This window comes from Scleropages formosus, chromosome 7 (assembly GCF_900964775.1).
Source record: "Scleropages formosus chromosome 7, fSclFor1.1, whole genome shotgun sequence".
NCBI lineage: Eukaryota > Metazoa > Chordata > Actinopteri > Osteoglossiformes > Osteoglossidae > Scleropages > Scleropages formosus.
This window is the reverse complement of record NC_041812.1, coordinates 13,919,310-13,980,257: the sequence shown is the minus strand read 5'-3', so window position 1 is coordinate 13,980,257 and position 60,948 is coordinate 13,919,310. Positions and strand designations below refer to the sequence as shown.

Here is a 60,948-nt window from a genome sequence, read left to right as displayed (position 1 = left end):
GCCCCATCCGAACCCAGAGCGCCGGGCATTACGATATTATTTCCACAGCACTTTTTGCGAAAGAACACCGAGGACTTTCCCAGCACTCCGGTGGGTGGGTGGTCTGGCTGCGCAACGAGGTTTTCCTCATCATTGTCCATATCAGCTACTCTTATACACTTGTGACTTGACGCGATCTCGTATTTGGTAAACTACTTATAATAATCTGTATTCACACCAAGACTTCATGAAAGAGTATACTTTGAGAGCGTTTAGAGGAGGTAAACCCAAGCGCTCTGACACATGGGAGGGCACCGGGAGGAGTCCAGACGTGTCCACCGAGACTGCGGTCGTCGGTGTGGCTCCACCCTTCCCTTGCAGTTGGACTGTGTAAACTTTTGCACAAACTTTTAATCAGCGGCTAGTTGCTTGTAACCTCGGGACGGAGAAAGTCGAGTAGTATCTGAACGCACAGCAACTCTGCAGAATTTCGTCCGCCATGGCCGTACAGAACTATGCCAACATGTTGAGAGACTTTGTGGAAGAACGATCCACAGGATTTGCCATCGCTGTCGCTGCGGGTAACCTATTAGTTGTTTTTTCTTTACCAACCCGTCTAACTTAAGGCGATTTACCATGCTCGATTAATTCACCCATGTAAGTTCACGGGTGGTGCAGTCGTAGTGGTCTAGAGCAGCGCGGCTAAGGCGCCACCGTGTCTGCTGCTGTCACAGCTGTGGACTCGTAAATAAAACAGCGCGATTATTAATGGCCGCCTCGCAGCGTTTAGGTGGTGCGACAGAACGTGGATTCGACCGCAGCTCCTTCTGTGTGGGGTTTGCACGTTCTCCTCGCGTCTCTTGGGTTTTCTCGGGATGCTCCGATTCCTCCTACTGTTCGAAGACACGCAGTTGAAGAGGTCGGGTAATGCTCATGCCGTGTGTGTGTGTGTCTGTCCTGTGCTACGCGTAGCTCCCTCAGCCAACGCCCAGTGCTTCCGGGATAGGCTCCGAATCACCACGACCCTGCGCAGGACAAGCAGTTACTGAAACTGCATGGATGGACAGATAATCGTGGTCAAATAATATGAAGACCATGTAAAAATGTATTTTTCAAACAAGTAATTTAGTGCTTAATATTATAGTGAGTTATGAAGTGCTGTGCATGTATTGAGAATTTTACAAAATATAAAATGTGGTGGTGATTTGGTTAACTTCAACAATAAAGTAATGAGACAAAACACACACACACTGACTGAAGCCGCTTATCCCAAGTGGGGTCGCGGTGAGCTGGAGCCTAACCCAGCAACACAGGGCGGAAGAGTGGAGGGGGAGGAGACGCACCCAGGACGGGACACCAGTCCAGCGCAGGGCACCCCAAGTGGGAATCGAACCCCGGACCCGCCAGAGAGCAGGCACAGGCCAAACCTGCCCCCCCCCCGAGACAAAACATAACATAGTGACGTAAATGAAAGATTAGAGATTTATGTACCCCAAAACAAAAAAAAGTGTCTTTGTTTTGGTCTGATCTTTCAATGACCTGTTTTTCTAGTAAGAGAAGTCCTGCAGCTGGTAGGTCAGTCTATGTGCTGCATTACCTTCCACCTTGAACCTGCACTTACTATGGTCTTGCAGGGGTCGGTCTGGTGACTCTTCGCATTTGGCTGGCGGGAGGCGTGTGCCGCAGCCGCGTGAGGCTAGATGGAAAGACTGTCCTTATAACTGGAGCCAACACTGGCATCGGGAAGGAAACTGCTCTGGACTTGGCACGCAGAGGCAAGTAATTGTGCTGATTCACATCTGTTTTCCAGTATGCCTGCTTGGAAAAGGGAGCTGCTTAGTGACAGCTCTCTGCCTACTTACTATTATGTCATCTCTTCTGAACTCACTTCCGTGATCTCTTAAGATCACGTAAGGTATAAATGTTCATGTCCGTAAGGTATACGTGTTCATATGATGCTCGGATCAGTCCTTTACAGAGCCGCTCCTGCAATGTAACGTAAATGTTTATATGTATCTCCAAAAAAAAAAAAAAAAAAACTAGTAGTAAGGTGATTAGGAATCATTGATATTCTGGTAAAATTTTATGCAGCTACTTGTGTGATGAGTGTCGGTGCACATGGTGAAGGAAACTAAGTGTACTTAAGAATCACATCTGCAGCTATGTCTCTTTCTCCTAATATACTGCACAAACTATTTTCTGAGAGATGTATGTCGCTTTGGAGAAAAGCGTCTGCTAATGAATGAGTGTGAATGTACTTGCGCAGGGGCGAGGGTCATCATTGCCTGCAGGGACATGTCAAAGGCTGACACTGCTGCTGAGGACATCAGGCAGAAGAGTAGGAATAGAAATGTGGTGGTGAAAAAGCTGAATCTGGCATCCCTGCAGTCAGTGCGTCAGCTGGCAAAAGACATAGAGGAAAATGAGAAGAGGCTCGACATTCTGATTAATAATGCAGGTACTGAACCAAGGTCCATAATTGTGAAATAGACTGAGCTGATAGTTGGGCTGTTTGTAGCTCAGTATCTTCATATGGTTTACAGTATGAAAAAAAACCCAGGGACATGAACTGTTGTAGCATACCTCAACCTGACACACTCTTCCATGCTGTGCTTGCTGCTAGGTATCATGATGTGCCCCAAATGGACAACAGAAGATGGCTTTGAGATGCAGTTCGGTGTCAATCACTTGGGACACTTCTTGCTAACAAACTGCTTGATGGACCTTTTGAAGAAGTCGGCCCCAAGTCGTATCGTTAACGTCTCAAGTTTAGCTCACGAACAAGGCATGCTTCTCATTTTTTGAGTGCAAATGTTACCTCTAAAGCAAACTACGTGTTCTTTTAATAGAGAATTTTTTATGTTTCATTTTCTGTATTAGTTAGTTACATTTGACAATAAAAGTATCTGCATTTTCATAACAATGAGTAATGTTTTGTATTTTACTGTATTAAACTGTTTAGTAAATTTATATAGTGTAGTTTTGTAGCATGTTTATACACTGTCACACTGATGCCTCACAACATGATGAGCTGCGCATTTGGACATGGGTTGGAACGCGGCTCAGGCCGTGTGGAGTTTGCATGATCTCCCAGTGTTCATGCGTATTTCTTCTGGGTGCTCCAGTTTCCTCCTGCAGTCCAAAGACATGTAGTTTTAATGCGGAAATTGCCTAACTGTCTTACATAGCTCTGCTGTATAAGTGAAACACTGTGGGAAGTTCAGTATAGGGTATCTGAAGCACAGGTACCCTCCTTGGGTAATGTTTTTACCTTTTTAAAAAAAAAAAAAAAAAAAAAAACCCATTGCACCTTATTTTAGAAAAAAGCATTTCCTATCATGAAACAACTAAGGGTTTTCCCTTGGAAATTATAGAACTAATAAATATTTCATTATATAATTGTGGTGGTTTTTTTTTTTTTTTTTTTTAACAGGAAAAATCCATTTTGATGACATAAATCTTGACCGAGACTATACTCCTCTGAAAAGCTACCAACAAAGCAAGTTGGCTAACATTCTTTTCACCAGAGAGTTAGCGGTTCAACTGAAAGGTATGTGGGCTTGCTGTGTTTTGTGCAATCTGGAAAACAAAAATTAATTTTCATCAATGTTATATACAGAACTCGGAATCATGATATTTGTCAATTTTTAAAGAAATACACAAAAAATCCTGTATTATAAAAATGCATTTTTGAAAATGTTTCTGGTGCTTTATATAATTTTGTGTGAGGTACTGAAAGGCTCTTAAGAAATAGATTTAACTTTGAGAGCTCATGTTAATTTGCAGTTGCATGCACTTAATGTGTTTTGTTCAAGTATGTCCTCCTGTGCTACTTTTTTTTCTTTTTTCTGATTAACATTTTTGTTTATTGCCATTTGTGAATTCCATTTTGTTTTAGACATGAACTGCTTGCTTTATGCTGGATGCTTTCAGGTACAGGTGTGACGACATACTGTCTGCATCCTGGAGTGATCCGTACTGAACTTTGGAGACACAAGATGCCCACCAGCACTCTGTTGAAAAATATTATTTCCTTGCCCTTTATTGTGTTCATGAAGACCCCTTGGGAGGGGGCTCAAACCACCATTCACTGTGCTGTGGAAGAGAGTCTTGCGAACGATAGTGGCCTCTACTACAGGTAAGTATTCATACTTGGGCAGTGACCTGCAACCTGTGCTGAGACACTCAAATGGTACTGAGACATTTTTCCTTAGTGTAAAATAAATTTAAACTTTGCCATTTTATATTTTGCTATGCCATTACTGGATGCTGCATAATACTGACTTTTTCCTTATATTTGACCATTTATAATAGATTTCCTGTGTTGTGTGTAGTGCATAGAGATGGCCATATGTATACAGTGGCTGTAGGAGGTTCACAAACCTCAAATTTAGTTGTGAAAAAGTATGTGTACCTATTGAGTTTTTTTTTTTTTTTTTTTTTTTTTAATGGATTGCTCCTAAAATGTGGTATGACCTTCATCTAAGTCATAAGTCGAATTTAACAAATGCTGCAGGTAACATTTTGCATTGCTGTATCTTTATTGAACAAATAAAGGTTTGAACAATGTGTTTGATGCTAAAGTATGTCAGCCTTTAAGTAGTGGAACCTCTTCAACAAAATACTCCATGTAGCTGCTAATAAAACCTGTGCTGCATTTAGGAGGTATTTTGGCCTATTCATTCATAAAAAAAACTGTTTTAGCTGTATTTTTGTTACGCCTTGCTTGAATGGCCTGCTTCAGATCAAGCGGCAGTATTTAAAAGGGGTTAAGGTCTGGACCCTTATAACTTTCCCCTGTTGAAGTCTGTTGATTTTTAGATCATTGTCATGTTGCATGACCCAGCTCCTTGTGAGGTTTCATTACAGATAGATGCCCTGACATTCTGCTGTAGAATTTCCCAATACAACTTGGAATTCATTGGTCCCTCAGTGACTGCCAGCTGTCCAGCCCCACAGCATTATACTCACGCCACCATGCTTCACAGCTGTGATGAGGTTTTGGTGTTGCAGGCTGTGTTCTGTTCTTTCCAAACCTAATGCTGCATAAATATATCTAAAAATTTTGCTTCATTTGTCTACAGAACATTGCTCAGTTAGTGTTGGGGAAGATCCTGGTGTCTTTAGCAAAGTCTGAGACACGGCAATCTTTTTTTGGAGAGCAGGGATTTCCGCCATGGTCACCTCCCATCAACACCACTTTCTTCCAGAGGTTTTCTTATGGTACACTCAAGAATACAGATTTTATCAAGCACAGGAGATGCCTGCAGATCCTTAGCTGTCAGCGTAAGGTTCTTTGACACTTGTTTGCCAGCATGGTGGTGGCACAGCAAGTAGCACTCTTATGTCACAGCGCTTGTGTGATTCGAGAGAATGTTCAATCCATGCTCAGTCTGTGGATTTTGCATGTTCTGTTTGTGTGGGCGTCCTATCGTTGCTCTGTTTTTCTCCCACAGGTCAAAGATGTGGTTCAAGTGAATTGGTGACTCTTAAAATGCCCATTGTGTGTTTGTGTGTTGCTCTGGTGTGTAGATGAGTGAGTGAGTGAGTGACTGACTGACTGACTGTAGGTACTTGTGTTGTCTGTCACCTTAGAAAAAAGGTGTCGGTGAAATACTACAGAGGATGTTCACTGTAAGTCACTTTGGGGGGGAAAAAAAGTGTCTAACTGAATAAATGTTTGAGGATTGCATGGTGTGCATATAGATCTTTTAAGGATGCCACTCATATGGAGAGTAGCAACAGAGTTTACAAATGTAAGAAATTCAACAATCTGCCACACTCTGGACTGGTGGAGGCTCAGGTCCTTCTGTAAGCCAGCCAGTCAGTTTTTCTTTGTTTGGAATATTTTGTCCTGGTTTTAAAGACTTTTCCCAAAAAACTAAATAATTTGGTGTTTTTGTCAGCAATGCACCAAAATGTAAGCATCATCTATTTGGCCTTTATCTCATGTTCCTTTAAAACTCAACCATTAAATTTTTTTTTATTTTTAAATTTCACATTTTGGGTGCTGGTTGTCAGCTTTATATGGCATTTGTAGCAGTGTTATATATATTTTTCTCCCCATGTGGTTTGTCCAGTGATTTGTTCACTGTCTGTGATTTTGTTTTTGGTCTGATCTTGTCCCAGCAAACTGTCTGTGAGTGGATGTTAAATGCATGGCTTTCTCAATGAGCAGTACTGCTCATGTGTTTTGTCTTCTGGTTGCAGTGACTGTGCACCCAAGAAGCCTGCCCCCCAGGCCCAAGATGATCAAGCTGCCAAGCGGCTGTGGGAGCTTAGCTCTTCTATGGTGGGACTGTAAAGAAATGGCACAGTCCACATAATTTGGTTTTTTGTGTTTTCTTTTATAATAGACACTTTGTTGACAAATATAAAATCAGCATGAACTGTATAACTTCATACACAAAGCATAGACTGAAGAATGTATCATTTTGAGTTATTGTATGATTGCTGCTGTGCTTTATTATAATTGCTTATTGCAAAGGACATTATTCTGCCAACAACTTAATGGTTACTTAGTGGCTCAGTACAGTAAGGAATAAGTAAAAATGGCAATAGCAAATCTGAGGAATAGTTTGAGCTCTATGTGGTATATTAGCTTTTTGCCTACTTGTTGGAACTAAAATACATTCTTCTCATTTTTGTCTTTTACTACACACACATACAGAGTTTGAAATGTTTGCTTGATCTTTTTTTCTTTAAAAAGTGAAATTGATTATGAAATACACTTAAGGTCTTTTTTTAAGGTACACAATTGTCATTGCTCAAGCTAATTTTTTGTTTCACAACCCAAGTGTGTGCTTGCTGTATAAGCCTACCATTATATTAATAGGCATGATTGGGATTTTATATTGATTTTTTTTTTTTAATAAAGCATTGTTTTAATATAAAATGATATCCTTGCATGAAATATTTTTTCCAAACCTATGGTGCTGTGCACCACAATATCATGCCTAAGATTATTACAGCTGGAGATAGGTTGTAGGTTTGAATCCCATCAGGTGCCCAGTGCAGCTGAACATAAACGGACAAAATGTTGTTGACCTGAATACTTTCAATGTGAATGACAAATGTATGGTGCTGTGAAATTACAATGAATTAGTTTCTTAGAAGACAACTTTCAAGTAGGCTTTAGAACGCAGGGTGGGGGCCACGTTTCCATGGTTCCGCCAATCCTGAAACGTCCTGTACAACACAAATGGGTGCTATTGCATATATTTATGTTCCCCTAGTACGTGACAAATTAAGTCACTGCATGATTTGTATGAGGGGTAAAAGGATTGACCGCAATATTGCACCTTCTCCAGCCAGAGCAGACAAACATGACTAACTGGAAATAACATCTTAGATTTTGTTGAAATTCGGAAGTGACCAGGTGACGAATGTTGTGTATAGTCCACTCAATCAAAAAGAACCATTCCTAAATAAATAAGAGTTTTGGAGGTCTGCTTTTTATTTTCTGTAATTTAAATGTTCTTTTGACTGAGTGATGTAAGAAATTAATAAAATAAAGTTTCGCTTTATTATAAAGTATATCATAAAGTTAAGCTAAACAGCCACTACTAAATGGGGGGAAAGGGGAATCGTTTCCTCAACGAGGAATGCAGAAACAGAAACCTCGCTGGACACACACACAAAAAAAAAAAACACAATGTGACGTGGGCGCGTAGCGCTTTAACAGTCGGCAACAGGAGAGAGGCGCGGTTGGCGCGCGCGGCTCTTTCGGTTCGGAGCGGATCTCACGTGGCAGCTCATCGCCCAACATGGCCGGATACCTGAAGGCGTTCGCTTCCCTCTCCAGGGCTCTTCCCCAAAATCCCGCTGTGCTGGGGGTTACCGCCTCCACCCACAGCCTGCAAACGAGGAACTGTGAGTTTTCCCCCCCACAGTAATTCGCCGTAATTTCGCCCGTGGAAGTTTAGCACGCGTATATATAGTATAACCAGTTAGTTTCGAAAACCGTGCAGAGAGAGCGGCAATGAATGAATGTCCGTGAAGTGAATTATTATCCTGTGAGCGAACAGATATTGTGTCGTCAGCTGCCGGACAGCGTGGCAGCTCTTCCTTGTGTCCAAGAAGTTCTGACGATAAAAAAATACCACACGAATATAATTGTTTCCTATATATGTTATACCGGTTTGTAAGAGCTTGTAAATGTTGAATAATGCATTTAGAACTTCGGTTAAACTGCGCGCGTCGCAACAACAACCTGACTGACCAATTCATTCATTGATCCAGAAAAATAATTACATTGTCCAACAGACGAGCTTTAGCCTTCGGACCATAGATATTTGTGCTGTGTAATTTACTGTTAGGAACATGAAAATGTGTTACAGTTTATTTATTAATGAAAAAGTGGCGAAGTCGCGGGCTGTTGCACAGCGACCTGCCTGCCGCCGTTACTCTGCTCCACTTGGGACCGCTTGCTTTGTATTTTTAAAAAAAAAAAAAAAAAAAGAAAGGGGGGGGGGCTCTACTGCTACACGAACCCAGGTGCGACCAAAATGACATTATTTGTAAGAACAGCGGCCTGCAGATAACGTGTTCGCAGTGAAGCGCGCAGCTCGCGAGGCTGTTGCGTTGCGTTACTTCGCGTGGACGAACGAGTGGAGTGGCGGATACAAACTAACTTGGACTTGACTGTCTTCCACTTGCCCGAGTTGGATCTGCGTGCTTTTGCACATTTTTTTCGTTACACATTTCAGAAGATAAGTTCAGCAGTGTTATCATATTTCCAGTTAAATTGTTTACTTCCTTTTGTGTCGGTGGAGAGTTCGCGCTCGGCTCGGGCGCCTTCATTTATGTTTCGCAATTGAAATGTGGACTCCGGAGATTTTTTTATTTTTTTTTTATTGCTCGTGTGGACTGCGGTCCAAAGTCGTTTTGGACAGAATTCGTGTCGTGTGAATTGGAGCAGCTGCAGACAGGTTAAAATAAAAAAAGACGATCTAAATTCTTACCCTGCAGCAGTTAGTCTTGATTCAGTAGTTTTTCTGGCAGAAGAGTGACAATCAATGGGCCACACATTACATTTATTCACTTAGCAGATGCTTTTCTCCAAAGTGACTTCCAGTGAACTCTATCATAGTGTTATCAAGCCACACACTTTATTCACCGCAGTGACTTACACTGCTAGATACACTACTTACACTGGCTCACTCATCCATACATCAGTGGAACACACTCTGTGTCACTCCCACACTATGGGGGAACCTGAACAGCATGTGTTTGGACTGTGGGAGGAAACCAGAGCATCCAGAGGAAACCCACACAGACACGGGGAGAGCATGTAAACTCCACACAGACTGAGTGGGGATCAAACCCAAATTCTCTCACACCACCCAGGCGCTGTGAGACAGCAGCGCTACTTGCTGTGCCACCATGCCATCCACACATATGTGTCTAAATCCTGTTATTAGTCTGAGCACAGCTGACATGTGATGTATTGTTAAATTATTCAGTAGACCTTGTTGGTGACCTAACGAGGTTGGTAATAAAAAAGGTTTTGATCTGAGTGTTTGCTGTAACTTTATTTCTATAGCACTGTTATCAAAATATTTCCAAGTTTTTTTTTTTTTTGTTTTTTTTTTTCCCCTGAAAATGTTTAGCTGTTGAAAATGGTTGCATCTTAATTAAGTGTCATCGATGCGGAATTCTTGGCTGCTGTCAACCAGCTTCTTTGTGCCACTGTAGGTGTAGAGCGTGGCGTGTCTTTTGCCCCTGTGGACTTAGGAACAGGTTTGGCACAGAAAATGCAGCAAAACTTGTTTCTCAAGGCCCTAAAGAGGAGCGTTGAGCTATGTGAGCCATTTGTAACTAATAGTTCTAGTAAAACTGTTGCTGTCTAATAACTTTGTCTGCCCCACTGTGGTACAGTGTCTCCGGTGTTGCTGAGAAGGCGTCCCAATTCCCAGTGGTTCCACCGGTCTGTTTGGACTGGATCTGCATCGTCAGCTGCTGTCTCTGAATAGTGATACTGTGCTCTCTGAGTTGGAGCAGCAGAATCTGTGTCCCTTAGTGTGACAGTCTGCATTATCAGAAGTGACAAACTCCATTGAGCACCACCCTCAAATGATTGGTTGAAGAGCATCCTCCAGTAGATGTCCTGCGGTTGCACATCCCCAGTTCAGTTGGATATTATTATGCAGATGAGTGTTACAATGCAGCAAACTTTCTATCTTCACATGGAGCAAGCGATTTATTTATACACAAACTAAAACTTGATCTCTTGCAGATGCTGGTTTTCTGATCCAGAACTAACCAGGTGCCTAACCTTTCCCCCCCCCCAGAGTAAAACTCAGGTGGCCCTTCTTCCTCTCACCATAGCTTCACTCACCGTCTATATTAGTCTTTTTGCTTTCTCCCCAGTTGCAAGATACCTGATTGAATGAATTTTCTCTCCATCTTATATTCACCACCAGTCAGCACTCAGTAACCCCTGTTACAGTAAGCTTCAGCAAAGTATTGCAGGCAGCCAGCCATAATACTTCTAAGGACCAGCCTTTTCTAGAAGGTATTGTTCTAGGGATACTCAGCAGTAGATCTCAATATGTTGAAATGCTTTAAACCAGTTAAAGGTTAATCGTGCACTGATAATACAGGACAGGATAAGTTGTACCCATTGGACCCTGTTGAAAGAAAAGTCATTTGGGTAAACAAATGCAAAGCGCAAGCAATAATGTAAGAAGCATCTTATCATAGTCATAGCAGCCAGGAAGATTGTCTTGCGTCATCTTGTTGTAAAAGAGGGTGTGTTGTGTGATATGTGTATTAGAAATCCTGGCTGAGTTAAACAGTTGGTACACGTGGACTCTGTCAGCGATAGGGCAGGAAGCTGACGCAGGGTATTTGTTCTCTACAACAGAGAAATTTCAGAAAATACAGCGATGAAGAAAATGTAATTAACTGGTAAATGTTGATGTCTTCAAAAATTTGTAACGCTGACATTCCTAATATGAGGTACACGTGTTTTCAAAGCTTGCCCCCACCTTTCAGTTTATTTTTTGTTGCATAATTTTACAATCTGAAGAGCATCTTAGCACTATGATATTCATTGTTGCCACAGTTCAGTACAAGTGGTTCACTGGGAGTGAAGGCTCCAGAGATTAAGGACAGCATGAACTTCATGTTCTAGGACCGTCAAAGTCCACTGGTTGGACAGTAACACAGATATGATACATTATGTGTTAATATTATCTAGTATACAAGGGGCATGAGTACATACTGTTTGAATGTGTGTTTGCAGTGGGCAGATATTGGGTTATTCGCATTGTGGCGTGTATACTCTTCATGGTCCTGAATGTTGCCAGACTGGAATGTCACTGAGTTAAACCGTTTTCTGTTAGTCTTAGTGAAGCCATTATGACAGTAAGTAACCACTTACTGCTGAGTGACTTTTCCTTTATAAATACCGTTCCCCCCCCCGCGTGTCTACGCCTGCTTTCTATTTAATGAACCATTTTCAGTCTTAAATCTTCTAGCAACTGTGTAAAAGAATAGTTTAAATTGAACTTAATAGGTGTAATTGTACTATTTGTACTTTTGTTACTGCGCTTTGCGGTAGTTTATGTAGAGAGCAGTGAGAATTCCCATTTTCCTTCTTCCTTTTAGTGTTTATGAATGTAACTAGAGGCTTTAGGGTGGCACAGTGGTGCAGTGGGTAGCGCTGCCTCTTCAAAGAACTTGGGTATAGATTCAAATCCAGTTCTGCTCATGTGGAGTATGCATGTTCTCCCTGCGTTTGTGTGGGTTTTGTTTGCTGCTGCGGTTTCCTCCCACAGTCCAAAGACAGAGTTCACACTTCAGGTGAATTGGTGACACTAAATAGCCCATTGTGTGTGCTCGTGTGTGTGCGTGTGCACCTGTGTGGCTACCCTGTGATGGACTGGTATCCTGTCTAGGGTGTACCCCTCCTTGCCTAGCTCCCAGTTATTCTGGGATAGGCTTTCGACTTCTGTGACCCTGACAAGAACAAGCGGTTAATGAAAATGACTAAACTACAGGCTTTCAGTTTGTATATCGTCAAGCTCACATATACCAAATTTTTATGGTTTCATCTTAAATTTTGAACTTCTTTATTCTGTCAGGTTACTTCCTCCTTGATGTGTTATTTCTTAACCTAAATTTGAATCTTAAAATTGATTGAGGTGCACAGTGTAGGGAGTTTAGCAATAACTTATTAGAATGTCACTTGTATTTTGACCTTGTGATAAATGCGTGGCCAGTGGAAAAAGTGATGTCGAGGGCTGACTGAGAATCAAAAGAACTTGAGCAATAAGCCCACTTGCTCATTTCAGTTGCGTGACTGTTTGAGAACAGTTAATTATTGCTTAGTGGTCTGTCTCTTTGTGTCATACAGATGGGGACAGGCGCATCAAGGTCGCCCAGCCTGTGGTGGAAATGGATGGGGATGAAATGGCTCGCATCATCTGGGAATTCATCAAAGAAAAGGTGCTTCAGTGGAAGAGCTGCTTACTGAGAAATCACCCTTTTTTTTTTATTAGCATTTTCTGTACTGTCCCAACTTTTTTGGAATTGGGGTTTTAGAGCATACTTGTGTTATGAGTTGCTTGTGGTAGAGCCCCTCATGTAGGCTCATTATTTCTCCCATGTTTCAATTTAGCACTTTAACATCCTTTGCTTAAGTTTATAATAAGAGTTAAAAAGGTCTAAAACTGCTCATTTACTGAGCAACAAAAAAACTTAAATTCTGGGGGGAAAAAAATCTGTGGGAAAAGAGGAAAAATGCTTATTCTATAGTTCAATTTAATGTCTGTATCAAATATTAAGAATTTAGCAGTTAACGATGGAGGAATTTGAGTCTTTTTGGGATCTCCTCTGTTCATGTAATGTCCATTCTTCTTGCTGTTGTCACATGTGTAACTGGATTTAGCACTTCAGTTTTCTCTCATAAGTTTCTGATTTATGATATTTCTGTAGTTAGTGTTCTGTTTTTTTTGGTGTCTGAAATGACTGAATGGGGGGGAAAGAGATAAAAAGTTGCTATATTGTTTGAATACACCTGTTTGTTAGAGTGATTCAGTCCACACTCCACATATGGTGCCATCATAGGTGCCATCTAGCAGTCACAGTATCCATTGAATGACCAGTGTCAAAAATAAGAGTAGCCCCCGCTACATTTCGTCATGTGATGTGTTAGTGCTCTCTGTTGGTCAGTTTGTTACTGATGTATAATAGTTTGTATTAATATGGAAAGGCTTATGGGTTTTTTTTAAGTTGTTGTTTTTTTTTTTTTGGGGAATAGCACTTGTATTGTTAGGTTTTTTTTTTTCCTGTCATTTGGGCAAGATGAGCCAATCAGTGCAAATGGGAGATGGGCTAAGAGACGAGAGGAAGACGAAGTGGTGCAGAGAACTGTGTGTGAAAAGTTTGATTATTAATTATCATTATTTATCAAGTTAATAGACTGCGGTGTTATATGAAACGGTAACTCCGGGAAAGAAAATGAAGCAAGTTTGGTTGGTTAACTCTGGTTACCTCGTTGAGAGAAGTTGCGAGAAAAGCTGAGGCAACATAAGTGTCTGGGACTTGGTACACGAGGACAAGGGATCCTAGGTGAGCTGCATGTGGACAGAGTTCCGGCCCGGGATTCGCCACCACACTTCCCTCATTGGCAAAAGAGAATTGGAGGACTGGTTGTCAACTGTTGGGAGAGTTTCAGGGGCAGTGAATAAAAATTATTTTTTTTTTCTCCTTCCCCTCCTTGAGGTGAACAGCTGAGCTTCAACAAGCTCGCCAGCATCTGAGGTACCATAGCCTGAGGGGAGGGGGAGGGGGGGGGACCCGGGTACTAAGTTGTGTATTTTCTTTGTTGTTAAAATATGTTGTTGTGAGTTATCTGGTTCTGTATTAAATATTTCTTCAGTTTTTTTATATTGGATTCTGATAGCATAATTTTTCTTATTTGTATGTTTGTACTGTGGTGGTTTTTTTAAGAGGGGAAATGCATAAGGGCTATGGTTGCCAAGTGTGCTGCATGGGAGGGCTAAGCTCACAATAACGGTATAGCGAAACAACATACTAACTGGGCCTTCCTGCACCCTTGTCAGAATCATATATCTAGTCTGTAAGCTGCATGAGACTCATCTGAAAGTTTTATGTTTTTTTTTTTTTTTTGTAGACACCAATTCACCTCCCATGCAAAAACCTGAAAACCAGAATTGAGTGGGTGGGTTACACGTGGGGGGCTCGTCCGGGATCTGTTTACTGTTTTTCTGTTCTTGTGAGTGTATTTATGTAAGAGGGGAAACGTAATGCTAACCGAGGTAGCTATAGCCCTGTAGTCACTGAAGTGTGATATAAGGAAAGCTATTGTGCTTAGTGATGCTTCTCTTGAAGTTGCTGAGATTATTTACGAGGTACTGGATGGGGTGAAAATATTTGAGCACTGTAAAATAAGAGGGTGGTGTTTAACACATGACGGTAAGTCAATTAATTCTAGTGGAAACTGCTAGTGACATGACTAAGGCTACCATAGCTGAACACTTAGCAGCTGGAAGTGAGTTGGGACCCTGGGTAGTTGATGTTAGTGAGACCCAAGGTTGTTCTATACTTGGTGGAAAAAGGAGTTTTTCCAGACTAAGCTACTGTCATTCCTAGCAACTGAAGGGAAGACTTTAGCTGATGTCACAGGCTGGCTTGGCCCTACTCCAGCAACACCTATCGTTCTGGACTTGAACACAGAACTTGTGAATGCCATCTCCTCACTTGTTGGAAAATGTCAAGCCATGCATGTGGATGGACCAGGCTATCCTAAACTTCGCTTGTTCTCTGGTATGAAACCAACTCCAGCTGGAGAGGAAGAGTACAATGCCTGGGCTGAACAGCCCACCCACATGCTGGATGAGTGGCAGTGTTTGGATATTTTCAAGAAGCTCAGGATAGCTGAGAGTCTTAAAGGGCCAGCCGCAGACATTGTCCAGTGTTTGAGAGTCAGTAATCTCTCTGTCACTGCTAATGATTATCTTAAAGCTCTGGAAGCAGCTTTTGGAACAACAGACAGTGCAGCTGATCTCGTGGTGAAGTTCCATAGCACATTCCAGAAAGAATGTGAGAAACTGTCAGCATACTTATTCCGTCTAGATAAGCTGTTGCGTGCAGTTCATTATAAAGGTGGAATTGAAGTGGCTGACATGGACAGAACTGGCACTGAACAAGTTGCAGGAGGCGCTCTGTCTCATGACCTTGTTGCCATTCGCATCAGAATGACGTATAAACTCAAACCTCCTCCAAGCTTCACTGAGTTGCTTTGTGATGTGCAAGAAGAGATGATCTTGGCAAGGCTAAGTGTGAAGAATGCTGCTCTTCCAGCTATGGTTAGGTGTGTGGAGTGTGCTACACCCTCTCCTGTACCGGTGCAGCCAGAGCCTGCCGCACCGCTTGTGGTAGTGGGGAATGGTCAGGCAATAGAGAGGTTCAGGGAAGCATTCTGAGGGCTGAAGACTGAGGTTGCCAGGCTGTTTTCTGCCTCTAGCTGCATCTGATGGCATGCCGCAACAGATGGCCTAGGACCTAAATCAGAAGATTACAGGGAACTCCTGTGCATGTGGAATGGAGGGTGTTCCCAAACCTCAGTATTGTGTTGGCATCTTTTGTTATAAGTGTGGTGAAGATGGTAATTTCCAACAAGTGTCCCAACCTAGAAAACCTCAGAAAAGTGAAAACTTCTGTTGGAAGTAAGGCAGCTAACAGGAAACTTCCTAGGGGCCCCGGAGAAGACATGTTCCACAAGGTGTCGCATCCTAATTTGCCAGAGAGTTTAGTTGGACCCAGTGCTGCTCTCTGTGCAAATTGAGTCCATTTAAGCCAAAGCTTTGCTTGATAGCGGGTCCCAGGCTACTCTGTTGTATCGTTCTTTTTATGACCAGTATTTGAAGCACTTGCTTTTGACCCTTATCGAGTGACTAGAGATTTGAGCCTCAGTGTGGAGCAGTATCCATATGATGGCTATATGTGCTTGAAACTAGAGTTGACTGGAGATGCAGTCAGAATAGTGGAGCACATAGAAACAGTTTTGCTTGTGTGTCCAGATCTGGCTGTAAAAGGTGTTTGACAAGACCTATGGGCTAATACAGGAGAGGTCCTATTGGCCTTGCACAAAAGCTTTTGTAAGAGCTGCCTCAGGTGTGTTCAGAGGAAGACACTGCCTAAGAGAGCTGCAGAATTGTTGCATCATCAGTGATGGACTGATGGTTCTCATCTATATGGACTTTCTGATGATTGAGCCTGATTCCAGAAACATCTGCAATGTTTTCGTAGTTACAGATCACCACATACGATGGCGCAAGTGCTTGCAACCAGGGATCAAAAGGCATAAACAGTCGCTAACGTTCTGTGGGAGCAATACTTTGTTCACTGTGATTTACCAAAGTGAGTGCACTCTGATCAAGGCAGGGATTCTGAGAGTTGCCTCATCCATGAGCTGTTGAGCATGCTTGGCATAAAGAAATGTTGAACCACACCCTACAGCCCTCAGGGTAGTCCCTAGCCTGAGCAGTTCAACAGAACCCTGCTTGACATGCTTGGGACCCTTGATACACAGGACAAAAGGGAATGGAGTAAACACACCAGCCATCTTGTGCATGCATACAATTGTATGTTGAATGAGTCAAGTGGTTATTCTCCATATTTTCTCATGTTTGGTTGAGAAGCCAGGTTGCCAGCAGATGTGGCATTTGGAGTCTCAAGTGACAGCACCTACACCAGATCATTTCTGAGGTATGTTAAAAATATGTACTGTGAGCTTCAAGCTGCCTATCAGTTGGCTGAGAGTATGGCAGAGAAGATAAATGAAGGAAAGGGACAATGCTATGATCAGAGGGTACATGGTGACCGGGTTTTGATCCATAACCTTTGATTGCAAGGGAAGACCAAGCTTGTTGACCGTTGGAGATTGACTCCTTACATTGTGAAGTAAACTGTTTGGTTTGTTTAAATTGAAGTCAGAAAATGAGCAGGGCCCCAAAAAAGTACTGCACCGAAATCATTTTGCCTATTGGACAAGATGTACAAGGTGAACAGCTGAGCTCCAACAAGCTCGCCAACATCTGAGGTACCATACACTGAGGGGGGGGGAGGGAAAGACCTGGGTACTAAGTTGTGTATTTTCTTTGTTGTTCTTAAAATATGTTGTGAGTTATTTGGTTCTGTATTAAATATTTCTCCTATTTTTTTTATATTGGATTCTGATGGCATAATTTTTCTTGTGTGTTTGTACTGTGGTCTTTTTTTAAGAGAGGAAATGCATAAGGGCTATGGTTGCCAAGTGTGCTGTATGGGAGGGCTAAGCTCACAATAACGGTATAGTGAAACAACATACTAACTGGACCTTCCTGCACCCTTGTCAGAATCGTATATCTAGTTTGTAAGTTACATGAGGCTCATCTCAAAGTTATGTTTTTTGTAGACACCACCAGTTCACCTCCCATGTGAAAACCTAAAAACCAGAATTGAGTGGGTAGGCTACACGTGGGTTTTTTTTTTAAATAGCTTCGTCCTAAATAAACAGCTTCCCAGTTAAGTATTGGCCCAGTTAACAAACATCAACTTTTTCTTATTTCTGCCTGGAGTATAGGGTGGCGCAGTGGCGCAGTGGGTTGGACCGCAGTCCTGCTCTCCGGTGGGTCTGGGGTTCGAGTCCCGCTTGGGGTGCCTTGCGACAGACTGGTGTCCCGTCCTGGGTGTATCCCCTCCCCTTCTGGCCATACGCCCTGTGTTACCGGGTAGGCTCCGGTTCCCTGTGACCCCATATGGGACAAGCGATTCTGAAAATGTGTGTGTGTGTGTGTGTGTGTCTGGAGTATGTTCTGAAATATAATTTTTTTTTTTTTTTTGCCCTACAGCTTATCCTCCCCAATGTAGATGTGAAGCTTGAGTACTTTGACCTGGGTCTTCCAAACCGCAATCGAACTGATGACCAGGTCACCATCAACGCTGCCTTAGCTACTAAAAAATATAATGTGGCTGTCAAGTGTGCGACCATCACTCCTGATGAGGCCAGAGTTGAAGGTAACTTTCTTTCCAGGTTTTTATCTAGTGCCTTCAAACATAGTGAAATAAAAGCAACTTTGCAAAAAGAAGTGGCAGTCATACATCCGTCCTTTGTTTTCCACTAGAGTTCAGCTTGAAGAAGATGTGGAAAAGTCCCAATGGAACCATCAGGAACATCCTAGATGGCACGGTCTTTCGTGAGCCCATCCTCTGCAAGAACATCCCTCATCTGGTTCCTGGCTGGACCCAGCCTATCACCATTGGTAGACATGCTTCTGGTGACCAGGTACTGTACACTTTTTCTTGCACATTGCTTTAATGTCTGGGGACTGGTGTGTCATCAAATCTTTGTGATAAGATGGTGATAGAGCAATTTAACTCATGCTGTGTTTTCTGCAATCTTTGCCAGTACAAAGCCACAGATTTTCTGGTGAAAGAACCAGGGAAATTCAAGCTTGTGTTCACTCCTGCAAATGGAAGCAAGGTGCAGGAATGGGAGGTGTTTGACTTCCCTGAGAGAGGCTGTGGCATGGGCATGTACAACACAGAAAAAGTAAGTGTGTATTCATGTATCAGGTAGTGCAACCTTGTCCACCCAGAAGGAATGATGACACACAGGTAAGTGAACAGTAAGTGTTCAAGTCAAGGTTGTAGCGATTATGACAGTTCTCAGGGGTTACCATACTAATCGCAGTAGGGCTCTACCAAATACATGGCTATGAAAAGTGTGGTACAGCCCTTGAAATAACCACCAGCCTTGTTTAATAGTTTGCTCTTTAATATTAGTGCACAAAGAGCCTTCATTTCTAAATTAACACAATGTTAAGAAAAGGCAGTTAAAATTGTCACCTTGCAAAAACAAAAGCTTGTCCCTTCATTGGTTATCAGCACCGAGGGCATGCTACTACCATCCATATCTGCTACTTGGATCAAATATGAAAGACTGGTTAAAAAAGCATGTCAACTGTTTAAAAACAGGGTGCCTTTGTGATTTAGTTTGGCGTTAAGAAAATTGTGGAATTTTTTTTGAAAATTATAAATCTGTTTCTCTTTGGAGGGGGTGTGGTGGTGCAGCGGGTTTGGCCTGTGCCTGCTCTCTGGTGGGTCTGGGGTTCGAATCCCGCTTGGGGTGCCTTGTAATGGACTGGTGTCCCGTCCTGGGTGTGTCCCCTCCCCCTCCAGCCTTCTGCCCTGTGTTGCTGGGTTAGGCTCCGGCTCCTCGTAACCTTGCTTGGGACAAGTGGTTTCAGTCTGCCTGTGTGTTTGGATCACACATAAAAGGTGACATTTTACCCTGGCAGATTTAGTAAATCTGTTTAAAAGCGGAAGGGGGTGCAGTGGCGCAGTGGGTTGGACCACAGTCCTGCTCTCCGGTGGGTCTGGGGTTCGAGTCCCGCTTGGGGTGCCTTGCGACGGACTGGCGTCCCCTCCTGGGTGTGTCCCCTCCCCCTCCGGCCTTGCGCCCTGTGTTACTGGGTTGGCTCTGGTTCCCCGTGACCCCGTATGGGACAAGCGGTTCTGAAAGTGTGTGTGTGTGTGTGTGTTTAAAAGCAGTTTTGTCTTTTTTTTTTTTTTTTTTTTAAAAGAAAACTTGGCATTGTGGGTTTTGGCAGACTGTAGACTTCAATTGCCAACCTACAAACAAGCCGCATAGAAGCTGATCCAGCCAATAGAATTTTGTAAGTCTGTAAAACAGTATTTCACATGTTGCTAAAGTTCACCGCTCTCTGTCAGTACCCACAATTTCAGTATATGTAATTAATCCATGTCTAGACATAGCCCTGTAGTTTAGACACATTTTATTCAGTCATATGCAGTCTTATGCTACTTAGAATGATTTACCCATCTGTACACTTGGTTTGTTTTTATTGTATCAGTTCAGGGTAAGTACCTTGTTCAGAGGCGCTTTAACAGGAGGTGGAATTAAAACTTTGGTTCTTCAACTGCAAGGCAGCAGTTCTAGCCATTTTCCTACCTGCTCTTTATTAAAATACAGGGAATTAAGTTGATACTTTAAGTTTTTTAAGGTTATGTAGTAAAAACAAAGTTCCCAGAAGTGTATCTTATTATGCTTAATTAAATACATGAGCTAACTCAGTTATACAATAATTGTTGTGGATACAATTTGTACATTTTACCCAAATTTTTAGTTCTGAAAGTGGTTATTCTCCAAAAGTCTCCTGAATGTAGAATGTAATAGGGGATGTAATATTGTGAAATGTAATAGTTAGGCAGAATCTGTGGAGTAGGAATTGTAACTATTTTTCAATAATAGGGTGTGATTTGTGTGTTTTGGCTCTTGCTAACCTTCTTCTAACCGTCACCAGTGTGGGAGAGTTCTCCCTGACCTTTAGTACTACGTTAGATTGCCATCATCACAAGCTTTGTTTAATTTCGCAACACTGCACACTGTGTGCTGAGGAATATTTGGAGATCTTATTGCATGTAAAGACAAGTGTCACATGCTCCTGGCTGATGGGACTGGGGAACTCCTTCCCATGTGCATGCTGGCTCTATTGGGCTTTTCTGGCAAGGATGTAGTGACTTGTGTGCGCATGTACAAACACACTCACAAAGTGTGACCTTATTGTTCCCCCTGTAGTCCATCAAAGGGTTCGCACACTGCTGTTTTCAGTATGCCATTAAGAAGAAGTGGCCGCTTTACATGAGCACAAAGAATACCATCCTCAAAGCCTACGATGGATTTTTCAAAGACATCTTCCAAGAGGTCTTTGAGGCGTAAGTTTAAATCCTGTTCTTTATTGTAATGTTCATTATAGGGCAAAAAAAAGTATCCATTTTTAAGTTACATGTATAACAAATATATTTTTCTGGAAATAATAGACCCTTGACCGTTGTACATCAAGATGTATTCTACAAAAATTATAGTTGATTTGTAAATTTAGCTATATTTGGTTTTGGGTGTATTCAATCACGTTTTAGTTTTTAAAAAAAAAAAGCCTCTTGTATTAAAGCATGGCCACCCTAACTATGGCTTACTGATGCTGTGAATGTTAGTTTCATCTTTTTCTTGTTCATGTCCCTGTTGTCTTTGTACAAGTGTATAATCACATCTGTATTTGGAGGTTTTTTTTTTTTTTTTTTAAAAATAAAAAAAAAAAGCCCCATCCCACATTTCGAGAGGTTTCCCTGTTTTAAGGCAATTCAGTTCCTGTGGTTAATTTCCCTCCTGTTTTGAGCTAACCCTGTTCTGGGTTGTCCTCAGGACATATAAGTCCAAGTTCGACGAACTGAACCTCTTCTATGAGCACAGGCTCATTGACGACATGGTGGCCCAGTTTCTCAAGTCTTCTGGGGGTTTCGTATGGGCTTGTAAGAACTATGATGGAGATGTGCAGTCTGACATCCTGGCTCAGGGTAAGTAACCTTTCTTCCTTCTCCTATTCAATTATGTAAGACAATGTAATGATGCATGATTTTGTCTGTGTAGTAGGGTTCCTCTGGAACATTGGGGAGAACTTTGTTTCAGTCCGTACACAACCCACTTAACATGTCAAATGAAGAACTTGCACATAAGTTCGAAATCAAAAGTTCAGTCTTATTCAGCTGGAATTCCTCAGTTCAGTTTAGTTTAACTGGAATCCTAAGATGAAAAGTGCCATGGAGTTCAGATGCAGTGCTGAAAAGCATTACCATAGACCCTATGACTTTTTTTTTTTTTGGTCCCACATGGTGTTTCTGTGCAGGCTTTGGCTCCCTGGGACTGATGACCTCTGTACTTGTATGTCCCGATGGCAAGACGATTGAGGCAGAGGCAGCCCATGGCACAGTGACACGGCATTACCGTGAACACCAGAAGGTATGAGGACTCCCGTCATCTTTTGTTACAAGACCACCGTAGTGGCTTTAAGTTACTGCACTTTGATTGCACCACCTCCTGACTTTTACCTGGAAAGTCAGATTTGATGTTGACACAACATGAATGAATTCCTCCATTGTGGGTTTTGGCATAGCAGCACCCTTTACTGAACTAACCTGTTGCCAGATAGTCAGTTTGCCACTTAATCTACAGAGTAAGAATGGTTCAGTGGATAGGATGGTTATTTTGTTTCGTAGCTCATTCCATACAGCTTTGGGTTTATTAAAAGTGCATGTCAACACCACTCTGTCTGACTTCAGGGAAGGCCAACCAGTACTAACCCCATTGCGAGCATCTTTGCTTGGACCAGAGGCCTGGAGCACCGTGGCAAACTGGACAGCAATAATGACTTGATTAGGTAATGACTGTTTTAATAAATGGAATCATTTCATTCCTGTGGAACGCATGTTTTCTGCTTTACAGGCTCTCTACACTTTTCCCCCACACCTCTGCTGTATAGAAGTTGATGTATTTTACATCTGCAATGGTTTGCAGGTTTGCCCAAAGCCTGGAAAGAGTGTGTGTGGAGACCGTGGAGAGTGGTGTGATGACTAAAGATCTTGCACGATGCAACCATGGCTTAGCCACGTGAGCTTCTCCCTGCTATTTCCTCACTTGTATGGGAGCCCAACGGGTAGTCGTATATTTACAATTTGCATATCTAAATGTGGAAGTGTACTTTGCCTATCTAAATACTGTGAGATACTTTATTTCAGACTAGTATTTGTGCTTCAGCTATTTAATTTCCTACATCTCTAAGGGGCAACAAAGGGAGTGTTTCGCTTCCTTCGTGATACTTGTCATAGTATAGCTGCTTTTGAAGGTAGTGCTGAAGTTCAGTAACATTTGCTAATATTCAGTTCTGTCTTTAACAGCTGTAAACTGAAAGACTATCTCAATACTGAAGACTTCTTGGATATCCTCAAGACCAACTTGGATAAGGCCCTTTGTAAATGAACGGCAGAAACAAAAGTGGTTTTAGGACTGACACACCATTGATCTTTTGTACCTTATTTTTAGTGTTGGTAACCATATGTTTCTGGCTGACAGTAGTACAGTTTTATAAATACAAACTGTTTGCATCTGGATATACTGTTCATCCACATGCTTGCTGCCTATTAAGGATTTTTTTTGGTAAAATACTGCTCTCCTATTGTCCAATTTATGGTTGGAACAACTCAGGAGGAAAGGTAGCTGTAATCATGACTTCAATAAAAAAAAAAAAAAAAAACTTTGGTTCCTTTTTGCCTATTTATACTCATCTTCACAGAAATGATTTAATAAAGATCTTTAAAGGTAAATTTAAGCATCTGAAAATTTACAGGTAACTAATTCCAGTGCACACAAATTAGTCAAATTCCAAAAGTGGGGAAGCTTACAAAATAAGAATGCCCAGTTACCATTCCTTTCAGTACTTCCATTCACAGAAGACAGCTGTATAGCCTGTGTAAAGCTTAAACAGCACACACAGGGAGGCAAAAGATTTCCTGTATATCTCTGGGCTTTACTGGTATGGCCTGAGCTGGCCTGTACTCTGCTTGGGAAAAGCTATGACTGTTACAAGGTGAGAACAATATATGTTTGGTCCTTTGAAGACTACATGCTGCAAAAAAATAGCTGAAATTCAGACCAAGTTGGGTGAATTCCACCTGATGATACCTGATGCTGAAGCCTCAGGTTGGTTGGGTGAAGAGAAACGGAAGCCTTGACCAGCACCAAAGTACATGCCATTATGTACACAGTAAAATATGAGTCCTCATGGGAGGGCAATGTTTTCAGTACCAAAAAAGTTTATACCTTACAGGCACTGACAAAGTGTGATATAACTATTTTACTGAAACCAATTAACTACATGCCTAAACTCTTTGGTTAGCTTTTTGAGCTACTTGAATCAGCATAGCCACCATTTGTAAAGTTCCACCTCATTCTCCCTCTAATGGTAAACACAGCATATCTGCAGATTTTGGCTTTAGGATACAGTAGTAGTCTGATTCTTTGGTCCACTAAAGCAACATGACTGGTCAGGCCCCAAGGTTGAGGTATGATTACTAGCTGAACACAGCACTCACAGTGCTGGGGTGGGTTTCCCATATGCTACCTTGCCAAGAGCTGCTTTTCAGAGGGTTTACAGCTGAACAGGGTCTTAACTTACATCCTTGGAACTCCTTATACTGGGAAATACACCTACAAGCCCAGTCATAACCCTTGACTTAATTCAACCATGTTGTGAAATATAAAATCACATCACAGGTACAGAAGGAAATAAAGTAGATGGTCATCTCATATATGGAACTTTAAAAAAAAAAAAAAAAAAAAAAAAAAAAAAACAGTACAAAGTAACCTCCTTAGGATCACAGTCTCTCTAATTTTTCCAGTTGTATGGGGTTATGTAATTACATATCAAATTATTTGTCCCAAACTGAAAGTGTTGCTCAGTATACTACTTTACCATACTATCAAAATATCTACATCTACATATGGTTTCATCACATCTCAGCATTAATTTCTTGAAAACTACTTTTAAGAATAATTAAATGTAAAAAATATTTAGTATCTAGTCATTTTGGCTTCCTGAAAATTATAGACAGCACCTCCACCACTTACACTTTCAGAGACATTATCTGGAGGGAAAAAAAGAAAAAAAAAATGCATAAATGATGGTAGACTGCACAACAGACTACCTTCAGCTGTAATGAAGGAACTTGAAACACGTGCGCATGTAACTAAGGTTTCAAAACGCAGTACATTATCCAGCTAGTACTTTGATTTTTGCATTGTTAGCATGTGAATGATGACAGAAAAGCAGGATGGGGTATCACCTTGGGTGGTAACAAGACATTACAATTACCATGCTTTTTCATCTAGATTTTAAGGCAACTCGGCACATAGCAACAATGCCCTTTTGTGTTCTGCAAAGAACTTCAGATACCTGGTCAAGCAGGATGTTCAGTATCTTCAGTTTAAAAAAATAAAAAGGGGGGAATTACAAAATTCAGTATGACTTTAAACTCATGACAAAGTTTATGCACACACTGCTACTGTGCAACACAATAGTGAAATCCTGAACTCACAACAAAATGTGACCTCCACAAAGTGTCACCACCCTTGCAGTTATAAATTCTCCCCCTTTCTGCCCAAAGCAAAGAATATCCATTTGTGGAACAGTGGTGAAAACACAGGCATCAGGTTATCTGTTTAGGTGGAGGAATCTTAGATTAGTGTAGGGCTAACAGACCAAGTGCAGCAGTGGCCTTCCATGCATGTGGCAAGAAGCCTGTTCTAGCACTGTCCGGCCAACCGATGAGAAACGGCTCACGTGCCTTATCCGGGACAGGCTCCATGCCATGGGGTGACCACACTGCAAGCAGAAGAAACCAGAATACAAACAACAGGTTTTTGGTAGTGTTAGGCTTTCAATGGAGCTCAGTGAATGTGATTTGGAGGCCAAATTAAAATGTTAACACAGTGTGCGAGTGGTGAGCTTATCCTTAGGATTTATTGAACAATTCCAGGCTAGTTTGGAAAAGATTGGTGAAAGAACTATTCCAAGACATTCTTGTCCCATGGTTGCTTTACAGTAACTGGCTAACAGAACATCAGAAGGGGGGGGGGGGGGGGGGAGGAAATGAAAAGATGCAGTCGTACCTGCTCCAGTCACTATGTCAGAATATAAAGAGTTCAGATACAGAGGAACGCTGAAAACAGCCGTTACCATGAGTGACCCATTTCCATTCCAGCACAATGAAGCATCGGCATTATCTCAGAGTGCATCTTCTGCTGCTGGGGCTTCCTGACTGCCCCTTTCCTGGGAATCTTGGCTCAGAAGGGCTCCTGCAAACCCTGTGCTGTCCAGTATTAGTTTAGTGTGCTCAGTTACACTGTATTGTAGTGTTCTGAGCCTTTCCCAAAAGTGTAGTAGTCCATCTCTTGCATAGCCTCCTCTGACAGTTTAGCTATGTCTGGGGCATTGTTGCTTGTAATGTTCTCAGTCTCTGTGAAGTCCATGTTCTCTTCTTCATATTCTTCATGGCTACCCTCCTCCGCATCAGGAAGAGCATCTATAGAAAGAGACATACATGCTTACTGTGTAATACAGCTGGATCGTTTGTATGTTAAGTAAAATTACAAGGCTCCGAAGGAAGAACATGGTCGTAATTCTGAATCCTTCACGTCTGTAAAGAGCTACCTCAAATCGCAGTGTACAAGGGCTGGTAGCAGGAATACAGAAAAAGTCAGCTAAATCAGACTAAACAATGCTAAACAAGTGAAAAATGACAGAGATTGTGTGAGAGTGAGGAACAAAATACAAGGGAAAAAAGCTGGAGGATAGTGGTTAGAGCCACTGCCTTTAGACCAAAGGTCGCAGGTTCGATTCCCACCTACAGCTGTAGTACTCTTGAGCAAGGAACTTACCCTAAAATCCTCCAGTAAAAATGACCCAGCTGTATAAAAGGGTAAATAACTGTGAGTAGCTTAACACTAAGTCGTTTTTGAGAGAAGCATCAGGTAAATAAACAAACGTAATTTACATAAAAAGAAATAAAGTATGTGTATAACGTAAAAGACGACACTATTCAACCAGTCTTAAAACTGATTGAATGGCTTCTATGTCTCTTAGTTAAGTAAATGAAATTTTACTGACTGTAAACAGGTTGCATTTGCTCTTCACAAATGTTATACAATATAAGTGAAGGAAACATGCCATTTTTGGAAAAAATATTTACGTCTTCAAAAATCATCTGACCCTTTGTACCTGAGGAGAGAGAGTACAGGGGTCATCTTTGCTATAGACGGAAGTGATTTAAAGCTACAAAGTTATTTTTGTAAGGCATCCGTTCAAAGCTCGAAATCTTTCTTGCTAACATTTGCTGCCCGCTAATGCAATACAGTATCCTTTCTGAAGCAAGGTGACAGATATTATGCAAAGTTTTTATGGCAAGATCCATCCAGTGCACTCTCCAGCCACACTTTTTACAAAGACCAGATATAAGCATCTTTGTACGTTGGACGGCTTCACGACAGTGCTGTGATGTAGATGCAGAAGGATATACAGAAACGCCCATGGTGTCCAAAAGCAGCTCTATTTATTCCTTCAGCACCCCAAAGTGCAACAGTATACATTTGTGCTTCCAAAGTGAATCCATCCTCAGTTATCCTCCCTGGACTTAACTTTCCAAGTTTTCCTACACGTTATGGCTTTATCCAAGACTTTACTAACTCGTAAAAAAAATGTTTACATCTGTATTTTGTGTAAAACACCCTTTTCTGAGTAATTTCTTATAGGAAACGGGAGGAGATGCAGTGAGAAAGCGCTTGTTCGAGCATACCTTGCCCTTCTGGAGATGCTTCATTGATGCCATGCTTGACCTTCATGTGTCTGCTAAGGTTCCCCTTCAGGTTGAACTTACTGGAGCAGTAGGGGCACTTGAAAGGCTTGCTGCCTGCATGGAGGTGCATGTGACCCAGGAGGTTGTACATACGGTTGAAGGACTTCCCACATACCTGTTGGGCCACAGACATATGTTCTTGACCCATAACTCATGTAACAACACTTTCATTAAAACAGTGGCCTTCTGAACCTTAGTCAAGATTGTGTCACACAGCATAATATATATTTGTGAGACACCCATGGGATTGGGGCACATCAGGACAACTCGGTGACTCAAACGTTTTTCTTACCTTGCACTTGAAGGGTTTAACAGGCAGATGGACAATCATGTGAGTTTTTAGGGTCTGTTTCTGGACAAAGGTCTTGAAGCAGATGTGACACTGGTAGGGTCGTACGCTGGCGTGGATCAGCATGTGCCTCTTCAGGTTGGCGGACAGAGTGAACTCACGGGAGCAAACGTCACACTTGAACTCCTTCATCCCCTGGATAAAATGGATAAAAGAAATATTTTGCAAACACCATAACTCAAATGGATACTAAAGACATTGTGTTTTTAAAGAAAGCTTTTTCTATTTCACTAAGAAGAAAAAGTAATATTTATGAGCTTTTTTTTTTTTTTAAAAATCGAAACTGGATTTAAACAAAACTGCTGGACGATCTTGTTGTACAGGTTTTGTACTTTTAAGCTGCTGTGACTCCAGCGATATGGAAGTATGCGCAATTCCACAGTCAGCGGAAGAAGCCCTTACTGTTACCGTACTGTACCTTGTTCATATATCACCACCTAGTGCTCACTTGTATAACCTGCAGGGTCAAAACCAGCAGAGCGCAGGCATGCAGACAAAACAGCCACATGTACAGCTGCAAAAACACAGGCAATTACTTGGGCAGACTGAGAAAGCGTGCATGAGAATTCAAGCGTATTGGTGAAGTGCAAAGAACCCAAAAAACTAAACCGTTTGGGCAGAAAAAGATGAAGGCGCAGGCACTATTAAACATCTAGGCTCACTTTGCTGTACATGCACCTTCTGGGAGCAAGGAAGGGTATGAACATTTAGGGGAGGCACACACAAGCACAGAGTTGTGGGTTTCCAAGGGTGGGGGGGGGGGGGGGGGGGTCATACAATCGATGGGGTTTCAGTACCTTGTGATCGAAGGACTGTTTCAGTACCTTGTGAGTAAGGGCGTGCTGCTTGAGGTGGTGGATCTGCACAAACTCCATACCACACTCGGCGCACGCAAACGGCCGGACGTTCTGATGCTTCATCAGGTGGTTCTGCAGCTGGCTGCGGTAAGCAAATGCCTTTTCGCATTCAGAGCACTGGTAGGTGACAGGGCCCTGGTGGCTCGCCTGGTGCCTTTTCAGGTGGGCTTGGGTGGGGAACTCCATTCCGCACTGAGCGCACACGTGGCAGCTCCCGCTTTCGTGTTTGGTCTCGTGCGCCCTCAGCTCGCTCGGGTACGCAAAGCCCCGGCCACAGAAGCGGCAGCTGTAAGGCTTGACATCCGTGTGCTGCAGCATATGCCGCTTCAGGTGGCTGGTCTGCGTGAAGGCCTTTTTGCACACGGTGCATTTGTGCGGCCGCGTGCCCTGGTGCGTGAGCAGGTGAGTCTGCAGGTGGCTGGGCTGCTTGAAGAGCTTGCCGCAGTGCGGGCACTCGTGAGGCTTGATGCCATTGTGGCCCAAGATGTGCGTGACCAGGTTGTACTTGGAGGTGTAAGACTTCTCGCACATGCGGCACTTCCAGCGCCGAAGGCCCTCGCCCACATCCACGCAGTAGGACTCGTCGATCTGCACGTTGATGTCCAGCCGGTCGATCTGCACGCGCCGCCCCGGCTGGCCCTCGCTGTCTGCCGCCTCTGGCCACATCAGACTCTGGCTGCCCTCATCAAAGTCTTCCGGGGCACCCGCCTCGTTGGCCTCATAGCTCAATTCGCTGGACTCAAAGTATCCACTGACCTGGGGGCTGCTGCCCTCTTGTCCTGACTTCATGGAGATGTCTCCAGCTCCCTCTCCTCTGTCAGCCACAGGCTGCTCCTCCTGCCCTACAGCACTCTGTGGCCCCACCTCCGTTGCCTCCTCCCTTGGGGGTGCCGTTATCTGCACGCTGGTTTGCTGCCTCTTTACCTCCCTCTCACAGTCAGGGCAGCAGTTGCTGGGCTGCTGCTCCTCCTTGGGTGCAATCCTGTATGTCCCGGGGTCCACAAGCTGAACCCCTTCCCTGGGGACAAGACTGTTGAGGATATGGAAACAGGGGGACAAAGAGACCTCTGTCCCTTCTCCTTTCACCTCAGCCTCGGAGGTCCTGTCGGCGGGCGGCCCCTGCGACCCCTGCTGCACCGGCTCCCCCTGCATCCTGGTTCCGTTGTCCTTCTCACTGGGCCCTTGTTGCTGTTGCGCACCAGTGCAGGCCTGCGGCTGGCATCCCCCCTCCAGAGGTTCAGCTAGATAGTCACCATTGGCACCAATGAGCTGGTCTGCGTACTCGTACCCAGTTCCATCAGCTGGCGGCAGGGGACATTCCTTGGCCTCTCCTGTGTAAAAGCCATTGGGTGCTATGGTGGCCCCAAATATCTCATTCTGTGAGATGAGGCCCAGCACGGCGGCCTGGGCCAGGGACAGCACCACAACCGGGTCCGTCTGCGTCCCTGTGTCCACCTGCCGATCCATCACCTGAGCATAGCACTGAACCAGGTGCCGTCTTTCCTCCTCCTGCAAGAGCAATCAGATGCAGAGTCAAGGGACACTACCGCAGTGACAGACACACAAAAGTGGAGGAGCTCAAATGCTGGAGAGACACTTCAAAGTGCAGGAAACCGCAGCCGAGACAGAGACGTAAATAACTTCCAAGCTATTGCCTCCATGACCTCCAGTTGGGGGACGCAAATGCATTTATAGGCACTTCCCTTTCACAGCCAAAATACTGGGAGGAGATTATGCAAATAAAATACCCAACCCAACTTGCAAAGGCTGGCAATAGTTGAATTATTGGCGATCATGCATGTTATTTAATGCCTGCGAAGAGTACATCAACACATTCTGAAACTGACAGAGCTGCTAAAGTTGTTGTTCAGAGGAGGCATTGACCACGAGAGTGTGTTTGACAGGCGACAGAAGAAAGGGCAGAAGAAAAGTGCCTGACATATAGACTGCCAAGTCATGGTACACTTGGTTTGCTGGATGAACTCAAAGAGCTGGAACCACAAACCAGAAGTCGTCATGCAATCTCTGCAGCAACGAGCATCTAGGTGCCCTTCATTTCCTTCGGTTTTCTCTGGCACATCACAGCTGCTTTATCCAGAAAGTCACAGTTGGCTTCATCACCTGCGTTGTCTCTAGTCCCGGGATCTCAAACGCGAAGAGCACAACACTGTGTACACTTCCCCAATAACCAGGAGCTTCTTGAGCTCAAACAGGGATGTTATGCTATAGTGGAGGTCTCAAAAGTGCTAGGTTCACTGGCCACGTGTGACACAAACTGAGCATGTGTTTCATGACAGTAAACTCACAAACTTTCAGGCAGTGTGTGACTCAACCATCATCACAAATGTGGCAAATTATCCTGGAGCAATTCACAGCACTTTCATTCTGAAGAACAGTAGCCTGTTTCACAGATGGGTGATGGTGAGTATAGAGATGTCTGGCTATGTGTGATTTAGTGATTTTTTTTTTTTAAACTCATAAAATTATTGGCAGTTGTACCAATTGCCAGACAGACGCTGAAGTTAAAGGCGACTGTGCTGATCCCTTACATCCCTCGATCATGACACCGAAATAACCTTTGGAGGAACGCTCCAATCACGTACACATCAGCACCCAAAGCATCGTTGAGCGCACTTTCAAGGGCTCGCAAAAGTCGCTCTTTTTTTTTTTTTTAGCTAAACAGAAGCGGGGAGCCCTTCTTTAAAGTCCACAGCAGGTCTGTTACACTACTTCCGCATGATGTACTCTTCAAAACATTGCAGTAAGCGGCAGAATGCTGAAAAAGTTGTCAGAGCAGAGGCACGGGAAGATGTGAGAAGATGTGGACACCCCAAACCTCCGCGTGGTGGGGATGTTCAAGACAAGCGGGACGAACTAATCGGCATAAAGTTTTCATGAGGAAAGTTCACTCGGCACGTAATGCATGTTTTGCCAGTTTTGCATTACAATACTTCAGTTTCTTAATCTGTAAAATTTATGCATCCGTGCAGTATATCCCACGCATCCTAAGGACAAAAAAAAAAAAAAAAAAAAAGTCTCAAAATACAGAAAAGATGCTCACCCAAAGCATGTACTCACTCCACGTATTTATAAGATGGAACAGGACCTGCCCAACCTGAACATAAACAACAGCTCTACAATCTGGTCCACAGATGTTAAGGGCAGTTCCTCAACAGGACCCTCTCCTGTACGTCTCACAGAGGTTTTATTAAAATGCCTTTCCTTTTTGCGCCTTTTTTATGTCCTTTGTCTGCATTGATGTGCCGTTTCCTGAAAGTGAAACGTGCAAATCCAGGGATTATGTTGCACAGGTCAAATGCAAATTTACAGACTGCGCCAGCGTTAATTTGCGTACCCATTCTTTGTAGTAAACCCACAATCCCGGCCACCCAACCAGCTCCAATTATCTGAAACCTTATGCTGGTTTGCACTTCTCATAGTAGGTCTTGGCTTCAGTATTAATATTAGTGCATCGTGCCATTTTTGGTTAATAACCCAATGCATGATGTCTAAAAAGCACTCAGCGAATGGCAGAAAAAAATCAACACAATTACTATGGGAAGGAATATAGGAATAATAAAGTTGATCTAGGTGATACTGTAAATACCACTCATGTACTTCCCACAAATTGCTCAACTTGCAGAACTAGTTAATTCAGAATTATTAATATGCAAACAATAGGACACACAAACTGGCTTATGAACACATTTACAACTTGGGATATTTCCCCCCCAGAATCCAGCCCCTTAGAATAACTTTCATGTTGCAATAGCATCTCCAGCGGGAAACTGAGAAACACTGCGATAAAGCCCTCTCTTTCGGCCACACTTTACCTTTACAGTAATAACACAGCACACAATCAAAGCAGCAATCGTTATCACAGCCAGGTGCTCAAAGAGATGGAAGAAAAAAATGACAAAAAATCTCACCAGACTGACACAAGCACAAAACGAGATCTGTGTGTCATTTACTTTTACAACTAGCCAATGTCTAAACTCAAAGCTACTTCGCAATTGTAACAACTTTTTCAACTTTATATTTTTGGATCAGAGTATTTTTAGTAAGCGAAAGTGAGATGAAAACGAAAGACGAAAACAGCATTTATGTGCCTCTCCACTGGAAGCGGGAGAGGGCGGATGGGGGGGGGGGGGGGTCTGTGCATTCCACGACACACCACATTACTTATGATTAATGGTGCTAACGTGGTTGACTGAAAGAGGATGACAATGAGGGGGGAAAGAGGGAATGATTGGGTGAAGACCACCAGGAGACTCACTGAGAGGGTGGCTATGAAATGGGGGTGTCAGGAAGGAAGGGAGAGAAAAACAGCAACAAAATGAAAGGCAGATAAAATGAGAGGCAGATAAAATGAGACAAAGCACAGCATGAGGAAAAGACAAAAATGGGCAGACTGGGAAAGGGATAACACACACACACACACACACACACACACACACACACACACACACACTCTGAAGCAGCTTGTCCCAAGCAGGGTCGCGGGAGCCTAACCTGGCAACACAGGGTGCGAGGTCAAAGGGGGAGGGGACACACCCACCCAGGACAGGACGCCGGTCCATCACAAGGCACCCCAAGCAGGACTCGAATCCCAGACCCACCGGAGAGCAGGCCCTGGCCAAACCTGCTGCGCCACCGCACCCTCCTGGGATAACATAAGATGGTTTATTAAGAAAGGAAGTATGAAATCCAGACCAAAAAAGACAAGATCTGCCAGAGAGAGAAAATAACTGTCTATTTGTATCAGTGAAGAATGACTACAATGAGAACGTTCTCTACACCAAGTTGCCAGTTTATTAGGCACCCCACCCGCAGAAATTGAACATTCCGATGAATCATGTCACACGATTGTGGCGTGGTATAAAACGGGTAAATCGGAGCTTCTACCATCAGCTAGTGTGCAACTGAGTGTCAAAATGAGGTAAACAAGTAACCTTCGTAACTTCGAATGTGTCATGATAGGGGTGCAAATGTCATCTCAGAACGCGCCGCTTTGAATGCGCTTACAACAGCCGAAAACTAGGTTGGGTGCTGATTATTTCAGTGAGAAGGAAGAAAGCACATCGCCATTGGGCACAGGAGCATCGAAACAGCACTACTGATGAGTGGAAAAAAAGTTGTTCAGTCAGTCAAATCCAGGTCCCTACTGGATGGATCAGAATTTGCTGCAAGTAGCATGAGTCCACAGAGCCATCCTGTTTGGTGTCAACAGTACAGGCTGGTGGTGGCAGTGTCATGGCCCCTAATACACACTGAAGTATGTCTGAGCATCACATGCGAGTTTCAAGTTCATCCCATCGTGGCTAAAGTTTATCCACACTTGGACAAAGACGTCCAGCAGCATAATGCACCATGTCACAAGGCACGAATGTTGATGTATAGCGTTTCATATGATGAAATGTAACAAATTGACTGTACTCTAGAATCATGTGCGCGCATCCAAATCTCTCCTTCTCCTGATGTAATGCACTCATTTTTCTCTGAGATGTACGTCATTTTGGAGAAAAACGCCTGCTAAATGAATACACGTAAATGTACCCTCACCAAATGGTTCCAGGAACATGACTTTGCTTAGGTGGCCTGCAGAGCCCCAGCATCTCAACCCTATTGAGTATCTTTGGATGAGGCACAAAGGGCTGTTTCCAGCAAGACTGCGAAGCCATCCACAGCCCAGCAGTCACTCAGTTTCCGTACGGAGCAACGTTCCCAAAGAACGCATCCTGCATCTTGCGGAATCCAAGGCTGAAGAATCCATGCTGTTCCAAAAGCCAAAGGAGGCGCAAAACGCAACGTGCCGAAAACTGTGTATATCCTGCTGAAGCTTTGACTTAAATCAAGGAGCCTGCATCTGTCAACTGAAAACAAAAGTCAGAGCAAAGCCACAGCAAAGAACTTAAAAAAATAAACACACACACACTGCGGCTCAGCCTCTTCCTCCCTACACTATTACCAATACTGATGCACTAACCCTGGTACAAACACACACACACACACACACACACACACACACACACACACACTTCACAATACGCCCATTTCTTTTACACTCCTCTTTCAGTAGCCTTCACGCAGCAGTCAGAGATTTGGCGTGGCACTCAAAGGGTCGAGGTTGGAGTCCCACTCCCTGCTGTAGTGAACTTAAACAAGCTACTTACCCTGATGTACAAAAAAAAAATTTACCCAGCTGTATAAATGGGTAAATCATCTCATGCAGGTTAACACTAAGTTGCGTTGGAGAAAAAGGTGAGATAAATATAGGCATCTTTTTTTTGTACCGTCTCAAGCACACTTGCAGAAAAGAACACCAATTTCCATCAAAAATGCAGTATTTCTTTTCCTCCCATCTTCATCTCATGTTACTCGGTCCCAAACGCACACTGCAACACACACACACACACACACACACACACACACACACACAATGCAATTTCATCAGTTTGACAAAAGCAGTGTATTAACTGCGGGAGAAATGGAGCTGTGCGATGGCGGGTGGATATCTGCTGATGTTTCTCACACTCATATTCTAGGCTCCGCTGGAGTGACAAATAGAACAACGCTTCTGAATGTGTTTTGAAAGTAAAGCCAAAGAAAATAATTATCAATAGGACTGTCAAGTGTTTAAAGATGGAGACTACAAATCAGCAAAAACAAGGAGGGGGGGGAAGGACAGAAGCAGTTTTTAGAAAGAGGAAGGAAAAGAGCTCGACAGGAGAGAAGGAGGAGTGTAGGAGGAAAGGAGAATAAATGGCAGAGGAAGAGAGGGGAGGAGAGAACGCAAGAAAGGAGGACAGTCAGCCGGAGACAGAGCGAAAGAAAGAAAGAAAGAAACGATAAAGCCGGGGAGGGGGAGATAGGCAGAGATGTGGAGGAGAGCAGAGGGGTGAAAATACAGAAGGATGGCCATGCTGGAGAAGAGGAAAAAGGGCATAGGGAGTGTGAAAATGGTGCAAATCTATGAGTTTGTGGGCAAGGAAGGAGGGCACCAAGGGAAAAGCTAAGAGGGGGATGGAAAGAGGAGCGAAAGAAGCAAGACGGAACACGAAAAACAGACTGCAAAGAAATTAGCTGGGGAACCTGGACATTCCTTTCAGAGGAACACATGAAGGACACGATGCCTCTATGTTAGGATTCCAGCACAATGACCCGCAACTGCTTCCTAGAAAAACACACAGTAGAGCATCCACAGTTTACAACCCAATTCTTTCTTCTCTTCCCGTACAAACAGTACTGTACGGTCCTTTTTACTTTCCGTATCTATTGCCAAGTCAGGAAGTAATGTTTCCATAACGTTTACAAAAAAAAGCTAAATTTAAGTAACACAGTAAGATTTCTTGTATGGAGCACATGCGTACGCATGTGTGTACCACTGTGTACTCCCCTATGGTATGGGAAGTGAAACATCTGAAGCATTTCCCGACCTGATCAGAGTAGGCATTTCCATCCAGAAACAACTTTGGGCATCATAATCTACTGTCAATCACTAAGAAACAAAGTCCATCAAATTCTGGAAAGGAAAGAAAGATCACGGGAGACGAAAAGACTGATGTACATACTGGTCAAGAAATGGCCTGTAGGAAAACGAAAACTTTGATAATCTCAGGTACGATGGGATAAACACAGGCACAACTCCGGGCCAAAATCTACCATCCTTTGCTCAGTACCACAGTACTTTTCAAATAAAGCGTAAATGGCTGATCAGTAGAGATCATGCTCTAGGATGAGTCCTATCAAGTCTCCCTGCACACCATAGAGGTAAAATATTTGGAAGAAGGGAAATCTCAGTCTATCAAGCAACCATTAGTATACAATACAAATGCTACCCATGTACATTTGGAGCCCCACTCAGACATTTATTGTTACTACTATTAAAGTTAGGGGGGTGCGGTGGTGCAGCGGGTTTGACCGGGTCCTGCTCTCCAGTGGGTCTGGGGTTCAAGTCCCGCTTGGGGTACCCTGCAATGGACTGGCATCCCATCCTGGGTGTGTCCCCTCCCCCTCCAGCCTTACGCGCCGTGTTAGGCTCCGGTTCCCCACAACCCCACTTGGGACAAGCAGTTTGTGTGTGTGTGTACTGTTAAAGTTCTTTACAAAATGAATTATCAAGTAAAAGCCAAAATAAAAGGAAAAAGCACAGCATCTTCCCTTTAAACTCCAGTGATGACATTAGCACAGATTAATTATTAGATAATAAAAAAAGAGAATAAAAGATTAATATAGTCCATCTTCAACACAAATCCCTACATTGTCACTAACACAGGCTCTCTATTCCAGTGGCCAAACACACATCTAAATTTGAAAATTACATTAAAAGCATTTGCAGGACCTATTTGACATTCAGTGCACACCTGAGCGTTCCTTGTTCACGACACAGTGCTGACAAAGTACTGCTGATGAGAGAACGGCACAACTAAAGCCTAATTAAACTAAACCACTGCTTTCATTCAGCAAACGGCATTCATGGCAGATGCGGTGGACGACTGGAGACGAGGAAAGAGAGCATAAAGAGGAAGTAAAACAGCTGAGTGAGACAAGAAGCATTGAGAGCAAAAGACATAAAAGGAAAAAGGGTGAAGGATGAGAAGGAATGACAAAAATACCAGAAGTGGGAAAGAACAAATGAAGGGAAAACGTAAAGCAGTGACAGGCCAGTAAGGCTCACACCATCAACACCTTTCACCATTATAACTGAAGCTCAATTTTACCAGGAAATTAATGTAAAAACAATGGCTACTGATTCAATCCAGCATTTAGTTAAAAGTCAAAACCAACCTAACAGGTATCATCACACAGGTCAGTGCTGTCAGTTTTCATTTTTGTGTTAGTATTGTTTGCCAACCTAAACAGAATCATCTCTAAAGATAAAAACTCATCAGTACAGGCATCCCTCAATTTACGAACTCGCCATCTGAAATTTCGTATAGCAGATCTGGGTTTTGGATACCCAACTTTCAGTTTCCAAGAATGAAATGAGGGGAAAAAAAAAAAAAATGTTCCTAAGTGTTTCCAAAAAAATTTTCAAGGTTGTGCATCATGCGAGTGCAGTGAAAATGCAGTAATGTACTGTAGTTGAAGCTAGTGTATCACCTGCTGTTTCCTGTTGGTCCCCATTTCCACACTTCTGGGCAGTGACAGTGCAAGAATGACTGCCAAGTCTCCTCCCTACTCCACCCATAACGACACACAATCAACCGTTCTTCTCTTCACTTGGTGACTACAGTTAAATTTTATTGCAGTAAATTGTCTTTGTTTAATTTAAATTGCTGTCCGCACATTAACCTAAATTTCATTATTAAATGCTCATTCCGTTACTGGATATAAGAAAAACACAATTTGTTTCCAAAATGTACTGCCTGGAAACATAGCCATTAATTCATTAAATTTTTCATAAACGTGAGGTGATTCAAGTGTCTGCAACTACATCTCTGTGTTGATGTAACGCACTTTGAAAAAAATGTCTGCTAAATTAATAAGTGTTTATCATTTTTTTTTTTATACCATGCTGAAATCATGGGTTGATGATAGTTCTATAGGTGTTTTACCATGCCTTAATGATGCATGGGAAAAATGGTCTGGGGTTTTTGGATGGGCTGGGAAATCATTTTAATTTTCCTCATTTAATAATGAGAAATATGCTTTTGGTATGTGAAATTTCAGCATCTGTACCGCTGTCAGGAACAGACTCATTTTGTAGCTGGAGGAATTGCTGTATTACGACACATAGTAACAACTGAACTTTATCAAAACATTACACATTCTGATTAGCAGCACTACAGTTCTGTTCCAGGTGGCAAGAAACATGACATGTGGCACTTTGGAAGAGGGGCCTCATACTTCACATTTCTATTCAGCGTGGACGGACACGCGGACGCTAACGTCATACATCAGCGTATGTGAGGACAGCTGCATTGTCATAAAGACCAGCGTTAGATATAACAGAAACAAGTCATGGTTTACAGAAAAACTCATGCAGCTTTGTTGGGCAAAGGCGGAAGTACACAGGAAGTGGCCAAGTAGAGAATGAAGAAGGGAATAAGGGCAGCTAAGCAGAGGTACCGAGAGGTTGAAAAACCAGTTCTCAGCTAATGACCCAGTTTCAGCATGGAAAAACACGCAACACGAGCAACAAAGAGGTAAGTCCAAGACTCCACAAAGTGACCAACCTAACTAAATTGGAGTGTAAATTTGAAAGGGTGCAAACCTTAGACCTACATGCTCCATTCTCAATAGCCAGTGTCATAAGAGGGCCATTACCCACCAATGTTAACAAGCTCTTCAAGAAGCAGAAAGTGAGCAAAGCTCCAGACCAACTGTGTGCTGACCAACTCTCACCACTCTTCACTGACATTTTCAAGCACTCACTGGATCTCTGCTCAGCTCCCACCTGGTTCAAAACTGCTACAACAGTCCCCGTCTCCAGGAAAGCCAATATCTAGTCTCAACGACTACAGATCAGTTGCTGTAACCTCTGCAGTCGTGAAGCCATTTGAGAGCCTGTGCTGGCTTGTCTCAAAGCTATCACTCACCCTCTGCTGGACCCTACTGTGATTTGCCTACAAGAGCAAACAGATCCACGGACGATGCGATCAATATGAATGTTATGCTCCAGCACCTTGACTGTCCAGAGATATATACAAAGAACCTGCACAGACTTTAGCTCTGTGTTTAATGCCATTATGCTCCTGCTGTACCATTATCCCCTCATTCAGGGGGATGAATGGCTTCCTCATGGAAAACAGCAGGTCAAACTGGGCGCACACATACAGCTGACCCTCAGCAACTGAACACCACAGGGTTCTGTGCTCCCAGCTCCTCCATTCTCTCTCAACCAAAGAATACCCCTCCGAGGAGCTGTCTGTAAAGCTCATGGATGACAACACTGACTGGCCTCATATGCAACAGTGATGAGTCTTACAGATGGAAGGTCGAGCAGGTACAGCTGCAGCAAACTGGAGGCTGATGCTCAGAAGACCACAGAAATGACTGTGGACTTCAGGAAAAGCCCCGTTCCCACTCACCCCAATACATCTATCGTCATCGGGGTATAGTCTGTCAACTTCCTGAAGAGCATAATATCTCCAGAGCAATACATCTGCACATCAAATTCCTTTTACGTGCATATGTTTTGGACCAACAGACCGTAACCCTATCTTATTTCTTATGAGAAAGACAGGGTCTGAAGCCTTGCAGCAGCATACAAACACTGCCTCCCTTGCCCATTATAACAGTTAATGCATGTGGAATTTCATTTAAACTAATAAAGAAAGAACACCACTTGCAAAGGACTTGACAAAATGCTTTTTCTTGCATATAAAATGTGTGATTTGCTTACAAGAAAATGACAGGTCCACACTCAATCCACCACATTTCGTTTTTGAAAATTTTACTGTATTGGATAGATTAACAAGAACATGCCTTCTGTGGGCAGTGTACAGGTACAGCCTTTATAACGTGCCTTAGAAAAACGCAACGGAGTACACAGCAATACCCTGTATAGCTTATGGAAATTCCTTTTTTTTTTTTTTTTTTTTTTTAAGTTTTATAAAAAATAAAAATACTTTTCATTTGAGAAAGTGTACCTGTTCAGTAGCTAGTAAACCATAATTACAGTGCTTTCTCATTGTTTTTCTTGCACTTATCACACACTTTGGGTCATTCTGTGCTGAAAAGACAGCTGCACGCACAACAGCCCCCTTGTCCTTGTAGGTCAGGACGTTACCCACAATACGATTCGGAAATGTCCATTTTCCATTGTCAGTTGAAATGAATAGCAATTGCTTCCTGACTTGCCTTTGGCATTCTTTCTTTATAAAAAGAAAATTTCCTGTTTCTGTTCAGTAGTTTGGTTCTTTCTCACTTTTTGTCAATTGCTCAACCGCTAACAAATGCAAGATGCAATACTGTACAGTTTCACACTTTGTCTGGAAAATAGGTAATACTACTGATATCTTTTATGATGCTGCCTCATTTGTATATGCAGTCTATAATATTTAACTGCATCTTTAACTGATATCTAGAACACTTTTCAGCTGGTGGATTAACGGGTTCTAAATATAAGAACTGGTATTCAAACTTCTTTGGCAGATGGTAGTTTGCAAACTGGTGGTTTATCAGTAGTTTTACAATGCGGATGAATTTGTTCTGTGAAATTTCAGCAGAATAGCAAACTTGGTGAACTAATCAATGGTGGATTAATGAAAGGGGATTCCTTATGCACCTTATTTATTTTTTTAAAAACCTTTCACTCTTGTCCATTTTGCAAACTGGTGGTTTATCAGTAGTTTTACAATGCGGATGAATTTGTTCTGTGAAATTTCAGCAGAATAGCAAACTTGGTGAACTAATCAATGGTGGATTAATGAAAGGGGATTCCTTATGCACCTTATTTATTTTTTTAAAAACCTTTCACTCTTGTCCATGTTACATCTTTTTCCTGCTGTACGAGAAAAACGACCAACAACCTGTTTATACAAATCAATTGCTTGTCTCTGCAGAATAAAATATACATCAACATTGCATGATGAGAACATAGCTGACGCTGGCTCAGAAAAACAGCCAACATCAGAAAAGAGTTCCAACGTTAGGCTCCAGTAAAGTTCATGCAATGAGTTAACACGGGGCACCAGTGCCCTGTAATTGATCCAAGCCTGAATTTCTTGTATATCCATACCTTATATATCTACATATAGTAAGACTTGCTAAGAAGATCGCGGGCTATGCTGGCTTTTATTCAAACGTCAGCCTGATCAGATACTAGTCGGACGCAGTTGCTTGCATCACCCAAAAATACACTGACAATACACTTATAAACCCAATGCCCTTTCTGCATAAAAAGAACTTGAACATTTTTGGGCCAGAAAGTATTCACACGCAATTCACACCATGATGAGGGTTAGAATAAAAGCCAATATGTGCTGCCATCTACCAGGAGTTCAAGTACAGTATCACACACAGTGCCCTAAACCTCAATGACTTAAAAAGAGCAAAATAAATAAATCAGGCACCCCAAGAGAGCAGCTCTCCCTTCGTTCAATTCCTCTCTGCCCTCCAGTTATATGCATCAACCACAATCACTCCCCCCACCCAAGTTTCATTCTCTAAAATATAAATCCTTTGTCTTGCTTCCCTTTTGTACCCTCCTCCCGTTTCCATGGTTACCCCCCCTTCACTGCTCTATCCATTTTCCCCTCCATTTTCCTCTGCCTCTGTCAATCTCTATCTTTCTCTTTAGGCTTTCATCTCTGCCTTCCTTCCTTCTGCTTTATCCCACACCCTTCTCTCTGGCTTTTATCTCTCTTCACTTTCATGTCTTCCACCTCTCTTTCCCCTTCAAGCCCATAATTCCATCACACCACTTTCTGGTTCCGAGTCCCAGAAAGTTTTTATTTATTTATTTAAAGTCTATGGCTGCAGGTTGAATAGATTCTTAATTTCAATCCAAGCTGTACTCTGAATGAAATAATAAATTATGCCACTCGCATGGCAACAGCACTCAATACACTGGATTCCAGGACTAATCATTGCTCATTGTCAAACCAGCATATGAAGACCCCCTGTGGAGCAGTGACCGCCTTTGCCTCTGCTGGGAGTGCTTGCAACTGAACACAAGCAAGGCCCACACACATGCACGCACGCACGCACGCACAAAAACAGAGCACTATGACCCGGATCGTACTGACCTCGGTTTCCTGTCACGGGTAATACACTTAGTGGTCCGCTGGGAGCCCTACATTTTTGAGGATGGGGGTGCTGTTGTGGCACTTCCACAGACTGCACACACACAGGAGAGCAGAATGAGCCAAGAAGAAACCCCTTCCATTGTAGCTTGGACTGAATCTGGCCATTTCTCTGCCACCTGTCTTCCCCTTCCTTTCCTTGGTGTGTCTTAACTAGTAGGAGATGAAAATACACTATACGAAATATGGTTAAAAAAAGGGAAAAAGAAAAAAAAAAAAAACAGGAAAAGTAGTAGAAGAGGAAATATAGCAAGAGAACAACAAAGAAAGAAAGATGGAGCAAGAGACAGAGGGGAAAAAGAAGCTGGAAAAAAAAATCCTATTCAACGTACATATTTCTAAGGGAAGATACGAAAAATGACAAAGTACACAATGGCTATCTTCTGAAAACAGAAGTTAAAACTTTAGCAGGTTTTGACAAACTGCTTGATAAAACACCAGATATGTTTAGTACATTTTACTTAACTATTCCCATCATCTCATTTTTTTTATAATTGGGGTTTCTAATGATTTACACAGGAAGAGATGAGATTAGGTTCGAAATTAAACACAAGAACACATATGTAATTAAGTTTTAAGGCATCTTTCTGAAGGGTCTGCCAGCCATGCCCGCTCCTTGCTTCTTTTTTCCCTCACTGGGTGCCTCTTACCAAGAGCTGTCCCATGCAAGGCTCAGTCAAATACCACACTTGAGCGTTCAGACTGCCAATGGACATAGAAACACTCAGAGCACTCAGCTGACAGGTTTCAGTTCTGCATTTTTTTGTTGCACATTATTATTATTATTATTATTTTTTTTTACAGAATACCTTAACGGAAATCAAATTTAAGCAAAATCATGGTGTCATTGTAACTAAATGTTCAGAAATTATTTGAAAGATTTACAAACAAACAATCAAGCAAACTGGCTCCACTCTACAACGCGAAGTAGAGAGGAAAAAAAGCACATAGAAGGCATTTTTCATTTAATCGGTCTGCACACCTGTGTAAAAACACAAAAGCATAGCAGTGTTTACTGGACATAAAGCAGCGGCCCACAGATCACAAATCTCGGATGCCATGCTCAAAATTTGACTTGAGTTTTTTTTTTTTTTTTTAAAAACCCAAATGCCACAGTACACACACAACCACCCCTTAGTTATACCTGAAAACCCTGAACTAACATACTTTATATATTTCATTACAAGGTATAGGTCCTTTTTTTTCTTTTTTGCAGGTGAGCCCCTAAGGCAAAACGTTGACTTAAGCCACCGTTTTCATTAAGATGTTTGTGCAATAGCCATTAATGTGATCGCAGAATCCACACAACCATGGAGAGCTGATGTAAACTCCATGTAGGTGGAAGTTACATTTGGATCTGCAGGACCAGGACCCGTAAGACAACAGTTATAATCACTACAGGTGCCCCAGAGCAAGATTTATTTATACTCTCTCGTCTGCGGGCCCCAAACTAATCAAAAGTAAGAGAATTTATCGCATATGCAACTTCAACATCTTGCTTATAACCAGGTCCTGAACTTTGACCTGCCATGAAATTGAATAAACAGCAGGGATATAGCAACGGAGGGGGCACGGTGGCGCAGCGGGTTTGACCGGGTCCTGCTCTCCGGCGGGTCTGGGGTTCGAGTCCCGCTTGGGGTGCCTTGCGACAGACTGGCGTCCCGTCCCGGGTGCGTCCCCTCCCCCTCCGGCCTTGCGCCCCGTGTTGCCAGGTTAGGCTCCGGCTCCCCGCGACCCCGCTTGGGATGAGCGGTTTCAGACAGCGTGTGGGCGAGAGATAGCGCAATATGTTTGTAAATGCTTCGTTTGCCATTAAACTGATGAGCAATCATTTACCGAAGTGTCACTGTGCTACTTCATCAAAATGTTTAGGCGAAGAACGGATGCTCGCTCGCTCACTCAATGCCGATACAGACTTGACGTAGGCAAAGCTGTGTCGGCAAGGCAGGGCACACCGGTCCATCGCAGGGTACCCACACACATTCGCACACGAGCAGCAACGCAGTCGCCGCAACACCCGAACCACATCGCTGAACCGCTAGAGCAAACCCATCCTTGCTCCCAACAGACCGAACGGGGACCGAACCCGCATCTGACCGCACAGTCCACCCTCGCAAGGCCTCACAACAGAAGTTGTATAGCCTCAACTCTACTTGTGCGTTTTATTCTCGTTGGTAATCGGCAGCTTTTAAGCCTCCTAAATGCTTTATGAGGGACGAATAGTGTTACCTGTTGTGGTAGTACTATTATTACTACAAGCTCATGCAAACCGGAATAAAAAAAAAAAAACCTAACCCTAAGCCTAATGTGACAGAAGAGTAAACTCAGAGAGCACGTACGTGGTGTGTGCAATGCTCACACCTCCACCCACTCAATCACACATCATGATGTACAGTATATACACACTACTGTATTCACACACTCTATTGTATTAAATACATTTGTTCAGGGTTACTTCGGTAGCAGTGTCCGCTACTACCAGCGGTACTATACTTTACACGAACAGCGATAACACACTGCTGCGCACACACACAGGGAGAGAGGAGTAGCCCAACTCTGAACTCTCTGGTGTCAAGGCAATTTCTCTCTTTTTTCTGTCGTTTTTGTAGCTTCTCGGCCTTCTGGAGTTACTGACGTGCCGTCTTTCGGCGACACACACAGTGCAGTTCTGCTTCTCAGCGCTCAGAAGTTCTTGTGTCAATTCTGATACTCTATCATCGACAGGTAGCACCACCCCACACACACGCGCGTACTTGTAAGAGTGTGTGGTTACGGTTCTACGAGAAGCCCGGCGGACCGCTCGCCGTAGCTACAGCGAACATGTGCGGCGCGTAATCGCGTCAACACAACCGCGCTGTAGGCAAAGCGGCCGCGCGCCACCGCGAGCGCCTCGAGAACAGGCCGACTGCGCTCATGCCGCATTTCTGCCATCCCCCTTTCTTTCTCTCCCCCCCGCCTCGCCTTCCCTTCGTCCATCCCCCAAAACGCCACCGCTGAATGACACCGTGTGGAAAATGCAAGCGAAAAAGGCGACATGTGTTGCCACTACTTTATTTCCCGCCTCCTGCTTACAACACTAGACTAGCGGTGCAGAATCGAAAGGTGGAAAAAACGGCAGCGGCGGCGGCACGCGCTCTGTGTGTGCGTGTGTGTGTAATAGCCCCGCGCGCACAAAATGAGTGCCTGGCCGTCCCGTCCGTCCGGTCCCACAACAACACAGCAGGGCTCGCCGGCGCCGCGGCCAACGAGCTCGGCTAAATGCTTTCCATCGATCGGTCCGTATGAGTTACGCTTGCGTGCGGACCACCCAACTCACCCTGCTTCCAAACGCTGTCGAGCAGCTCGGCGTAGAAGCGCTTCGCGTGCGTGCAGGCGGGCGGGGAGTGTGTGTTTGTGTGTTTCGGCCGTCGAGTTCCGGCTGCTGCGCGTTTCAGGAAGGATACCGAGGCCGCTGACGTGCACGAGCACACGGCCGAGCTCCTCCTGCTCCTACCGGCGGAGCTCTGTAATGCCGAGCACGCTGCATTCTACATCTTCTGCCTCTTTTCTCCCCTTGGCCGTTTTCAAATGGACACTGGTGCGATTTTTTTGTCAAAAGTCGTCTTACTATGATGGTCCCAACACTCACCACGCAGACGCGTTTTGAAAGCGAGCGGCTGGGCAACACAGAGTTAAGACGCGTTCCGCCAATCGACTGGATTTTTAAAAAGATCGGCCAGCAATATCGAACCAAATACAAATAAAACACGAATCTTTTCGTTTGCTACTACGTTGTATTCAGTTATGAAAGATTTTTTTTTCCCAATAAAAAGTACGATGATGATGGAGAAAGCGCTGGGGGGGATGTGAAATTGTATGAACACTGGACTTCTGCGTTTTCAAAGACACAGAAGCATTTTACTTATTTTAAATAGAATTTTCTTCACTCTTGTATTTCACCAAAATGCCTGTTGCAGAACGGCCTGCGTTTCCCCTTTCCGCCACGAGGTGGCAGTAAAACGCACCAACACATTCTAATACAATTCAAACGGGTAATAATTACAGATTTCCTTCGGCTTATTAGACAAATGTGGGGCTTTTATGGAAGCTACCCAACAAATAAACAGGTATATGTCCGTTTTATGCTTTTTATTGTAAAGGGAAGCTGAACAGATGCTGGAGAAAATTGCACATAGGTTATGAATCAGTTTCCCTATCTGGATTTGTGTCCGCAGTAGCAGAGATGCACAAGCCAGGTATTGAAAGTGTAAAAAAACTAAAATATAGCACTATCTTATATACAGCAGGACATAGCACAGTAAAGTGGAATTTATGGAAAGAACATGTTTGTTTTCAGTCATTTTAAACCAGACAATGTTGCTGCACATCATGCCCCTTGCATATTATTATAGAGGGAATAACTTGTATTCAGACAGACACTTTGTACCTCTGGGGTGCAGACTGTAGGCTTAATTGCTTTTTTTCTGCTTACACTTCTCAACCAACACTGCTGCATCATCTTTCCAAAATGTACATTTAGCATATGCCTTTAGAGAAAAACCACCACTAAATGTAGAAGCATATGAATGGAGGGCCACTCGGACGAGCGCTATATGCACTGATCGCTGGGCATGGCAGGACAACAGGCACGACAGTGTAAAGTGTGTACCGTGGCATACTGCGGCGTCATGTTACTTTTGTACAAACAGCGTACAGTATACACACACACATTTTCTGAACCTCTTGTCCCAGACGGGGTCGCGGGGAACCGGAGCCTACCCGGCAACACAGGGCGTAAGGCCGGAGGGGGAGGGGACACACCCAGGACGGGACGCCAGTCCGCCGCAAGGCACCCCAAGTGGGACTCGAACCCCAGACGCACTGGAGAGCAGGACCCGGTCCAACCCACTGCGCCACCGCACCCCTCGCGTACAGTATACTCCATTGAATTTTACCGCGCATGTTCTCAGTGTGCTTTGCCTCGATGTGTCATGTCCGTCAGAGCTGCTGGATGCAAAGGAGATTTCAGACAAATGTGTTCAGTTGCATCATATTATAGTGTAACTTAAGATGAAATAGGAGTTCCATATACTTGATTCTGGTCCAATGTTTTCTGTCCTCATACTGCTTCCAGTAATGAAGGAAGACAAACCATGCAACGCATGAACTGTTGAATATAAAACAAGTAGTTTTACAGCAAATTTAGTTAACTTCATCTGAGATTTTACTTGGGGGGGGATGTGGTGGCACAGCAGGTTTGGCTGGGTCCTGGCTGGGGGTGGGTCTTGGGTTCGAGTCCTGCTTGGGGTGCCTTGTAGTGGACTGGTGTCCCATTCTGGTGTCTCCCCACACCCTGTGTTGCCAGGTAAGGCTCTGGTTTGCTGTGACCCCACTTGGGACAAGCGGTTGTAGACATTGTGCGTGTGATGTTTTACTCAACCTAACCCATTAATTAATCAAATGATTAAGCTTGACTGTGAAATGGCTGAACTTAAATGTTCCCAATTTTAAGTTGAACAACCACAAACTGGAATTTCCAGCCACTTATAATAGGAGGGTTTATGTATTTCACTATAATTTAGCATATTTTTTATGTTTGATGCAGTTCTATGAATCAAGACTATCTTGAATTTCAGTGACAGCAAATTACTCAGAGCAGAGATCTTGACAGTTCACAGAGATGCTACAATATAATGTGAGTTTAAAATACCACGTTTCATAGAGTTGAATTACACCAAAAACCTAGGATGCCCTTTAAAAATGGAAAACCTTTATATATAACTTTTTATAAAGGTTTTATATATATATAAAACCTTTATCTTTATCTATATAGGTGTGGTGGCACAGTGGGTTTGGCTGGGTTTGAGTGGGTTCTGCTCTTTGAGAGGTCAGGGGTTTGAGTCCTGCATGGGGTGCCTTGCGATGGAGTGGTGTCCTGTCCTGGGTGTGTCCCCTCCCCCTCCAGCCTTACACCCTGTGTTCCTGGGTTTGGTTCCCGGTGTGCCGCAACGCTGCTTGGGACAAGTATAGCTTCAGACAGTGTATGATACATATATTCTTACATCTCTCAAAAGTATAGTTTATTGAACACTGTTACATTAAAAGGATATTGTAACAGAACTCCATAAAAAGGGAATAGATGTTTTCCACCCCAAAGTGTAGGCCATCCTCTAAGGCAAACATTTAATCTGATCCAATACTCTTTCATAAAATTGCATGTAATCTGTTCAAATAGGAAGCAAAATTAAGAGTTAGTACATTGTCAATCTAATTAGCATCTCCTGAATGTAGAATGATCAGACTTTCTGTAATCAGTGATTTTTAGAGCAGGGTACAGTTGTGCAATACAGATACCACATGGTTATTGCAAGTGTGTCACATTCATATTTCATTGTTTCAACAAAAATCAAATCACTTGCAACAGTAAATACAACTAGTATTTGTTTTCAATTTACAGGTTAAAAACAGTTGTATAATTCATAAATTTGTAATACAATTTCATAGATCATGTGATCCGTAAAACCACATGTTCTCATCAACATTACATCTTGTGTCTTACAATGTAATGCTAAACAAGTCTTGTGCCATATTTACCCCCCCAACTCTTTTACTGAGATGACCTCACAGTTTAGACATTGGCTCCAGCAAAGAGATTGAAGCTGATGGTCATAAGTGTTGCCTCCGGAAACAGAAACAACTCCTTGATGGGAGTCAAGAACAGAGTACAGCACTGAGAGTGGAAAGACTTCACATGGCCAGGACAGAAGTCCATCTTGACCCCCTTTCACCCCTTTTTGAAATAAGTGGAAGTGTTTTTACCTGGATGCGACTACAGGGGGCAGCAGACGACCACTGAGTAGGAAGGGGGCTCATTCCCTTCATCATTTTTCAGAAACTGAAGTGGACATCAGGTTTAGCACTTGACTCTACAGGTGGATGATTTCATACCTGCCTGGCACTTTTTCCAGCATCTTTGCAGGTGCCTTCATTGGCATCCACAGAATACACTCCCAGCCCTCAGTTAAAAACGAGTACAATTTTGAACTAAAAGTAACCAGGGTTACAAGGACAATTGTAGTCATTTGGCTGATCTGTTGTGCAAATCTGAACTATGGAAAGATCGGTGTCAGTCATACGTGCTCAGCTCTCATGTGTGTTTAGACTCGCTTCCTTTGCAGCGGTGTCACAGTAACTCACACACACTTGTCCCAAGCAGAGTCATGGCAAACTGCAGCCCAACCCAGCAACACAGGGCGCAAGGCTGGAGGGGGAGGGGACACACCCAGGACAGGATGCCAGTCCATCACATGGTACCCCAAGCAGGACTCAAACTCTAGACACAGCAGGCACCAGCTGAACCCACTGCACCACCCTCTTGGTTAACCACAGAAGTAGAAAGTTTAACTGCTAATTAAAACCAAAAACGTGAACAACCAGGTGAACCGCCCCTATCGTGACTTTTTTGTAAAAGTGGGCGGAGCCAACAGGTGATAATGATCTGCCCTCCCGATTGCGATCAAGTGCCATTTTCAATTTTATAGAAAAAACATTAAAACACATTAAACATATTCAAACACAAATGTACAACTATCACACGTTTACACCACTTCACTCAGTTTCAGTGAAACCGGGACCTGAACGGGACTCGGATTCCTATCAGCAGATCAATACTTTTAGAAAAAAATCCTAGAAAACAAAGAAATGGATGTTTTATTAAACATATGAAATTTTGCACTGCTTAAGGGAGCGGGCTGTTCAGCTTCATTTCCCAAAGCACTGTTTGCAAACTTTTCACGATAAAGAGCAGATTATGAAACATATTTTTAAACACCTGTTGGCTTTACAAACTTGTTCATTTAAATGCTCACCCCCCTCACTCCTCTTACATTTATTTAGCTGACATTTTTCCGCAATACACCTTGCAATAGTAAGGTATTTACGGTAATTTACCTATTACTTATAGAGCTGGACAATTTTTACTGGGACAGTTCATGGTGAGTTTTTTTTCTCAAGGGTATCACTGCAAGAGATGGGATTCGAACCTGAGTTTTTCGATAAATCTAAAAACTTCTGACACAAAATACACTCTGGAGTCTTTTTTGAACTTATCAGTCAGAGATAATAAAACAAAGGCCATTATCTTAATTCCTGCCATATGTATGTATGTATGGTAGGGAAGGTATACAGATGTGTGCGGTGTTATAAACAATTATATGTTATTAGACCAGCTGAGCTCGGGGCATTGGTTGGAAACCAGCATCAAAATGACAGAATGAATTTCAGAGACTACTGTATATTGAATGTTGACATTTCAGTTTGTTATATATTATGCCCCTAGTGAGCTCACATTCCTGTCTGCTACTGTATATATAGTATTTGACAGATGTGTGAAACTGTACATTTCAGCTGACCAGCACCAAGTAAAATGATGCATGTATTGATTTCTGTGAAAATAACCTATCACCAGCTGGACACTGCCACTGACAAAATGGCAGTAATTTTTACCGTGTTTACTGTTACGCTGTTGAGTTGATGTTATTGTGAAAATCATCACAAATATCATAAAACGTTTAAATTAAATTTACATTTATATTTGTTCAGATCCTTCATTAAGAGCCTCAATCCCATCTTTGAATTTCCTCTCAGTGTTGGTAAAAGCTGCCTGCCCCTAACCTCCCTGAATTTTTGTGGGATAGTTCATCTAAATTGGCTTTTGCAACTTTTGCAGTCTCCTTGCCATCTGGGTGGCAGATTTTTGTTTTTTCCCAGCAGGTTGAGAAGTTAACAGCAACATCAAGTCGCTGATGTCGCTTCCACTCATGGACTACAAAGATCTGATTTGATAGTGTCAGACTTCAGTCCACTGCTTAAACAACAGCCTTAAAGGACAATTTATATAAAGATATATAAATTGGCAAAAAACACAATGACACATGTTAAGCACAGAACATTTAAATACTCTAACAACAACAATAGCAATAATAATAATAATAATAATAATAATAATGATAGGGATTTGCTCTATGTCTTGCACAGGCCATGAATAACAATATGGTACATCACAGAAATGGTTGGCTCATGAACACACGCTGCAGCACATTAAAAAACATTGAATTTCATCAGATTCATCCCATATTCAAAAACTTGTGCGTAAGTGTGTGAGAGTCTGTGTGACAAGGCAGTGCATTAGGTTGAATTTGTGGCTTTATATTTCCCCCTAACTGTTGATTTTTGCCTTGTGGTTCAGTTGAAATGGTAATTAACATACGTGTGTGAATCAGTGCTCTGCAATCTGTTCAGCAGCACAGGGAAAATTGCCCTCTTGTGCCGACATATTGTGTTTGGGATGAAATTTTTTTAGGGTTTGTTCGCCAGATGCTCATGTAGATTTTTACATTGTTTTCATGACAGCCTTCTCCAAGCACAGTTTGATAGAGGCCATTGTTGCTACAAAAATTTGAATCATCAACTAAATTTTCTTTATCCAAAATGACAGTCCTTTTTTTGAATGGTTAGTAAAGAAGTGTGAAGCACAAAAAAAGGAAATCACTGCTTTATCATCCATTTTTTTCTTCACTGTTTTTAGAACTGGATATTTTTCCTTTACAAAATATGCTTTTAATAAAATCTGTTGGCTGGCATGGAGGCACAGCAAGTAGTGCTCCTGTTTCACAGTGCCTGGGTGGTGTGAGAGGACATGGGTTTGATCCCCACTCAGTCTGTGTGGGTTTCCTCCGGGTGCTCTGGTTTCCTCCCACAGTCCAAAGACATGCTGTTCAGGTTCCTCCTTAGTGTGTGAGTGACACAGAGTGTGTGTGTGTGTGTGTTCCACTGATGTATGGATGAGTGACCCATTGTAAGTAGTGTATCTAGCAGTGTAAGTCACCTTGGTGAATAAGGTGTGTGGCTGATAACACTACGTAGTATCCATTGTAAGTTGCTTTGGAGAAAAGCATCTGCTAAATGAATAAATTTAATGTTTAAATGGGCAGCATCTAAGAAAACAATGTCAAAAATAGACTAATTTCCAGTTGTACATGGCAACAGGTAATTCTCCACCTAAGCCAGTTGCTACAGATCACAAAATTGCCATGCGAGGCAACTGGCTGGAGGAGCAGTGTGTAACTCAGCAAAGGCACCTAGGGATTTTTTTTTTTAGGGGGCTTCTGAGGCATCAGCTAACTGAGCAAGCAAAACCTGGCTAAGCTACTTTCGAACACAAAAATATACAGTTAAGTTTCAAAACATACAGGAAAACAGTACATAAACTCTTACAGTGCTATGAAAGAGTATTTGTCCCCATTCAATTACTCTTTCAAACCAGCGATTGCCCATTCCATCAGCTTCCATGCCAAAGATGTGACATCAGGACCACGCTGGTGTCTGTTTTTCTCTGCCAAGCTCCATTCATACAATACTAGAACGGACAAAAAAATCTGATCAGATTTAATGCTGCAAACTGGAAGCGGCAAATACCTTTTTCACTGGACTGTATAGTGCGGTTTGTGATTTTTCATTCATATTTAATGTGAAAAACTGTAGTAAACTGTTTATTTTTTTTTGCGCATTTCAAAGTCTTATTTATATTTCATGTACCATTCACTTGTTACACGGCTAAACAATTGCCACTGATGTGAACAGTTTCGAAGGCAAGACATACAAATGAAACAAACAGTAATCTCCTTTAAATTCACTGTTTGTAATCTCCACCTTCATTTCAGTGACTGTTATTAACTGAGGGATGCAGGCACAGCTGACTGAGCTACAGAATGATTCTGTGATTACATTGAAAATTATGGGCTGGAAGTTTAACTAAGACCCAGTTTTACTTAATATTTATAGCAACATGGTAAGTAGTACAGAACTGTAACCCTAAAGGGATCTTGATATTTTATTTGCTCATAGATGCATTCCAAAGACATTGAATCAACACATGTGATTGCTGTCAACAGTTGGTTCTCCTTGGTTTTGATTGTTCACTCAGCTATGTAAAGTAAGATTTTCCAAGTAAACAGATGCACAACATTGTCCCAGCTTTCTCCGTGAAGTTCTTAGGTGTGCACAAAATGTACTAATAGTATCTTGCGGTAGATGAAGAAAGACAGCACACTATATGAATGAAGCTCATGCTTATCATCGGTTAACTTTTCGTAAGGAGTTCAAAGCACTTGGTGCCCTCCCAGGCATTTCCACACATCCAAAATTCCCTGAACGCAGTTTCCTCTCTTGCTCTTCCTGCTGACCCAGATATTCACAACACAGTGATTTTAAGAATCCAAGTGTTGCACATCCTTTGTCTTCCATGACAGAATCAGATCTTGATGGAAAAACTCCAAAATGGTCCAATCCAGAGGATGTCTGCCAGGCATCAGTGACACATCCAGCAATTCAAAACAGAAAGCAAAATCACTCACTGACTTCCATTTAGTACTTGTCCTGATTAGGGCAGTCGGGAGCTTATCCCAGAAACACTGGCCACAAGGCTGAGAAGGTACACGTTGGATGGGACACCTGAAAAAAATGTCTCTGTAGTGTAAGCGGAAACCAGAGCGCAGGTAAACTCACACAGACTAAACTAGATTCGAAACCATGCCACAGTCCAGGTGCTCTGAGGTGGCAGTGCTACTCACTCCTCCACCATGCCACCAAAAGCAAAGCCTTCTACATTTAATCTGTCCAAAACTGGATGGGCAGATTGAATTAGAGCAGATCAACCTAAAGCACTTAAGCAAACATGCTCTACAGTAGAAAAGGATTTCCACTGTTGAATATACACTGCTCATTTGTACAGACAGCGCAAATTGTGAAACATCTTCTTCGTAATCAATGCAATGTCTACAGCTGGTTGTCCCAAGGAGGGTCACGGCAAGCCGGAGCCTACCTGGCAACGCTGGGCACAAGGCCGAAGGGGGAGGGGACACCCCCTGGACGGGATGCCAGTCCACCGGAAGGTGGCCCAAGATGGGCTCAAGCCCCAAACCTACCACACAGCAGGCACAGGCCAAACCCACAGTGCCACCCTCTTTTTTATAAGCTTGATGTGGTATTGAAGGAAACATGATATAGAGAGTGTTGAAGCACATATTTCCTTTCCACTCCCTTGATGCCCACTGACACCAAATCAGATTTTGGAAGGTGAAGTGGCATAGTTCCTTATCAATCCTTAATCTGAGACAAGCAAAGAAGATTTTCTAAAAAACGACCACACTTCTCTTCTTCACACCCTTTTGGTGTCCCCCTACACCTTATGAGAAGGCTGATGGAGTGCTAAATCGGCTCCAATAGCTGTTTTATGGAAAAAGAAACAACAGCTGGGATTACTAACAGGTAGATCTGTTGGACTTTTTGTTCTTCAAGAGGCCAAGTAAACACACACACACACACACACACACTTTTTGAACTGCTTGTCCCATACAGGGTCACAGGGAACCGGAGCCTACCCGGCAACACAGGGCATAAGGCCAGAGGGCACACACCCAGGACGGGACGCCAGTCCGCCGCAAGGCACCCCAAGCGGGACCCAAACCCCAGACCCACCAGAGAGGAGGACCTGGTCCAACCCACTGCGCCACCACACCCCCTTCTGAACCCCTTGTCCCATACGGGGTTGCAGGGAACCGGAGCCTACCCAGAAACACAGGGCGTAAGGCCGGAGGGGGAGGGGACACACCCAGGACGGGACGCCAGTCCATCGCAAGGCACCCCAAGTGGGACTCAAACCCCAGACTCACCGGAGTTCAGGACCCGGTCCAACCCACTGCGCCCCCTCGCCCCCTGCGCTAAGTAAGCATCTATGTGATATACCCAAAGAGTCAACTTTTAAGAGTTAGAATAAATTGCTGCAATACAACTCTGGATAATACAATATTTTCTTTCAGTTAGAATTTGAAATACAAGCCATCCTTATTGCGACATGTCAACTAGTTGATGTATGAACCATGAACCATGTACTAAGAAATGTCATCAGATTTTCCATATTTTTCAAAGTTTTTTAAATTGGAAGTAAATAGGAAGGACTAATAAATCATTAAAAAAAATTTAATAATTAAATACACATACAATAGGTATTAAATGGAGACTAAATATATGTTTTCTAACACTGACCATTGCTTGTTGGCGTGGCGGGTTCAGCTGCTGCCTGCTGTGTGGTGGGTTTGGGGTTTGAGCCCTGCTTGGGGTGCCTTGTGATGGACTGTTGTCCTGTCCTGGGTGCGTCCCCTCCCCCTTCAGCCCTGTGTTGCTGGTGAGGCCCCGGCCAGCCGCTACCCCATTTGGGACAAGCAGTTGTTGATGGACAGTGGATGTTGTTTGTTGTGGTATTGGTTTAAATCCAGCACAAAACTGAATTAAATTTTTCACACTGCATAATTTGAGTTTTTTTTTTCCTTTTAATTGAAATTGGTGCCTGTCCAAGGTCTTCTCCTAACCTGCCCTACCCCAGTCCAGAGCCTTGCATCCAAAGATTCCAGAATAGGCTCTGGACCACTGTGCACCTGACCAGGACAATTGGTTAGTGAAACTGAGTGTGTGAGAAAATTATTCTAGGAATATAAGGGAATCAAAGCCAAAAAAGACTTGAAATGGATTTCTAAGCAATGTTCAATTTTCTTTTTACTCCAAAAAGCATCATTATCATCTTCCTCTGCCTGCTCTGTTTCTCCAAAAGCCAAAACTGTGACCAGGGAAAAACAACATTACACTGGAAGTCAGAGATGAAAACAATTTTACTCCAACTCTGGCAGTGAGTCTAGTACAAGCAGATCATCAAAGGAGAAAGATGTTAGGAGCAGAAGTGTCTGACATTCTGACTACATTTCCTTTCTGTGTCAAAACACAGCCCCAACTCAAACCATGGAAAAAATCAGACACTCTCTCTTGTTTACATCTGATGATTCACTGCCAAGTTTTTGAAACCTTCACAAGTTCTAATGAATGAATGACCCAATTAATCTCTTACTCACACTCCCTTGCATTTGTATAGAACATACCTGTACATACATACAACGTCTAGTGACTATTTTTGTATATTAGGTACTTTATATTTTTCTATATTTTTTTATCCTTCATTCACATTCTATCTTCTCATCTGGGGGGTGCGGTGGGTTGGACCGCAGTCCTGCTCTCCGGTGGGTCTGGGGTTCGAGTCCCGCTTGGGGTGCCTTGCGACGGACTGGCGTCCCGTCCTGGGTGTGTCCCCTCCCCCTCCGGCCTTACGCCCTGTGTTACCAGGTTAGGCTCCGGTTCCCCGTGACCCCGTACGGGACAAGCAGTTCTGAAAGTGTGTGTGTGTGTGTGTGTATATATGTGTATCTTGTCATTCTGTCTGTGCTGTGGAAGTCTCTGTCACCAAATCAAATTCCTTGTATGTGTGAACATACTTGGCAATAAAGCTTGTTCTGATTCTGAATGAATGAATGAATTAAAAACATGATTAACCCAAGAAGGAAGTTCACTTTGGTTGCAATGCTATACAAAATACATATGCACACAACAGGTATGTACTGTACATACATGCAAACAACCAAACATAGAACTGAATCAAAAAAGAAAAATAAATAACTTAGCAGTACAGTTGACCCTCCCAAATCACGGCTTTGATTTTTTACGGGTTGGCAACAAACGATTAAATTGGAATTTTTTGTTGCTTTGTGACCTTGTGCGGGAAATCACGTAGCACTGCAGATCATGAGCGTAGCAGATGACTAGTAAACGTAAAAAAAGTAATAAATGCATGAAAGCTATGTATAATATTAATGTATTTTATCGTTTAATACCATAAATATACACAATTTTTTTCAATTTTTTAAAATTAAATTTTGTAAAAAGTTCACCTTTGTAAAAAAAACTGTGGATAGGAACAGCACAGTATTGTAGATTGTTAATTACAGGTATTTTGACATAAACTGGATTTTTAATGTTTGTTGTGAAATTTTTTCTCATATTTACAAAAAAAAAATTCTCATGTTCTTACTCACATTTTTACTTAACACTGACCTTAATATATGACCAAATACTCATCCCAAATAGCCTTAAAAACATCCTAAAACTAGTTAAATTTAAAAAATTTCCTGGGGGGGTCCGCTGTGACCTCTCCAGGTAGAGGTGCTTGCTTCACTTTGCTAGGCTCACATGCTCTCTTTGCTCGCCTAGGGGCTTTGACAATTTTATGTGGTTTTTCCACATTTGGAGCTGAGCTCCCCCTAATCCCAGTGATGCGGGAGGGTCAACTGAATATATATTTTGTGAATGTCCATTAAAGGATCATCCCAGGTAAATAATACAACAATGTTGCCGAATTCTTTATCTGAAAGATGAAAATGAAGAGTATGAAGGAGAAGGCTCACCACTTGATTCACCACCAAAACATAACTGTTAACATAATACATGTCCCCTTCCTCTGTAATCAGGATATTATTATTAATTTTCTTTTATAATTTAAATTTAATTTTATTATTTTATTAGAAAATTAATGGGGGGGGGGTGCGGTGGCGCAGTGGGTTGGACCACAGTCCTGCTCTCCGGTGGGTCTGGGGTTCGAGTCCCGCTTGGGGTGCCTTGTGACGGGCTGGCGTCCCATCCTGGGTGTGTCCCCTCCCCCTCCAGCCCTACACCCTGTGTTGCCGGGTAGACTCCGGTTCCCCGCGACCCCGTACGGGACAAGCGGTTCTGAAAATGTGTGTGTGTGTGTGTGTGTGTGTATAAAATTAATAATTTTTAGTATGTAGCAACACCTCTTAGTTGCAGTTCAATGTGTAACATTGTGAATCCATGTATGATAATGCTTAAAGAATTAAATTTGGCAAACTAAACTCCTTAATTTTTCTTCTTTTAGAAAATGGGTTTCCATTGTCTGTGAGTTTTACCTGTGGCAGGTAGGATAGGATAAAGTAGGATAATTGTTACAGAATTCAGGTAGCAGGTAGGATAACTGATACAGTATAAAAACTGCCAGTTGTCACTTGACTAATGGTAAAAATAGCGAGTGTATGTTTACAAAAAAAGAGCAAGGGCATTAAAAAAAGGTACAAAACATGACGTTGGATGATTCAACATGGAGCGGCCCTGCCAAATGCTCATTTTTCCTGACATATTTGCATTGTCGGTAGTTTCTGCAGAACGTGGGCAAATAACAAAGGTAAAGGTTTATTTTATAAAAGTCTTTAAAAAACCCAGATGGGCAGGCATCTCCTTAACTCTTTGAAAGAGTAAAAAAAGAAAAGAGACAAAAAAAAATTTAAATTATTTTAAGTTTGTGACTTTGTGAACCGTGTACTGTGTTAGACTAACAAAGGAGCTAACTTTAACTAAAGGAACTAAATATAACAAGGAGACAGATTTGGGGCACTTTGATAAAAAAATCCACCAACGCCACTACTGTCAGAATGCTTCATTAGCAAATGTATACCTTCATAGTGCAAATTAATTTTATTATTATGTAATTATTAACTAGCACTGAGCTGTTGCTTTTGTCCATTACAATTTACAATCCATACATCATTTCACCCATCCATACAACAGAGCAGTATCTCTTTCTCTCTCTCTCTCTCTCTCACACACACACACACACGCACACACACACACACACACACACACACACACACACACACACACACACACCATTATAGGCAATTTTAGAGTCAGAAATTCACCTGAAACATGTGTTTGGGAGAAAAACCAACAGCGTCTGGAGGAAACCCACGCAAATACCCCTAGAACATACAAATTCCACACAGATTGAGCTGGATTCACACCTATTAACCTTTTGCACATTGTAGCTTCTACAAGGAACTGGCAGCAATAAGCCAGTATTTGAGCTAATGCTGTACACATAATTGTGGAAGTTGCAGAGAGAAACCATACACACAAAACCCATGCACCCTTGGAACTCCACTTATGAACACAATTGGAACAAGAAAGCTGTTCATAAGTCCAGTGTTGCTTTTATCATGTTGCATATAAACTGAATAATACACCTGGCCACTGCTCCTTTAACAGGTTAGGTTCCCTAAAAATATCACAAAAACTCTAATAAATAAAAACAATACTTTATAACACTATCATCAATTGTCAAAACTGTTTGTCCACTGCAGTGTTGTGATTTCTGCATCCCCTTCTGGAAACAGGACATGTGAGCGATACACCGACCAACTTGATATCAGTATATTGTAGCGTAACGCTTTTATTACTTTTTAATCAGCTTCAAAATCTATCTTAAAATTAAAACTAATTTAAAAGTTCTGAAAAAATCTGCCGCCTACAAATGGCACCATTGTGTTTATTGTCGGCCAAAAAAATGGCTGCAGGTGTAAACGCGGTTTATTTTTGCTTCAGACAGATAGAAATTTTAGAAAATAGAATGTCAGGGCGAAGAAAATGCGCACAGGAGTATTTCAGATTCAGTAAGTATTTCAGATTCACTGCACTTACAGGTTCAGAGACTGTCCAAAAAACTGAATTTAGGTAAAGGAGCCTTAGTATTAGGATTTATCCTCAGTAGCAAATGCCAAGATTAATATTGGAAACTTTCACCTCCCAGCGCAAGTTGTCTGAATCAATCTAAGTCCAAGTGAGTGCCGAACAAACTAACCTGACATGCTTTAAATCTTCATCTGTCTTCAGAGGATTCTCTTGTCCAAGTCTGTGATGCAGTAGCTGAGCTGAAAATGAAATGAGAGAAAATTTAATTTACAAGTAAATGAGCCACTGATGGCTTTAAAGGTCACTCAAAACTGCTCTCAAGTTTCTTATACCTCAATTTTCCATTGTATCGTGGTAATTCTCATTTACTGTTGTTTGTGGTTGAAACAATTTGGATATCTTGGCAGCCAGTGAATGTGCATTGGAGCAGTATGTGTGGCCCATTGTGATACACATTTGCAGAGCCCAAAGCAATGTGTAGAGGGAGTGCTGACATGCCAGTGAGGAACGCAATGTCCTTCTGGGTCAATGGAGAAGCCAGTGCAAATTGCTTGAGCACTGTTAGAAAATCTGTGGAACATGGGCACAGGACAGTCTGGACTTTGGGTCTCCTCCTGGCTGTATAGATCTGCAAGCTCCAGTGAAGGACCACACTTCCAATCTCATCTGATTGACATGCTCCTCAGAAAATGTAAACAAGTGGTAGTGTAATGGTTAGAGTAACTGCCTTTAAACCTGAAGGTTGTAGGTTTGAGCCTCACCTCTAGCTGTAGTACCCTTGAGCAATGTACTTGACCTGAGTTGCTCCAGTAAAATTACCTGGCTGTATAAATGGGTAAATAATTGTAATCATAAGTCATGTTGGAGAAAAGTGTCATGTAAAATGAGCCTTTTTCACTCTAGGAGGTTCATGGAGAAATATCCATTAATTGGCTCTTGTGGCCCACTCTGCATCAATGTGTTGTATCCCGTTCATCAAAACACTGCGCTGGAGTTCATGGAACACAAATCATTGAATGCTAGGAAAATAAATTGTTCCTCTACTATGTCATCATTGTTAAAATGCAAACCCTAAAAAATCAGGATTTAAATCGGTGGGCTTTTAAATGGAGTTTCACTGAAAATCAGGCAGGTTGCTTACGAGGATTTTTTATCTTGTTTCTGTAATTTTGTTGAGGCATTAACTGTTTATATTTCACTACATTGACATTCAAATTTACCCTCAAACATAATGTGTAATATTATTCTTTTCGTGTTATTAATATTGACCCTCATATGCTTGTACAGACATTTCTCTGATCTCGATTGCTTTAATGGAAAGGAAACAAGATAGATT

The 60,948-nt window shown here is 42.7% G+C and overlaps 3 protein-coding genes across 4 annotated transcripts; 2 read left to right on the top strand and 1 right to left on the bottom strand.

The window, feature by feature from the left end:
• Positions 1-200: 200 nt before the first annotated feature.
• LOC108931697 (retinol dehydrogenase 13) lies at positions 201-6,841 on the top strand. The gene is made up of 7 exons (XM_018747669.1): positions 201-560; positions 1,614-1,754; positions 2,246-2,437; positions 2,603-2,764; positions 3,413-3,529; positions 3,913-4,117; positions 6,190-6,841. Exons 1-7 carry the CDS (start codon positions 479-481, stop codon positions 6,281-6,283), a joined length of 993 nt encoding a protein of 330 aa, XP_018603185.1. The 5' UTR covers positions 201-478; the 3' UTR covers positions 6,284-6,841.
• Positions 6,842-7,668: 827 nt separating this feature from the next.
• On the top strand, positions 7,669-23,102 carry LOC108931696 (isocitrate dehydrogenase [NADP], mitochondrial-like). Of its 2 annotated transcripts, XM_018747667.2 has the most exons (11): positions 7,669-7,851; positions 12,341-12,432; positions 17,844-18,009; positions 18,117-18,277; positions 18,401-18,544; positions 20,594-20,730; positions 21,218-21,369; positions 21,699-21,811; positions 22,132-22,229; positions 22,367-22,459; positions 22,747-23,102. In XM_018747667.2, exons 1-11 carry the CDS (start codon positions 7,746-7,748, stop codon positions 22,826-22,828), a joined length of 1,344 nt encoding a protein of 447 aa, XP_018603183.2. In that variant the 5' UTR covers positions 7,669-7,745; the 3' UTR covers positions 22,829-23,102. The 2 variants fall into 2 exon arrangements, with proteins under 2 accessions (XP_018603183.2, XP_029109542.1); XM_029253709.1 differs by lacking the exon at positions 12,341-12,432 and having other exon boundaries at positions 7,771-7,851.
• A 2,380-nt stretch (positions 23,103-25,482) lies between these two features.
• LOC108931672 (zinc finger protein 710-like) lies at positions 25,483-46,884 on the bottom strand. Its single transcript, XM_018747629.2, has 6 exons — positions 46,864-46,884; positions 45,532-45,636; positions 28,405-29,973; positions 27,551-27,742; positions 27,199-27,373; positions 25,483-25,929 (listed from the first exon to the last, which is right to left on the bottom strand). The coding sequence occupies exons 1-6, from the start codon at positions 46,882-46,884 to the stop codon at positions 25,745-25,747; spliced, it is 2,247 nt and encodes a 748-aa protein (XP_018603145.2). The 3' UTR covers positions 25,483-25,744.
• Positions 46,885-60,948: the final 14,064 nt, after the last annotated feature.

Bases quoted from the DNA above. Each gene is read 5' to 3' on its own strand.
- LOC108931697 (XM_018747669.1), top strand. From the start codon at position 479: ATGGCCGTACAGAACTATGCCAACATGTTGAGAGACTTTGTGGAAGAA. The intron at 3,530-3,912 runs GTATGTGGGCTT...GGATGCTTTCAG, and splicing joins GTTAGCGGTTCAACTGAAAG to GTACAGGTGTGACGACATAC. The intron at 4,118-6,189 runs GTAAGTATTCAT...TTCTGGTTGCAG, and splicing joins GATAGTGGCCTCTACTACAG to TGACTGTGCACCCAAGAAGC.
- LOC108931696 (XM_018747667.2), top strand. From the start codon at position 7,746: ATGGCCGGATACCTGAAGGCGTTCGCTTCCCTCTCCAGGGCTCTTCCC. The intron at 21,370-21,698 runs GTAAGTAACCTT...GTTTCTGTGCAG, and splicing joins GTCTGACATCCTGGCTCAGG to GCTTTGGCTCCCTGGGACTG. The intron at 22,460-22,746 runs GTGAGCTTCTCC...TGTCTTTAACAG, and splicing joins TGCAACCATGGCTTAGCCAC to CTGTAAACTGAAAGACTATC.
- LOC108931672 (XM_018747629.2), bottom strand. From the start codon at position 46,884: ATGACGCCGCAGTATGCCACG. The intron at 45,637-46,863 runs GTACACACTTTA...TGAAACGCGCAG, and splicing joins TGACGCCGCAGTATGCCACG to CAGCCGGAACTCGACGGCCG. The intron at 27,743-28,404 runs GTACTGAAACCC...CATTTTATCCAG, and splicing joins AACAGTCCTTCGATCACAAG to GGGATGAAGGAGTTCAAGTG.